Source organism: Vigna unguiculata, chromosome 9 (genome assembly GCF_004118075.2).
Source record: "Vigna unguiculata cultivar IT97K-499-35 chromosome 9, ASM411807v1, whole genome shotgun sequence".
Taxonomy (NCBI): Eukaryota; Viridiplantae; Streptophyta; class Magnoliopsida; order Fabales; family Fabaceae; genus Vigna; species Vigna unguiculata.
In genome coordinates this window covers 4,464,519-4,521,039 of record NC_040287.1, presented here as the reverse complement: position 1 = coordinate 4,521,039, position 56,521 = coordinate 4,464,519, and the positions used below count along the sequence as shown (strand labels likewise).

The 56,521-nt window shown below is 33.4% G+C and overlaps 3 protein-coding genes across 4 annotated transcripts; 2 read left to right on the top strand and 1 right to left on the bottom strand.

Annotated features, from left to right (window-relative positions):
• The first annotated feature begins 2,663 nt into the window (after positions 1-2,663).
• Positions 2,664-24,483, top strand: LOC114163195 (vacuolar protein sorting-associated protein 54, chloroplastic). Its single transcript, XM_028047353.1, has 19 exons — positions 2,664-3,703; positions 6,493-6,555; positions 6,804-6,883; positions 7,817-7,934; positions 10,075-10,149; positions 13,009-13,165; positions 13,293-13,381; positions 16,009-16,265; positions 17,501-17,672; positions 17,761-17,844; positions 17,931-18,352; positions 18,593-18,746; positions 20,477-20,558; positions 20,669-20,748; positions 21,791-21,952; positions 22,415-22,482; positions 23,182-23,262; positions 23,363-23,614; positions 24,124-24,483. Exons 1-18 carry the CDS (start codon positions 2,918-2,920, stop codon positions 23,499-23,501), a joined length of 3,069 nt encoding a protein of 1,022 aa, XP_027903154.1. The 5' UTR covers positions 2,664-2,917; the 3' UTR covers positions 23,502-23,614; positions 24,124-24,483.
• A 4,207-nt stretch (positions 24,484-28,690) lies between these two features.
• Positions 28,691-33,937, top strand: LOC114162675 (vacuolar protein sorting-associated protein 2 homolog 2-like). The gene is made up of 11 exons (XM_028046629.1): positions 28,691-28,890; positions 29,231-29,275; positions 30,900-30,934; positions 31,021-31,071; positions 31,459-31,563; positions 31,631-31,702; positions 32,066-32,137; positions 33,156-33,236; positions 33,324-33,359; positions 33,454-33,512; positions 33,661-33,937. Exons 1-11 carry the CDS (start codon positions 28,851-28,853, stop codon positions 33,722-33,724), a joined length of 660 nt encoding a protein of 219 aa, XP_027902430.1. The 5' UTR covers positions 28,691-28,850; the 3' UTR covers positions 33,725-33,937.
• An 802-nt stretch (positions 33,938-34,739) lies between these two features.
• LOC114196056 (protein LSD1-like) lies at positions 34,740-45,762 on the bottom strand. Of its 2 annotated transcripts, none has more exons than XM_028086554.1 (7): positions 45,535-45,762; positions 45,119-45,232; positions 44,339-44,500; positions 40,850-40,962; positions 35,886-35,951; positions 35,723-35,794; positions 34,740-35,110 (listed from the first exon to the last, which is right to left on the bottom strand). In XM_028086554.1, the coding sequence occupies exons 2-7, from the start codon at positions 45,228-45,230 to the stop codon at positions 35,069-35,071; spliced, it is 567 nt and encodes a 188-aa protein (XP_027942355.1). In that variant the 5' UTR covers positions 45,231-45,232; positions 45,535-45,762; the 3' UTR covers positions 34,740-35,068. The 2 variants fall into 2 exon arrangements, with proteins under 2 accessions (XP_027942355.1, XP_027942356.1); XM_028086555.1 differs by having other exon boundaries at positions 44,339-44,449; positions 45,535-45,758.
• Positions 45,763-56,521: the final 10,759 nt, after the last annotated feature.

Below are 56,521 nucleotides of genomic sequence, written 5' to 3'. Positions count from 1 at the left end.
TAACCAAATTTTGTTAAGTTTATCTGACATTTCAAGCGCGTTTCATGATAGTATTTAAATTATTTAAACTGTTTGACACATTTTTACTTCAATGTTAACTTAAATATTATCATGAAATGTGCTTGAAGATAAACTTAACAAAATTTGATTAAAAGGACTAAATTCACGCATTTTGAAAGATGAAGGACTAAATTGGTATAAAGTTTTGATGAGAGACTAATTCCAAAATTCAGTGAAACTTGAGGGACCAAAAACATATTTAACTCTTATAACAAAACACATAAATTTCATAATTTACAAAAATACAAAAAACGTCTACTTTTAAAGAAAGTTGAGTCACGTTTTTCAAAAGTAATTTTGACACAAATATATGTAAATTACTAACATAAAATTAAACATTCTGAAAAGTATTAACACTATGAACAGCAAAAACACGCAAACTAATTGTTATAGGGTGTAACACAATGTACCTATTAAACGAAATTTGAAAACAATAATTTATAATGCATTATAAATTGTTCCAAAAAAGAAAACACCTAATTAAAGGATGTTCCAGAATGATCTTTCCCTAAATAATACTAAATTGGACAATTTATTAGTTTCACATAGTTGACAAAGAAAAGAATCTGCCATATTACCATAAATGTTTTTTTTTTTTCATTTTTGCATTATTTTGAGACCAAAGTGCAGTCATTTGTGGCTAAATGTGTAGCCTAACCATAATATTATACTAACACGATCTTCTTAAAAAATATTTATTATCTAAATTTTGGAAGTTTGACTTATCATATATGTTTTTCTTAAATTATAAAAAACATTTGGCTTTTTAACAACGACAGACTTTAAAATTAAAATAATTTATCTTTATAGAAATAAGAACTAAAAATACCATAATTAAATTTATGGGACTAAAAATTATTTTTTAATAAAAAATCAATTTTAATTTCCAGCATTAAAAATATATCTTTAAACAGTGAGAATTCAAAAACCATTTTTGTTATATTTAAAGGACAGAAAAAATGCCACTTTTAAATTGAAGAGGTTGAAAGAATCAATTTTAAAGTTTAAAGACGAAAAATGTTACTTTTACATTTGAAAACTACAATGAAATTTATTTCACTTTTAAAGGATTATTTTTTAAAAAAATACATTTTTACATTATTATTTTAATTACTCGTGGTTTGTTCATATGATTGTTCTAAGTATGTCAGTACGTAATGCATAGGACTAAAAGGATTAAAAATAACTATTTGAAATTTAACATTAATTTTTTTTAATTTGAAAATATAAAAAGTATAAATTTAAGAAATTAAAATATATTTAACTCAAAAGAAATATAGACTTAAAGATCGTTGTCGAATTCGATTTTTTAACTGGTTGAAACTAAGTTTTATTATTCAAAATATTGGTCGAAAATACAAAATTGAAATTTTAACTAGTTTTTTTATGTCTTTCAAGTTAAAAGCATTGTGCCATTGGTTTATTTATTCTAAAAGGATCATATAGTGATTAATTGTTTCAGCACTAACAAAAAAAATAAACTCAAATAAAAACTACATTAAACTTGGAAGAATTTTCCATCATCAATAACACTTTGAAATACAATAACAAATGAATTTAAACTTAAAAATCAATTAAGAATACAGCACTTAATATTTCTTAATACAAATTTGAACAGCTTTTAAAATTTTGATCGTAGTCCGAAAATAATTACTCCACGCATGCACCAAGTTAATCATAATATATTTGAAGACGATAAATGTTTTCGGAAAAAAATTCGTATTTTTAGTTATTCACATATAAAATCCGCAAGAAAATGAAAATAATGAATATTTATGTGTAATGAGTACAAATATTCTAATACTCATGTTAGCATAGTGGTAGTATCTTTACCTGTATATACATGTATCCGCTATACTCTAATTTAACTTCAAAAAATTAAAAAATATGATTAAAATATTAATATATTGATTTTGAATGAGTTATTTGTTTGTTAAATAGTTTTAGAAAAAAATCATTTCTTTGTAAACTGTCATTCAACACTATTTAAATAAGTTATTTGAACTTTGTTTAAAATTTATGAATATTATGTATTTTATTTTATTTGAATTTACGATTATAATATGTAGTTAAATATTCTTATTTTTTTAAGTACCCACGGGTATATGTGGATATCCATAAATATTAAAAAATTATATGGATAACCATATAACGGATATTCGACGGATATGTATACTAGTACAAGACAAACATTTATTCAGCAAGTAAAGTATGAGAGTGTTATTATCCGTACTCTATCCATCCCGGTGAAATTCCTGCTTTTAATAAAGTTTACTTAGAAAATATTAAACATAAAATAAATGTATCTATATTTTATATTTAGCTAATATTCTTAATTTGAACGAAATTAAACTCATTTTTCATAAACTTTACAAAATCAATAAGACATAGCTAATATTGTGTTCTACGGTTGACACTCTGTGTGAAATAAATGTGTGTGGGTGGTGAAGGTGTGGAACAATCTTAATGATTGATTTTGGCATATGAATAATCTGAATTTCACGAGCATGTTATTATAATTATAAATATAAATACGATTAAAATAATATCTATTTAAGAAAATTAGTTATTGACAAAAGAAATTCTGTATACTAATTTTCAGAAATAAGATTAGATGTGGAATGAGTGTAATGTGTTGTTGGCTTACTCGTACAATGGTGGTGCGATTAAATTTTTGAAGCCCCACCCAGTTTTCTCCGGTGTTTGATGGTTCCGAGTTGAAGATCCCGATCCCGCATGTTCTCAACACAACACTTCCCTCTCAGATCCCCAAAAAATTCATACTCACCAATTCATCACATTAGCGCAACGGAATCATCATCACAAACACTTCAATTGAAATCGCAATCGTAATGTGATGGATTCCCCACCTTCCCAGCAATCGTGGGGAAGGTCACCCACCTCCCTCTCTTCATCTGCTTCTCTTTCCAAATCAAATTCTGATTCCATTCAGAGCCTCTCATCGATCCTCAACAACCCTCACGCCTCCGACGCCGCATCCTGGGGCGCCTGGTGGTCCTCCGCCACCGCAGTCGCTCCGCCCGAGTTCGCTCCCATCGCGGTTGCCAAGGCCGCCTCCGAGGTTTCCCGATCGGACTTCCAGCAGTACGTCGTGCCTATCGCCGAAGCCTACCATCGCTTCGAGGACATCCGAAACCACACCTCCAAGGAACAGATCAACGCGCTCGCCAATGCCGCCGCCGCCTCCGGCCAGGGCGAGGCGCTCGTCGCCTGCCTCCGCGAGGTCCCCGCGCTCTACTTCAAGGAGGACTTCCGCCTCGAGGACGGAGCTACGTTCCGCGCCGCCTGCCCCTTCGCTAACGTTGCCGAGAACATCGCGCTGCAGGAGAAGCTATCGCATTACCTCGATGTTGTGGAGCTCCATCTCGTGAAGGAGATCTCGCTCCGCTCGTCCTCGTTCTTCGAGGCGCAGGGGCAGCTGCAGGACCTCGATGCTAAGATCCTCCAGGGTTGCACGCAAATTCGCCATCTCAAGGACACCATTCGCCTCCTCGACGCCGATTTGGTCCACGACGCGCGCCAGATTCAGGAGCTCAATGGCACCAGGACCAACCTCTTGGCGCTCCTGCAGAAACTCCGGCTAATATTCTACGTCAACCAGGCTCTCTCAGCTCTCAAATTGGTACTCTTGCTTTTGCATTTTTGATTGTGATGTTTCTGTTTTTCGCCGTTGTTGATGTTTTTGTGAAGAGTGTAGCGTCGTGAGTGTCGAAACTTTGTTGAGTAGGATTGTGAGGGCTAGAGGAGAAAGTTAGATGTAAGTCCTAACATACTTTTTGGAGCTGTTATCCAATCAGAATTATATAAGTAATTGGCATAATAAAAGCTTGTGGTAAAGATCATCAACATAAGTAACACCGAAAATACCTATGAAATTGTATCTGACTTTGTCCCATGCGAAACTGTGCTTGTGTCTTAGAGTTATTGTAGCTTGGTGGGGTTGTGGATTAATTTGGGGAATTTTAAGGTAGTTGCTAACTACTAATTACCGTGTCATTAATGCTGATGGGGGGAGATGATTCTCTGTATTCAAGGTCAGAGATACCTCCTCAAGAAAGGATAAAGGAAGAGGCTCAGCATTCTATTCAGCACCTCAATAAAGGAAATTGCAATGATAAGCAGTCAATATAGGCCATGTGCTCATTCTAACAGAATTCCTTATAACCAATCTAACAAATTGCCAATTCAGCACTAACAAAATGTAACAGCAAATTCTAGATCTTATTCCTCTCCTCTTAGTAATAAACATATTCTGAATTTCTTTTCTGTTTTTCAATCCACTTGGGCGTACTGGTCTAGGACTATCTGCATGTTCACACCAATACCATCCCATCAGAAGTAACCTTGCCCTCAAGGTTGGAAGTGGCAGATCATCCAAATTCTTCCAAGAAGTGTCATCCGGAGAAAGGCCTTGCCAGTGCACTAGAGCTATCTTAACTGAACTTCCACTTACAGATTTTTTTCTTGAACCCCAGTGTAGCTAATGGCAAAACTAATGGACTGTTGTCCACTAATTGGAATGAACCTCGCAGAGTATGGAGGGGCCCCCACATTTGCTTTCAAAAGTGGGCAGTGAAAACATTGTGAGTTTTAGAGTAGGAAGGCTAGGTAAGTATGTAGGCCATGGGTCAAATGCGGTCTATATCTGATAAGGACCATAAAAGCGCTTAGAGAACTTGTGATACTTCACACCAGAAACAGAAGTTCGTCAGGTTGAAGCTTTACATACTTGAACCACTAATCTCCACTACATAAAGGTCAACCACGAATTGATGGCCTTGAATCATCATTGAGACGTTCACTGTCTCATGCTAGTAACTCTCCATTACTGACCAATACCTTCAATTGAGTTGTAGAAATCCCTTAAAGCCCAATGCAAACACATTCTATTGTTGGGTAAAATTGTGGGTACTCCTACTATCTACCTACACGCAGACTGGGTGGTGAGCCACATGCCCCAAGACTCGCAATGTTTGATCTAAGGTCTTTGAACCAGCCAGTGCATGAGAGCTCAGTTGGGCCTCTAAAAGGGGAGTGAGGTCTGCCTTACTCAAAGTCCCCTTTGGCATTTTGTTCACAAACAACACCTTGAAGTGGAGTGTCCTCCTCTTTGATCACTACCAAGAAGGAATGTCTACAATGGTGGTTACAAGAGAAATTTTTTTCACAACAAAAATAGATCTCATGTTCTTGACGATCCATAATTTTGACATCAAAGAGATGTTTATACTTAAGTTTGAGGTTGTGCTGTTGGTAGCAATGGTGGTAGTTGTTTAGGGGTGATGGTTTGGAAGATCGGCAGTGGATACGAGTGAATGTCCAAGAGTTCAAGGGAGGAGAAAATGAGTTCAAAAAACACAGCTTAATGAAATATTGCAAGGCCTGTCACTTGTGATAGGGTGTAGAGTTGGTGTACTTTGCATTTAATCTTCGACTTCAACCCTGAAATGAAGCATTTCAGCAAGATATAAGGATTCAACCCAACAATATGGTTAGCTAGGGCTCAAAATTGCTCAAGTAATCATTAGCAACTGTGGACGTTTGGGTAAGTTTGAAAAGCTTACTTTCAAAGTTGTCAAAGTCCTTGAGAGTGAAATGTGTCTCTAAACGTTGGAAAAATTGCATCTATGATTAAGTCTGACTGTTATGATACGTCCATAGGTACTACATCATGGTAAAATGAAGAAACAATGTTGCATTCTTCAGCAGGGTAGCTTGATGATAAAAAAATGACAGTTTTTTGAAAATTCAGGCATGACGATCTTGGCTGTCAAAATGAGGATTGTCCTGCTTTGGAAAATATTGTTGAGTGGAATTGGTACTGAGAGGAGATTCATAAGAATTTGCAGTTGGGCAGCCTTCTAATGCAAATACTCTATTGACAACTTCAATATCGTCAGTTAAAGATGATTGCAAACGAGTGTTGCACAATATCATCATGCTGGTTAGGTTGTGAATTGGAATTCTTCGATTGAGTGCTGTTAGCGATGGTACTAAAGAGTGACTCTTAAGGAAAGCACCAAAATTATGGGGGTATAGATTCTTTGTATTTGATGTCAGTGATACCCCTCACAAAAAAGGACAAAGGAAGAGGATCAGTATACTATTCAGCACCTTAATTAAGCAAATTACAACAATATATAGCTAATCTAGGCCATGTGCTGATTCTAACAGACTCTTAACCAATCTAACAAATTGCCAACTCAACACTAAAAGAATCCAGAAAATTTTATAACTTATTATTCCTCTCCTCTCCGTGATAAACATTCCAAATTTCTTTTTGTTTAGCAATCTTTGTTGATTCAGTGTTGGGCATATATGTGTTTAGTTTTTGGCCTTTTCTTTATTATTTTGGTTGTGTTTGAGTTATTTTTGAGGCTTTCAAGTTGATGTGGTTTTGCTGTGATACAGCTTGTTGCATCTGCAGATTGTGCTGGGGCGCTGGATGTGACTGATGATTTGCAACATTTACTGGTATCCCTTTACTCATTGTGCAATATGGTGTAGATCTGTTTGCTTGTAAATGATGGTCTTGGGATGGATACTGTTTTTAACTTAGCTTGATCAGACTAGAGATTAATGCTTAGCTGATATCAGTCACTGTGTTGAACTTGGGTAGTTTTTTTGGTAGACTGTTTATGACATAGCATGATGGGATTCTTGACAGTTGAAGAAAACATTCTGTTCTGATTTATCTTGTTCATTTCCTGTAACTTTTGCAGGATGGAGATGAGCTCAGTGGTCTACATTGCTTTAGGCATCTTAGAGATCATGTAATAGGCTTTATAGAATCCATAAACAGGTACGCCACTTATGATGTACTAATTGCATCTGAAAATTCAGTAAATAGTGCTTTCTACTTTCTTGATTTTATGGAGCTGAGTAATAATTAGAGGAGAATAGGGTTGAACTAATTGCTTAGATGGGTTGAAACCATATTTACCAATTGAATCATAAGATTTAGACACAATGAAAAATATCTTGAAATACATAGAGTTAATGCGTAATATTGTATTCCATACACATAAATCTGATAGTAATAATTTTAAACCAGGAATTGATCACAAAACATTATAATCATAATTTTATGGAACAAACGTGTAGAGACATAAATTGAATATTACTATCCAGTAGCAACTTAACCTAGTTCTAGTTCAATCTCCAAAGTTTGTACCTTTGTTCTGTCTCCTTATTCTATCCATCTTCACATTCAATGGCAAAGGACAGATAAGAAGAAATAAATAAATAAAATAGCTTTTTCTCTCCTCACTAAGAACAATGCTTTTTGTCAATGTATCATTATTCTTTTCTCTACAGAAAATGCAGCTTTTTTGGCTTTGGGTTGCATTAGTTATCATAAGTAGACATTGGGTCCTTGATTCAATTTCTGTACTGAATCTTACAGTTCTGCCAATTTTAGCTGTTACTCCGGCTATTGTGTGATTGGCTCTTCAGTCTATCAATTGTGTAAAAATTCATATCAAATGATTTTGTGCCAATCACGATTTCAATAGTTATGTTTAGGAAGTAATTCCATCCTTATTTTGAAATATTTTAAACTTCTTTGTTTTTTAAACATGTTTTCTTTGTCCCTTGGTATTCTGAACTTTGTAATATTGACTTTTGGTTATTATTATTTATATATTGCTAAAATTGGATTTTAAATATGTGAAAGAAAAGGCTAAAGTTATATTTTGTACTGGACATTTAGTAATGTATTGTATTATTTTGGTAGCATTCTTTCAGCAGAGTTTATTCGAGCTTCCTTACAAGATGCTGCAGAAAAGGATGGGATAATTTTATCCAAAGCTAAAGCAAATGTCTCCCTTCCAATGAATGGAAAGGATGATGAAGTAAGATTGTCTCTTCATTTATTTTTCTCAGTGCTTTTTCTTTAATTTTCTACGACTCCCGTGATGGAAATCTTTCAAATCTTAACTGTTACTTTTTTTTAGTGGGTACTGTTTCCTAGGGGGGGTGTTCTTTTGCTTTAACAAGGTCAAGATATACCAAAATGAGTTGTGCTATATTGTCACAGGGCCAAGAGGCTCTACTTACATTTTGTGATGGAGTTCATGTATACACGTATATGTTAAATTACTAAAGAAAAAGTGAACGTTAATATTTGGGTTGTATAGAATTTGAAGTAGTAAACTTCATAAACAACCTGCTTAATGTATTGTTGCCTTTTAAGATTCTGTTTTTATCTCATTTGAAATGGCTCATGAGTGCAACAAAACTCACAATCTCTTTGCCTATCAATTATAGAAATTCCTTTGAAATGGGCACTACCAAGGATCAGGGGTCCATTAAAACATTATTTGACAAATAAATGGGAAAACAGACATCCTGGAAAATATTTACACTATTCTCCTGCCATGTACAATGATATCATACCCTCGTCATTGGTAATCTCCCTAAATGATACCATAGCCTCTTCTCTACTCAGTAATTTTTTTTTAAACAATCTAGAAGGGGAAATGATGCATCCTGGGTTCATCGAGAACCACAACCAAATTATGTCATAAAATAGCCCCTTTGCAGTGCAGAAACAAATGGGTAACTGTTTTTTATTAAACCTACACATGATTGGTATTGGCATGTATTGTGAGGGGGACTGAGAGAAGAAGTAGGAAAGTTGCAACTGAACAAAACATCTGAATTAAACATTATTGATTTTGCATAACTAAAATTTGAGGAGGTATGATTGTTAAATAGGATGGTCGAGGGAGGTTAAGGGGGTCTCATTTTTGTGAAATTAAGCTGAAGAGATATTAGGCCTCACAAGGCCATTTCTTTATTCAGCATCCATACCTATCTAGTTCTGCTGTCACTCTGGTGCTGAACTGGGATTAGAGTTCTTGAATAAAGTACATTATTTTCCTACTCTACTGGTTCCAGCGTTAGTCTGCATGTAACAGATGTCTGGTGAAGAGCTGTGTCTGGTATATGAATTTTTAACATTTAATCATATTTGGTTAATCTTATGAAGGATCTTTGTCTAAGAAAGACCTGTGTTTAGGAGGGTAGTACAAAAGTTTCAAATGGGTTTGTCAGGGATGGAATTGTTTAATTTTTGGGAGACTGATTATTTAATTTAGAATGTCAGCATTTGAGAAAGATCTTTGTGGAGAACACACATGAAGAATTCAAAATCCGAAATCCAAATTTTGTTTGTGCTGGAACATAGACGAGTGGTAGAGTCAAGTGATGATAGAAGGGTAAATGATGCTAGCCTAGGTTTGTTTTTGTTTCTTTTTTCTTAATGGTACTTAGGTGTGTTGTAGTCTATTGATATAGACGGGTGTCAACCTAGTTGGGATTGCAGTCTTGTACATAACAATGGCAACGGGGCAGGGTAGGTTATACCTAAACCCTAAACGATTTAATTTGGTAAAGTTGAAGTTTACAACGCAATACATCGTTTTAATAAAGCCATACAGTGGAAAAAATGTGTATTTGGGATTGTGATGAGAGAGAAAATACTGCAGGGGTATCAAATGAGTCGAACAATTGAGAGAGAGAATAAAAATTTGTGTAACAAAAGAAGGGTTCTTCGAATGAAAATAGGCAAAGGACCAAAGAGAACAATAAAAGTAAGTATTTTAGATTACCTAATAAATTAAGGGTGTTTTTAGTAATTTAAAATAGGGACGGGTATGTACATACCCATTCCTATCCCCATACAAAATTAAAAAAATCGGGTATTACCCATTTCAATACTCATATCAAGTCAACGTGAAGATTTTCTGTCAAAATCAGGACTGGTTTTGACAGTCTCCATGGGACTAGTTTACTTGTCATCCCTACGCGTATGCAGAGATGCTTTTGTTTATCTTTTATAAAAGAAAAAAAGCTTGTATTCATTCTTTATGACTTAATTTTTACACACTGCACAACAATTACCCTGTTTTGGCTTTAGTGCAATGATTGAGTAGCCAAAAATTTTACAATTGAGGATACTGTTTTTGATCTAATCTGTTTCATGATCAGGTAAAGTTGGAAGAAGAGGAAAGCAGTAATTTCAAAGATTGTCTGCTTCCTACTGTAATTGGATTGCTCAGAACTGTAAGTAATTAGTTGTAATAATCTTGACTAAATTATTATTTGGGCTAGTTTTGAAAGTTTGAGTATTATTTTTTGTTGAGAAATCATCTTTTGTAAGATCAGTGCAGTGAGATTTCCCATTTTGTATTTTTGAGGTTTTGTTGTCCTTTGTCCCTTCTTCAAGATACGTAAATAGTACGTATTTTTCTTGCAACTGATAGAAGAATAAAAGAAGCAGAAAAATTACTTTTATGAGATCTCATGCCACTTAGAACGTTTCTGTTTCTGAGCTACTATATACAAAGAAACAATGGCTTTAATGTTCCATATTAATGCAATGCATATGATTCTAATGGTGAAGTGGAGCAACTTAATGTTGGGTCGGTGGCCAGGGAATATACTCAAATTTATGACCTTGTTTATTGGGATACTTTGTCTCTCGTGGGCAAGATCAACACAATTCAACTCTTCCTTGATATGGCTACTATTCATAATTGGTCACTTCACTAACTTGACATTAAAAATATCTTCCTTCATGGTGTCCTTAAAGAGGAATTTTATATAGAGCAGCCTCTTAGATTTGTTGCATAGGGGAGTATGGTCTAGCTCGTAAATTATGTTGGTCTCTCCATGGACCAAAGCAATCACCCCGGAGTTGGTTTGGTAGATTTAGTTTTACCATATAGAGTTTTGGATTTAAACAAGATGAGACAGATCATTAAGTTTTCTATTGTCATACATTACCTAGGAAGTATGTTTATTTGGTGGGTCTATGTTGATGATATAGTTATTGTAAGAAACAATGTGACTAGGATTTCTCAACTAAAAGGGCACTTATTCAATCAATTTCAGAACAAGGACCTTGACTATCTTAAATACTTTTTTGTTATTAAAGTGGCTTAACCAAAAGAAGGTTTTGTACGGTAGATAGCGTGACAAATTGCAAGCTCGTTGATAGTCTTAGGGACCCAACTCAAAAGCTAATTTTGGACCAAGGTGACATTTTTTAGATAGAGAAAAATATAAGGTTGGTGGGAAAACTCATCTATCTCTTTATTACAAGACCTAATATTTGTTATGCAATTGGAGTTAGTCAATTCATGCAGAATTCTCACATTGGCCACTGGAATGTTGTGATTCACATTCTCAAATATATAAAAAGGATCTAGGAAATGCTCAAATATTAGTTCATTGTGATGTAGATTAGGCTGTATTGACATGAGATCCAACACATGATATTGTGTATTCATGGGAGGGATTATATGTAATCTCTTCGAAGAGCAAGAAACAATGTGTTATTGCTTAGTCTAGTGCAAAAATTGAATATAGATCTATGGCTTTGGCTACCTACGAACTTGTACGGATTAAGCAACTCTTTCAAGAGTTGAAATTTTGTGAAGTTGAGTTGATAGTTATATTGTGAAAATCAAACAACCCTCTATATAGCCTCCAATCCATGATTTCATTAGAATACCAAAAGTATATAGAGATAAATTGTCATTTTGTTAGGGAAAAATTGTTGTCCTAAGAGTTGTGGGTTCTTCGAGAGGAGGCACTGGGAATATTTGATACCAATGAGCCATAAACAAACCCATATAAGAGACCAAGATCTTACCTCCAACCCAAAATCTTTATGCAATAGGTTTGTGAGTCTTTGTCCTTATATATTGCTTATCTTGCTCATTTCAACCCAACGTGAGGTCTTCCAATTCACTTGAATTTATAACAATTTCCTATCAAGTTTAAGTCCTTTGATATTGGTACACCTTTCTCTCAAGCAAAAACATTTCTTAACTAAGAGTACCTCAATGGTGACATTTACTCACCACAACTATACATGCTTTTGTGAAACCTTTTCAAGAAGACTTTTGATACTTGTAATCACAAACTCATGATTCTTCACGTACTCCAATGAGCCAGGAGCAAACCTACATTAGAGACCAACCAAGACAACACTTCTAACCCAGTCTTGCAACTTATATATTGCTCATCTTGCATATTTTTTGGGGCCTTCCAACTCACTTGAAATTCATAACGTAAAACATGGTGGATCAAAGTTGGTGCATACATTTTATATCCTTTAGCTTAAGGGCATATGTTAGAATAGTTTTTTATTATTTTTGTTGTAAAAACTTTATAAAGCTACTTTTTTACTGTACCAAGCTTTAGGTTAAGTGTCATAGGTTGTAGCCTCTTGTCTTTATATATTTATACATGTACTCCTTTACATATGATATACAAAACCCATCATCTGAGAAGTTTAGCTCATTGATATTTTGGTCATCCTCTAAATTTAAGTATACAGGAGGCATATCAATCTTATCTTATAGGTAAAAGGTTGACACCATACCGTACAAGTCACATGGCTATAGCATTTTCTCCCCCATGCAAAACGGTGGAGATATTGAGAGAGATATCAATCATAGAATATGATTGTGGGGGATTAAATGAAGGCATGCTTATGGTATTCTATGTGACAGAAATATAGTGCCCACGCTTAAGGGAAACTTTTCCTATCTATAATTAAGATTTGCATTGTTAAGCTATAAAAAGCCAAAAAGAGAATAAACTTAATGTAGTATAGATGGAAATGTTTCATTGGATGAGTGGCGTACCATACAAGATTTTTCTTGTTTAATTTACCTGGTTTCTTCTGGCTCCTTTACTTGCTCATATGTTTGATGTGTTTTTATCTGCCTTGGTATTTCTCTGTGCTGGGAATAATGAATGCTAAGTGATTTCACATTTTTTAATAGCATTACCTTGTTGTTCTTTTAAGAAACATGACAGTAAAACATCAAGGTACACCGAGGGCTGATATGAAGAGTGCTATTAAGATCTGTACTAGGCTTAATTTGGTGAAAAATACCTTATTTTCAGGCTAAACTTCCCTCTGTTCTGAGGACTTATCGAGATACACTGACGGCTGATATGAAGAGTGCTATTAAGACTGCTGTTGCTGAGTTGCTTCCAGTTCTTGCTTCTCGAGGTTCAGAGTCAGAGTTCTTTTCTGGAGACAGAACTGTAGATGCAGATGGTGAGAATTTATTTAGCATAATTAGTGATGTGTCTATAAGGAGATATACTTTTAAATGCTTCTAGTGTGCTGTGTTTCTGTGGGATCTGTTCCTTTTTCAACTTGCTAATCCTAAATAGTAACTCAGGTGGAGGTGCATCACTGGCTAGCAAGTTGAGGAGCCTATCATCTGACTGCTTTGTTCATCTTTTGAGTGCTATTTTCTTGGTAGTACAGGTAATTTATACTTGGCAATTGTTAATTTGTTAGATCATCTACACTAGAATATTGCAGTCTTTTGAAATGTATTCAGTTTTAATAACTTAGATGATGTGTGTTTATGGCTAGGCAGCCCAGCACGGCTCTAAACAGTGTGCCATGTGATCAACACTTCTTGAATTTTGACACTCTTTGCGCAGGTGTCCTGTACTCATTTCCAGTGTCTGAATTATAAAATACTTTTTCTTGGCTTAAACACTTCTCCGGTAAAGCTTGGGCATGGGCCAAAGTCGATTTACATTGTATTATAAAATGTAAATTGCACTAATGCCGCCTGAAGTTTTCTCAAATTTCATTGAGACTCCAGTTTTTAAATTATACGCAGACCTCCATTTTTGTTTTAAAAACCTTCCATTGTCAGCTCTTTTCACCTTACATATGCATCTCCTTAAGAAGCCCTGGAAAAGGGGACCACTGTAATGGTGAAAAAAACAGGTGTTAAGCGTACTTTGAAAAATCTCTAGGGATGTCAGACTAATTTACTCTACTACAAATGTTAAAAATTAAAATAATCTAAAATATTGTAATAATAAGCATATTAACCCAAAACACGAGGATCATTATCATAGAACTTGAGTAGTTGTTTTAAGAGATCTGATTCTTCCTTTAGCTGTGTCCAAGGATTTACTTTAGCTGTCTCATTGTGAAGCTTAACACCTTTATTTTTAAAACGTGAATATAAAATCATAATTGAATTCTCATTATATGTGTGTTTGTGCAGTGTCATGGTGTCCTATAGACATTAGCTGTGTTCTGGGGGTTTTGTCATGTCTGGTGTTTGAGTTTCTGGGAATTTCTTATCCTTAATTCAGTTAAATTACTTTTACAAGGCAAATTAATGAGAAAGACAGAAGATCATGTAGCTTGGTTTTAAAATTATGTGTTTAACTCAGTGTAACTGTGCAAACATAGTACCAATCCCAAATAATTGTGAGGAGTGGCCCATGCCGACCACAGAACCTCTACGCCATATAGTAGGATGATGTTAGGGAGTGGACTGAACTGACCAAACGGACTACAAGTATATCTTAGAAGAAAGAATAGGAGGGGAGATTAGTAGGTTTTGGAAGTTAATTGCGGGTATAAATAGCCCTCCTAGTGAAGAGAGAGGGTACCTTTTTTGTTTTGTATAATCCACGGGGATACCCAGTGTGAAAGGATTGTACTCCTTTGGGTACGCTTGTGAACATTCTTTTGGTTACTAAACGAAATAGTTCCTCCTTTCTATCTTTTCTCTCAAATTTTTCCTTGTTTGGTTCCTGAAAAGAATTAATTCTTTTCTGAAGAAAGGAACCTAACAGATGGCCACCATATTGAAGACTATGGATACAAATTAAACAATTTATCTACACAAATATAAATGCTCAGACGTGAAAAATATCTAAATTATAGGCTTATTCAATATTAACAGCAAAAGTCATAGTGTTGTGCCAAACACCCAAGTAATTAACAACAAAAGGCAAACAACAACACAACTGTTATCCCACTATACTTGAGATCAACTGCATGCATTGCACGATGCTATTGAGTTCACTTCATGACCAAATTCGCATGTGTATTATTCACCATTAGATCACTTTTAGCAATTGCTTCTGATGTCCTTCTTGTCTCCCTCCCTACATAGCTAAAAACCATGCTATCCATTGTCCGCACTATAGTGCCTTCTTTGTAGATGTCCAAACCACCTTAACCAAAATTTTGCTATCTTTTCATCATGGTGCCTTACCAATATTCGTTGTGAACAATCATTTTATAACCTGCCTTTTCTTGTGTTCATCTCAACATTATCATTTTTACTTTTACCTTTTTCTCTTGCATGAACATTTTCAATTTTACTATAATACCTTTTTCACTCACTTCCCCTTTAAAGGCCATCTTTACTACCTTAGAGTGTAGCTGAATGTATAGTAATACGATAAATATTGAGTTTGGTAGATCTCAAATAATCTCTGATTTCTTTCTCCATTTTAACCATCTAGCCTGTATCTTGTGTTTGACATCTTTGAATTCCACATCATTTTGTAATATTGATTCCAAATATTTAAACTTGGAAACTTGTAATATGACATCTCTCAATTTTACATCCAATTATCCTGTTTTTTGCTACATTTCAATGGATATCTCTATGCTACTTGTACTCAAGACTAATGGCCATCTTGCACACACGTTCAAAGTCTTTAATAGGGCCTATAATTCAGTTTATATGTTCTAAGCTTGTTGCATACAATTTATATGCTTTAGTCTTAGTGGGAATGTTGAAATCGGTGATATCATTTTGTTGTACAGTTTTGGTTTCTGGTGTAGCTAGCTTTAGGTTAGGGAACATAGGCTGTGTAGCCTTCCTATTTCAGATATAATTGTACTCATAATTTTATAAATACATATACATCGGCTCACACTGATATTTGCCCATCTCTAAATCCAAGTGAAATCATGTTAACTGTGCTGTGCATTAGTTAAGAAAAGTGTGCTATAGAAGCATAGTAATGGCATATGCAGGTTGCTGGATTCAACTATACATTATTTTGCAACTCAGTTGTCTTAAGAGTGATGTAATAAGATTTTTTTCCTTTTAGTGATTGCAGGCACATTTAGTGCGGGCTGCTGAAGTGAAAAAGGCCATTGAATGGATTTTGAACAATCGTGATGGTCATTATGCTGCTGATTCAGTTGTGGCAGCTATTGCTCATGGTGCTGCAGCTGCAGAAACATCACAAGAAAGTGAGGTTCATGGTACTGCATTTTTGCCATATTCAGCACAAAGAAGTGTTGCCAAGGGTTCTTCATTTCAGGGAAAATCAATTGATGCTGTGAACTCCTCCAACATGTCAAAAAATTTCAGGTTAAACCTTGGTTCTCGTTTCTGGTATACTTGTAGTAGAAACTGGGAAGCTTTTCCTGATTCTTTTTTGGTGTTTAGATTTAGAAACGAAGTAATGTAAGATCTGAGCTATTCTATTTTTTTTTCAAATTTCCTTTTTTTGTTCTCATAAATTGATAAACTATTATGTAGTTCTCAAGCACCTGAACAAACATAATCCTGTTTGGAATAAGCATATTGTAATATTAACGAGTTCACCTGTAAAGTGAAGATTTCTAAAACTGATACACATTGGTATTGTTATGTCAATTTTTATTTTTCTTGTTTTCCATGCAAAGAATTTGGTTTTTCCCTTGTGTTTTCCCCTTCAGTTTGATTATTCATTGAATGGTGACACGTGACATGATATGGTGTAGCTTTGAGAGGATTAGATGAATACCTTTGTAGAGTCCATTATGTAGCAATGCTTCTTAATAACACTATATGTGAAAACCCAATTTATCCCAAAAGCTGAAGTTGTAAAATGGATACAAATGAATGGTTTTATATCTTTTGACAGTTTCTATCCTGTCATTTTATAATATGCTATCATATAGGAAATGGAAGGGGGGATTGAAAGAAAAAACATTTTTGTGTTGTAATTTTAGTATTAGCCTCTCCTTTGTTATTCTGTAAGATTTGATTGGTTATTACTTGTTTCTATTTCACTTAGTTGCATCATATACTCTTTCCAACTTAGCTAAAACTATATATCGTTTTTTAAATTTTTGATTGTACATTTTCAGTTTCTTATTAAAGGCTGTGGATGACATTTTTTTGAATGTTCACTCCTGTTATTCACTTGTGAAAGTTGTGACAGATGACACAAACTTCATGATCGCTTGTTATTTTAACAACTTGGAATGACATTATAACATAGTGGATACATTAAATATGGAGTAATTTGTTTTATCATGCAAGATTAATACCTCTTATCACCTCAACGATTAAGTCAGTATGCAAGCTATGCTAGACCCTTCTGCTGCTATTTTGCTGTTTGTACTGAATTTCTTTTTGCTGGTAACAAATGGCACTTCCAGGGTTTTCCTCTCTTTAAAACTGAAAATACTGGGGACGTCATTTGAATTCACTTACTACATCTAAAAACCATGAAAATTAAGATAGAATACATTTCAGATCTTTTTCTGTTCTGCAATAACTTTGTGTTTTAGTTGTCCCATTTGTTTGATGTTCTCAAAGAATCTGGTTCTAAACAGAGCTGATATATTGCGAGAAAACGCAGAAGCCGTCTTTGCAGCATGTGATGCGGCTCATGGAAGATGGGCAAAGCTTCTTGGGGTCCGTGCAGTTCTTCATCCTAGGTTGAAATTGCAGGAGTTTCTAGCCATATACAACATTACCCAGGAGTTCATTACTGCTACAGAAAAAGTATATATTTTCATATTGATTTAAAACTTAACATATACAAATTATTTGGCTTTTCTTTCCTGATTAATTTTCATGCTTATGATAACAGATTGGTGGGAGATTGGGATATAGCATCCGTGGGACACTGCAATCACAGGCCAAGGCTTTTGTTGATTTTCAGCATGAATCTCGGGTTAGTTTTAATTTTGTGTTTTTGTTGGGTTTTGTTGTCCTGAAATCTTTGTACATCATTGTTAATGACTGTTTCTATGCATGTAGATGTCAAAGATTAAGGCAGTGCTTGACCAGGAAACCTGGGTGGAGATAGATGTTCCTGATGAATTTCAATCCATTGTCAATATGCTTTTTACATCTGATAATTTAACTTCTGAGAACTTTAATGACACCGAGGATGATAATTCAACCAGTTACAATGGTGTGGTCACTAACCATGATTCTATGCCAATGGTAAACAGTGCACAGTCCAGTGCTGAACATCAAATTATGCGGGTTAATTCCATTGAAGCATCTATGAATAATGAAACATCAGACAGACCCAAATCCCCTAATGATTCTGTGGAAGCAAATAAAGGTCCCAGTAAGGTTACATCAGCTCACAGTAACAATACTGAGAAAGACCACAAAAAATCTGCTTCTCAGGCTCTTAATTACAAAGGTGTTGGTTATCACATGGTCAACTGGTTAGTTATCTAGATTCAACTTCTCTCTTTTCCCAATTAGTTGCACGATCTGTCCCTTTGAGTTTCTGTAGTGTTCTCTCTCTCTTGAGAATGTTTGTGTTGGTAGGCTTTATTATTTTATTACAATATACTACTATTGTGAGGTTCACTTATCTTTTATGAATTTTTTTATCCTAGTTTTGATTTGCTGTCATCATGTAAATAATTTACAGTGGCTCTTTTTGCCATGTTTGATTCTAGTGGCTTAATATTGCTGAAGATGTTGTCAGAGTACATTGATATGAACAATCTTTTGCCAACACTTTCTTCGGAAGTTGTTCACCGTGTAGTAGAAATATTGAAGTTTTTCAACACGAGAACATGCCAACTTGTTCTTGGGGCTGGTGCTATGCAGGTACTGTTTGTATTGTTCTCAAAACTGTTGGTACCGTTTAGATATATGTGCATAAAATCTTACATGTACCAATCGACCCTCAACCTATATGCGGGTCTTTAATATTTTCTCCTTATGTTTTTAGGTCTTCTTATGCATCTTTTAATTGGACATTTCCATTTGTTTTTTTTTTAGCTGAAATCTCTATCTTATGCCTGCTTGTCTGCCTCATCATTTCCATTTTTTATGCACTTAATTTTTTCTCTTGTTGGCACTTCATTGTTCAACTTTCAGTACCATAAAGCATTTCTGGTCTTTTAGCCAGGTCTTATATTTATTTCACGTATCTTGTAATAAAGTATACGTTGTATAGGTCATAAATATAACAATCAACCATACTAGCCAAGCCTTATTCTCACCGATACTCTCAGCTATATGGATTTTAGGTTCACTGTACTCGATACTGTATCCAAATTTTCGGAACTTAATGTAATTTAAAATTCTAAATCTTTCTAGTCTCGTACCATATCTTCTATGGTGACTTCCTTGGCCTATCCCCTCTACTAAGGGGTGATTGGTATGATGCCACATGTCAGACTATTTTACATGCCTATGTCATCAATGACATTCATAGTATATAACAACTTTTATGGCATCTATTATCCATTTTGATATACTGAATTATCTGTTTCAACATACTCATTTCTGTTAGTAGAAATCAAATAAACATGAAAGGAGAGAGAAACTGAAATGTGGAAATTATAATTTGAAGAATATGAAGTCTGAGAAGAGAGGAACGAAGAGTGTATTTTCTGAATATGCTCGAGTGATTCTTCCACCCATCAGATTGGTCTATTTATGAGCAGAATGTTTATGAAGGTGATAAATAACTACTGCTATTTGGCAGAAAACGCACTGAACCCTGCTAAATAGTCAGCCACTTCGAAAAATAATAAACCATTAAATGCTTTCTTAAACTGCCTCTCATTTCATAAATTTTATCCACCCATTTAACCTTTCTAATTAGCCTAAACACTCCCTCAATTCCTACTAATGCTTTTGAGCTATTATCTGATAAAAATTTGATGTAGGCCATGGATGCAAAAAGGGAGGGTTTAGAGAGAATTACCCAAACCTCATAAGCACTACTTAGGGAATGTCTGAAATCAATGTAGGATATCAACCCACTAAGAGCTGATCTCTCAATTGCTTAGCACTTTGATGCTTCACTTAATCTATCTAGTTAGCCCCTCTATATGTAGCCTTTTGAGAATGTGTGTCCTAAGGGTGACTGAAACTAAGGAGAATTTTGAACACTATTCTTCACGCCTAGGGTTGTGGGTGTAGAGGGTTGCAATACATGTGGCCTAATAACAGAACTAGGATAAACATTGATACCATCTTAAAATTTGGGTAATGGGTCTTACTCAACCCTACAAAACCAACTTGTAAGCATTACTTAGGTTATGTTTGTAGTTTATGTAGGATCTCAACCCACTAAGAGCCACTCTCTCAATAGCTCAACACTGATTTCAGTCAGTCTTTTTGGTCACCCTCTCCAAAAGTAGTCTTTTTTTAGACATTGTGGTCAGGGGTGGCCTCAAATATTGTAGCTTTTCAACAGTTTGCTTCCCTTCTTCTCCTGTACTGGGTTCCTCCCTTTACCCAGTTCATTGGTCTATTATGATCCCATTTCAATTTACTTGGAGCTTTCTCATTGTAGTGTCTTCTAATTCTTCGTTCTGGTGCAGGTGTCTGGTTTGAAGTCCATCACATCTAAACACCTGGCATTGGCAAGTCAAGTCATCAGTTTCGTACATGTTATTATTCCTGGTACAAATTCACTCGCCTAAATGAAGTTTTTAATGCGTTTCATGAGTTTATTAATTGTTTTTCATCATATGGATTAATTTTATAACTTTGTTCTTCATTTCTGGTATAAGATATTCGGCAGATTCTTTTTCTCAAAGTACCTGAGACAAGAAAAATACTATTGCTTTCTGAGATTGATCGGGTTGCCCAGGTTTGTGCTTCATTGTTATTTAATCTTTATTCCTTTAGTCCTTTGTTAGATGGAGACTTATTCAGACGTTTTGTTCATAGGTATGATTTTTTAATGATTGTTGGAAGTATGACAGTTTTGTCCATATAGTGAAAATTTACCTGTAGTTGAACAAGTCGGAAGAGATTTTACGTTTAATTACGTTTCCTCTGAATTCCCCTTCTTTATAATCTGAATGGAAAAGGAAATATTTTTAGAGAGGAGGCGATGTAGTAATAGAGAGGACACGACTTGAACAAGAAATTATAGTTGCAATTGCATTATTATGTCACTGCTCTGGAGGTCTATAGCTAAGATTTTGCAGCCTTTATCAAAAATTTATTTTAGGGAAAGGAATAATGATAAGGATCTCTGAATATGGTCTTATTATATCATACATTAGATTATAATAATCAGATAAAAAACTAAAACCGGAAGAACATTAGTGCTTTTCTAAGGAGATTTTCGAATTTTTTTAGTTTGTCATCAATGAAAATCAAGTGTTGCTGTTAATTGTGATGATTTTAGTTTCACTGTCTGCACATCTGCACCAATTGTTGCTAGTTACTTATTTTTAATTTTCCTTAAAAATTATTTTTCTTCTTTTACTCCTCATTGCACATTTGTATCAAATGTATAAGATGTCTCTGTTAATAAGTATGTCATTCATCTTTCTAGTCCATACTATGAGGGGATGGAGCCATTTTAAGTGAAATTTAAGAATGAATTTGGTTTATTCTTCCTTGTGTGTTCAAACATATTTACAAAAACTTGGCTTTCTAGGATCTGCTTTTGTTGGCTAACCCTCAGGCTCCCTATTCTTTTTGGTTTCTCTGTTTAGGAGGATATTGTTGTTTGTCTCTATTTTTTATTTTTTTTTTACTTTTTCCTCCAATAAAAAATACATTTTATATATGTATAGAAGTTTTTAAAATTTATTCATTTTTGTGCCCTGCTTTTTTAAGACTTCTGAGAATGTATTTGTTATAACATTTGCATTACTATTGTATTTTTTCCATTCCAGGATTATAAAGTTCACAGAGATGAAATACATAGTAAATTAGTTCAAATAATGCGAGAAAGATTACTAGTACATTTACGTGGGTTGCCTCAAATTGTTGAGAGTTGGAATAGACCTGAGGATGCAGATCCTCAGCCTAGTCAATTTGCCCGATCCCTTACTAAGGTAAATAGTTATATATAAATTCTTAGAATGCTTGTGTTCTGCCTTTGACCTTTTCTTTTTGCTTAATTTTTAAAGTTGACCGAGATTTTAATATGTATCTTCCTATCTGGTACTTCAAAGCATAAATATGAATATCCCAAAGAGCAAATTTTTCAACGATTATGGTGGCTCACTAGTCACTTCACTAGGTTTTTCTTCTGATAAATAGTAGAGTGATTGTTGCATTATCCAATTTGAGATAAACATCTCATAGATGTGCAGTAAACTATTTGGCAAACGATTTAATAACTTAAACACTAGTAGGTAAGCAAATTTGTGATTAGTCATTATATATATATATATATATTGATAATGGGGTAGGGTGACCTATAATTATCATTTTTGAGTTCTACTTTTGTGCCCCACCTGTCTGTTAAGCAGTCTCTTAATCAGAACTTATCTATTTTTGGACTTTGTTATTAGGAAGTTGGGTACCTCCAACGTGTTCTATCTCGAACTTTGAATGAAGAAGATGTTCAAGCAATTTTTGGGTAAGAATTGTAGAAATCTCCATTTTTCTTATTCTTGTACTTTCATTAAAGATCATAATCAAGATTACACTACTGAAGATTGTACCTGTAGTTTCTGATGCTGGGATATTAAAATGATGGGTTCTATATTAGGTTAAGATTTAGAACCCACTTCAGATATATGGTTAAAGTACTCCTTATTGTACAATCCTCACTTATTAAGCTAGCTTTTAAAATTGAGTTAGGTCAAATTCATTCTTAATTCTAATATATTGATTTCTACGTAACATAAGGTGATAGATTATTTTCTTTCTATTATGCCTTATCAATATTTAGTTTATAAGGAACCTGGCTCTGAGAAAAGTAGTAGCTTTGAGTTTAATCATTCAGTGTCTAATGAAGCAATCTTTTTTTTTTTTCATGGTTGAAATATTATATCCGAAGATCATGAAATGTATGATACTGATTTAGTATTACTGTAATATAACCATTTAGGTATATTTTTGGATGGAGTTTGGAGGGAAAAGGTGACAGTGATGAATGTCCTGGATATACATTATTTTCTATGATGAATTTCAAAATAAAGTTCTCTTATTTTCCCTTTCCCAATGAAAAAGAAAGGAGAAAATTTACTTTCTGCATAAAAAGAAAAATAACAGTAAAATATGCTGACATCATCTGAATTCCTACAACTCACCTCTCAAGTTTGCTATTTTTCAGGCAAGTGGTCGTTATATTTCACTCACAAATTTCAGAAGCATTTTCAAAATTTGATATTAGCACTCCTCAAGCACAGAATAGGTATTTACTTTTCCGAAGTTATGTCGTTTAGAAATACTTTTACGGAACTTTAGAAAAATTGAGTAATTTTGTTTTTTCTTAAATTCTCCACACTTGCTAGGTTATATCGAGATGTCAAGCATATTCTCCAATGCATACGGTCATTGCCATTGGGTGATTTGAGTAAATCTGATACCCCAAACTGGGGTCAGCTGGATGAATTCTTGGTGAAAAGATTTGGAAATGATGCTGTTCAGTAAACTATATTGTAAAGTAGCAACTCAATTGCTTCCGTGTGAAGGCTAACATACTGTGGAAGATATGGGGGTGATGTAAACCTTCACTCTGCATTTTTGTGTAACACTAAATTGAGGTAAAATTATTGCTACATTTTGTTCATAGCTTACACGATAATTCTAGTTATATTGATTAGTTTAAAGTCAAATAGGGAGCCATGGAAGCCATTAGTATCGGGCTCTTAGGGAGGGGGCTAGGGTGATTCATCACTGTTGCATCGATAATGTAATTTGACTTTAATATAATTTTAGTCCCTGTAAAATGAACAAGTTACTTTATTTTTCACCCTTGCGAGATTTGAAATTACTGTTTTTAATTCTTATAGAATGAGTGAATTTCGGATGTAGTGCATAAAAATTTTTGTTTGATTTTCATCCCTCTAAATTTGTATATTATTATTTGTTTTGTCTCTAACATTCACTTTGAGATAAATAAATAATATTAATTTTACAGATCTTAAAATTTTGTCAGAAGTGTCACATGCTATGCTAACATTAACATTGTATCGTACACAGTAGATGCTGAGAGTATTATACACGACATGTCAAACAAAAGCTGAATTCCATTTTCTCCTTTTTGTTTCAGGCCTTTGGTTGGTCTGTGGGTATACAAAGGTAATGTATCATTTCTGAGCATTGTGCAGCCGTGGTTGGTCATTTAACAAGTTTTGTAGCAGTCGATGTTGATATTCAAAATTCTTGGTTTGTCTCCTTAATTGTAATTTTAAGTTGAAATAGATATGATTTAGTGAATGAATTAAGTTTTGCCCTCACCCCCAATCTTTCCCGTCGCTTCTTCACCCATGGATATGGATGCATCAATATGTACACAATTCCAGAAATCTATAGCGATATTACCAATTTGTGTGTCCTGTTTAAGTGCATATTTGATTTTCTTACAAGTACCTACCTAAATTGAAAACTCTTTTACTTTTTTCTTGAGGAACACAGTCTTCGCAATGTAATTATGTCAAAACATATACCAGTGGAAGTGTTATGGATATAATCGGTGTCAAGGAACACAGAAGTGTAGACATCATATTTGCCTTAATTAAGTAATAGTTCAATGGTGCAACAGGTGCATAGTTGTGCTAAAACAGTAAACATTAACGCAATCTCCTGCAATTGTAGATACCCAGACATTATGGTACGATTCTCTTTTCGATGATTTTTTATAATAAGATATTTTTTGGGTCTTTTTTATTTAGCTTAACAATTAAGTATACTTTTCAATTTAAATATGTTAAACTTGGTCAGAAGTAAATATTCTTACGAAAGGAATTAGTTATATTAATATAATTTCTATTAATACTCTTTTAGAAATTTAAAATTTCACACTCATTCGTACAAGGACGCGATTTCGATTTTGAAGCCTTTTAATGGAAGGAAATTTCTGAAGTGTTTACGAAGTTTTGTAAACCAAGGGCAGTACAAGTTATACTAAATGCCCTTTTGGGAAATAATGACAGCAAAAACATAGAAGAGAGAAAATAACATGAAACATATATGTAAAATAAAATAAAGAAATAATAATCAATGGGAAAACAAGAATTTGCAAAACAAAAATCATAAAATATGGTGATTAAGAATACATCAACTTTTTTTAGGCTCAATTCCATAAATCTAAGTATCTTCACTTGAGTTTTTATTAATTTTTTTTGTCTACTGAGATTCAAAATTGTTATATCTTTCAATTAAGTTATTGGTGTAGTTTTTTCAATTACTAGGTAAATTATGTTATCATGTTTCTGTGATTTTATTTGTTTCACATATTCAACACGTTTTTATTGAAAGTAATAAAAGTTGTTTGTCATTTTATATTAATCGCTATATCTTTTATATTAAGTATAAAATCTCACATTTTTTAATATGTGAAGATATTTTAATAAATGAAACAAATAAGTAAAATGATGAAATAAAATAACAACCATATAATTTGATTAAAGGAAAAATCAAATATAAAAGTTGAGTACTCAGTAAAGAAAAAACATAAACTTAAATGAAAATATTCAAATTGATTAGAAATTGAAATTTAATTAAACCATTTTTTATTGTCATTTTCTCAAACGTTTTAGAACTTACGAGAATATAATTTTTACGCTTAAAATTATAAGTAAAAAGTCTATACATAAATAAATTATTCAATAAGTTGTCTTCAAAGTTTTTGCAAAGGCAAATAACTTATATGAGGTAATTTAAGAGAGTAATTAATTTATATGGTGAATTTAAAATTATTTCAAACAAAATGAGTTGCTTGGATGAAACAAATCAAAAGAAATTAAAATTTAGGAATTTTAAAAAAATTATTTTAAATAACTAAAACAATATAATTTGAATTTCACTAAAAAAAATAAATTAAAATTTCACAACTAGTCACTATCTCTCTATTAGAGGTGTCAATTTGACTTATGATTCATGGGTCGGTTCCAAATCATTCTTAAATAAGCCCACATTTTATTGGTCAACCGTGTCGAGTTGAGTTGATCTTTAGTCATGTTGACTTACCTTTTCTCTGCCAAATTAGGTCAACTTTCAGTAAGGGCCAACCTAGATCGATTTTTAGTCGGGCCAATTGGGATTGCCCTTCAAACCTAACTAGCTCGGATAGACCCTAGGTTGCTTGTTTCGAGTTGACTTTGCTCGACCTTAACTTGACTTGAATTTTTGAACCCAATTGACTTAAGTCAACCTTTGGTCTAAGTCGACTTAGGTCAATAACCTTCACCTAAGCCGACTCAAGTTGACCTTCAATTCATACTAACTTGCAACGACCTTAGATCCTAACAATCTGACTCGACCTTTAGTCCTAATCGGCTCTGTTCGAACTTTGCCTCGATCGACTCAAATCGATCTTCAGTCCAAACCAACTCGAGGCGACCTTCGTCCAAGCTGACTCATGTTGACCTTGAGTCCAAGTATACTTGCCTCAAGCCAACTTGACTTGATTCTTTAGCCTAGTCAACCAAGTTGACCTTTGACCCAAATCGATTCAACTCGATCTTTAATTAGACTAACTCAACTTAACCTCTCACCCTTCGCTTGGTCCAACTTATCTTGACCTTTGGTCTAGACTAACTACTTTGGCTTTTGGCCTTGCAATTTTTTTGACTTTGACCCATGTGAAATAGGATCAAGTCGTGTATGATGGGTTAAATTTACAAATATACTCTTTGTATGCATTATATACATATTAAAAAATTATTAAATACTATTTTAATACTATTTAAAATATAAAAAAATTGATTATAAGTAATTTAATATTATGTATTACAATTATCCCTTATCCAAATACATGGTAACATCATATCAACAACTCCATAAAAAAAATATTAAATATGTTTTTGTTCCTTAACTTTCAGTAAAAACTAGAATTAGTCCATCTTTAAACTTTATTCCAATTTAGTTCTCCAACTCTATAAATACTTGAATTTTGTCATTTTAACTAAAATTTTTTAAGTCCATTTCATGTTTTAAACGTTTCAGGGTAACATTTGAGTTGTTTACACCATTTGATAGATTTTCGTTTCAATGTTAGCTAAGAAACTATTATATAACGCGTTTGAAACATCAAATAAACTTAAAAAATTTGGTTAAAAAAATTAAATCCACGCATTTCTAAAGTTGATAAACTAAATTAAATCAAAATTTCAAAAAAAAAAATAATTCCAATTATTTACTAAAAATGGGACAAAAACATATTTAACCCTAAGAAAAAGAACCTTATTAAAGAAATTTAACATGTAAGATATAAGATATGTTATCCTCATTATATACTAAACACCAATATATAGACTAAACTTTCAAAAAATAATAATATGAAATATAAAATTTATTTTAATTAATAAAAATATTAAGTAATATACCTCAAATTTTGCTTTACTAATTGGAATTTCTTTTTAATATGTAATCTTCATTTCATACTACCCAAATATTTATAATTAATCTAATCAAATTTTATTTATATGCATATATATATATATAATTTAAATATATTATTAACGTATTATATATATATATATTAACAATATATTCAATAAATATAATTTATGCTCACATTTATTATTTTAATAAAAGGATAATAATTTAAGCTTTTACATTTTTTAATCATGGCATTAATAATAATAATAATAATAATACTTTTAGGCATTATTTATTGATATTAGCATTCTAATTTGTCGATTTCATATTTCCAATAAATATATTACATAATTAATTTTACCTTAATCAAATATTTTATTTACTATTTTAAAAGTTTTTTATTTACTATTTTAAAAGTATTTAATTAAACATATTATTTAAATTTATATAAATTATACAAACGTCTATTAATAATACATAGAAATTAAAATTAATTATGAAAAGTGTTTTTTTTTTATAAATCGAACATTTGCATATTATTTATAATAATATACTAAATTTATTTTACTTTTTTTTTTTCTTTAATTTGTTGTGTATAATAAATTTATTTTCTGAAAGACCTTAATTTCTTTCTTTAGACCTAATTCTCACACTCGGTAATCAAACACTATCTTCTGTAAATAAAGAGGAATTACGTTTATTTTGCAAGTCCTCTAAAGAAAAATAAATTTTAGAAAAACATTGCATATGGTTGGGTCTTCAAGTGAGTATTACTTTTAATCTTTTTATTTGTCATTGTATTCAAATTATTAATAACGTTAATTCTAAATTGAGAAAATGATAAAATTAATCAAATTCACCTGACAGAAATAAATAAATAAATATGTACTTGTTTATAAACAGTGATCATGTAATAAATGTATAATTTCTTATAAAATATTCTGATTTCCATTATTTGTCAGCATAAATTATTTATATTAACAATTAATTTAAAATCATCACAAAATTAATTTTAAAATAGTTATTATAAAATTTAACAAGATTACCGTATAATAAACTACTGTTGTTCTCCAATATAAAATAATTATATTATTGATAACTCTAATAATAATAATAATAACTATAATAATAATAATTAATAAGCTGAGCACCCTAAAAAATAATAATTAAATCGAACAAGTATCATAGTTCAATAACATATGGTAACGGACTAAAAAATGTAGTAAAAAACTCGCCATTTGTACTTGACTCAACCAAAGCTGTAACGGCTACTTAGAGGAGAACCGTTGGATAGTTGACACGTGGTACGCTCCTCGAGGAATCTTTTCTCCTTTCTTCTCCTCACTTTCTTTCTCTTCTCTACAATCTACAATCACTTCACACACTGCACTGTGTCTACTTCTGCTCTGCTTCCTCTTCAATTAGGGTTTTCTCATCTCCAAGATCAACGCCAACATGAACATCAACATCTTCAAGAAGAAAACCTCACCCAAAGGTGCACCCATTTTTTCTTTCTCCTTTTCTCTTTCAAAATTTTCCACATTGTTTTATTTCCCTTTTTCCGTAAAGCTTATGATTTGCGTCCAGAATTCGAACTTTTCTTTCCTCTTAGAATTGGATCTGGTTTTCGTTGAGAAGACACACCCGGGTCTTTAGAATTTTAAAAACATTTTGGGTTTTGTGCTGCTAATTTTGTAGAATTGTTTTTTTTTTTTGTCCACATTTTGTGGTATTGTTTGAATTTGATGAAAGTTGGAAAGGAAGTTGGAGTGTTGAACTTCTTATTGTGTCTGGGTAGTGCCACTCATTTGCGTCTGTTTTGATTTTAATGACAGAAGCTCTGCGGTCAAGTAAGAGGGAAATGGCTGTTGCAACCAGAGGTAATTACTTGAATGGTTGATGATTTAGAAGTTGTAGCATTTACTATCTGCTTGTATGGTGTAATGGGTTTTTTTTTTCATTGAGAAATGTATTTTCCCCAAATAGCAAATAATTAGCTTGCTTGTGTAGAATGGTATTTCATCACATCTGGGTCTTACTTCTGTGTGTAATCTCTCCCTAACTCTTGCTTTCATCAAATTGAATAAACTTAGAACCTCATAGGATTAGCGAAATTACAAGAATAAAATCAATTTATGAATTCAGCTACGAGACCCAGAGCATGTACACTGATAATTTATGGATTCCAAGAATAATGTGTGCTAATGCAAGTGAATTTCCTTTTTGAATATAATGTATATCGTGTGAGGCGGCATATTTCACGTGATAGTTGAGATGGCCGAAGCTAATAGTTAAATCATATAGTTATAGGAGAATGTAGCAAACAATTTTATGGGCAGTGTACAACTAAAATTTCCCGTGCAAACTATTTTTGGTTGATCTCTTTAAATATTATTTTCTTTAATATTTGTGAAAAGAAGTTGTTAATTACTGTCTTCCTTTTGCTTCCCAATCACCATGATTGTTTATATGAATCAAACAGAAATACTACTGATTTTTGTGGAAGTCATAATCTTAAATCTCTAAGATTATATTTGTTTTCAGTCGGTTCCCTTGCCTACCAATAGACCAATTGGTAGTAGTTCCATTTGATTAGCCCTAGTCAATTTTTAGTAGAAAATATTCAGGCTGATATACATAAGTCAAGTTACCTCAACTTTCAACAACATTTTTGTTTCTCAACTTTATTTTTGTCCTTGCTCCTAATTTTTAGTTTTGTCCTAAGTAGTTCAGTCTTTACCTTAATGGTTTCTTGTAATCTATATTTCCCTAATGGTTTTCCTTCAAAGCGAATACCTTGAATTTGACCAATCATTTTTGTTTTCTTATTTTGTGTGCCCATGCTACGAATTTTGTAATTTCCTGCATGTATAGTTTAATCTTGTTAGGAGGTTTGTGTTTGATGTATATGATCCTCATTCTTAGAAAGCGCACTTTAAATCTAACTTAATCTCACAAAATTGACTTATAAAGTGAACTTTTCACTCACTTATATACTACAATTTAGTTGTCTCATCAGTCGTTATGAGATTTCTAATACACTCCCTCACGTACACCGAGAACTTGACATCTCAAGTGTGGAACAAATAGAGAAGACTCAATAACCAGTGACACAATATACCCCACATATATGTTATCATTTAGCAATATTTTTAGTCAATATGGGATCTCCAATGTTATTAATGGTTGATTTCATAATATATGTTTAAAAATTAAGGAAAAATAACCATAACCTAGTGAAGTGCTCGATGGGTAGGATCAAGACAAAATATGGACACCAAAATAATACTCAAATTATATATGTATTTCTTAAAGGATTTCTTTCAAACATTGGCATCAACATAGGTCGAGTGTCACTGATGGTTATATCATATATGGCTGTACATTTAAAAATATTAGTTGGAACTTAAAGGTATTACAAAATATCAATGGTTCAAACTTAGTTCATATTTCCATAAGGCGACTCTTATGTTTGTTTTCTTTTTGTTTCATTTAACCTTGTAGGAATTGAAAGAGAAATAACATCACTTCAGATGGAGGTACATAATGATAACAGAGACATTCTTAGTGATTTTCTTTCTGTTTCATATTTCTTTTTAGTGCTTCACTACCTTGTCAATTGCAGGAAAAAAAATTGGTGGCAGAAATTAAGAGAGAAGCAAAAACAGGAAATGAAGTACGTTTCTCATTTAAATGCCTCTCCTCCACAATTGTTAATGAGCCACAAAACCATACTTGTTTTGTGTTTATGTGGTCCACAGATTATAGACAATATGATATTGATAACAATCTTTGATCTGTTGTATATCTGTGTTTTCAACTCACTTTGGATTTCCAGTTCACGAGTGTATTCTCCACCATTAGTCTCCGGGGAATGATAGTGTATTAGTCCATTTTATTCAACAGAGTAATTTATATGTTAATTTGAGCTTCAGTAGTAAAGTCATTTGCCTATTTCCAAGATAATGTTATATGTCGGTCTTTTGTGTATATGAACCTGTTTCATTGACACTCATGATAATAGTTACATAGAAATACTGAATAAAGAAGTGTTGGGTTACAGGCTGCCACCAGAATCTTAGCTCGTCAACTTGTTAGGTTACGTCAACAGATTACGAATTTGCAGGGAAGTCGTGCGCAGATCAGGGGTGTAGCAACTCACACACAGGTATGCAGTTTGATTTTAACAATAGCAGGACTTTTAGTTTTTCACAATTTCCAAATTTCTTTTGCAGGCATTGTATGCAAGCACTTCAATCTCCACAGGAATGAAAGGTGCAACTAAAGCAATGGTGGCAATGAATAAGGTATGTTACCCAAACTTATTCTGTATCATATCACTCAAATTATGGAATGCATTTCTTTCATTTATTGTTTATGTTATCCAAGCTTCCTTTCCTTGGTACTAAAACAATCTGAATATAGGAAATAGCCAAAAAGTCTTGAACTTGAGTATGCCATTGCCAAGAAAGTGAACTGAGCATAATAAGATCCTGTTTTTAAAAACTACTTAGCTTCCATTGAATATGTTGACTGAAAGCTTAAATTACCTTTTCCAGCAATTTTCTTTTTTCACTGAATCAAAAGTTCATATATGTGAGATTCTTTTGTGAAATTGATGGATTTTTTCCAGACATGACTAAAAATGATGCATTATCTTTTCTTCTCAGCAAATGGCACCGGCAAAACAGGTGAAAGTGATTAGAGAATTCCAAAAGCAATCAGCTCAATTGGACATGACGGTAATTTACCCTTTTGACAAGATTTCTGATGTGTTCACATGCAAGTTTTATGCATTAGTGGTATTTTAGACTGATCCAGTATGGTCTTCATTAGGTAGCATTTAACCCAGTTCTCTTAACAATATGTCAATATTGTGAGACGTTGTTAGAAGGATCACTGGTGTCTGTTGGTTGGCATTTATAGCAACTCTTTCAGTCCATGAAAGAGGGTTTTGCACACTAAAAATTGAAAGAAGTTATTTGTTTTTCATTTCAGCATAAATTACTTTTAATTTAAATTCTCAGTTCAGTGTTTTTTCAATTGTGTCATTATTGCTTGGTCCATCTAAAGCATGGTGGTTAATAGATAAAAAGTCATTTTCATTATCAAATATCTAATAACAATATATTTTAATTGGAAGATTGATTAAAGGAATAAACAATAAAATAACAGTTGAATGAAGAAAAAAGTACCAAAAGATAGGGACAGAAACAATGAAGATGAGGACTATGGATGTAATTTAATGTGTGGCAGCCATTAAGACGGAAATCTGTCCAGGATGTACTAGAAACAGCGCAAGAAAACATAGAAGGCAGAATTGAAGTTGTAATAACAAAAAAGGCTTTTAAAAGTCTAGGGAGTAGCCAATTTGTACTCAAGCATTAAGTAGAAGCAACCAAAAAGAAAGTATCCATGAAAAATATTTGCTTCGTATCTCAGTAGTTTTTGTGTTGCAGTAAACTGCTAAGAGGGTGTTGTTTTCTAGGGAAGTTGCTCTTGAAAAACACTAGTGTTTTCATTTTTTAAGTAGATTATTATTACCCTTTTCAAGTTTCTAATTAGCTGGAAATGATTATTTTTAGAGTGCACTTCTTGTTTTCTTATTAAAAACAAAACGGGGTGCTTATTAACTCTGCAAAACAAAAGGCATCTATGGCAAACAGCTGTGATGCTTGTGCCTGATAGTGATACTCAAGGTCAAGTCCACCAATTTGAAGATATTTTCGTTTGCTTCATAAGTTTATAATGTGTTTGTAGATTGAGATGATGTCAGAATCTATTGATGAAACTTTAGACAAAGATGAAGCCGAGGAAGAAACCGAAGAGCTCACTAACCAGGTGAATATGAATAACCAACCTACTTAATTATTCAGCCTGCTATTATAAGTATTCCCTTTTTCTAAATTTCCATTTTATTCATGACAGGTTCTTGATGAGATTGGTGTGGATATTGCATCCCAGGTTGGTTTTGGACACAGCATATATCCATTGTCTTTGCACTAATTCAGTTAGTTTTTTGAATGTTGAGCCTGATGCTGATATTTTATGATGCTAGTTATCTTCTGCTCCTAAAGGACGAATTGCTTCAAGGAATACTGAAAATGTTGCTCCAAGGTACATTTCAACCTTTTCTAGGTCGAATTGTTTCAAGAAATGCTGAAAATCCTGTTTTTGTTTTAGAATATCCTGAAAATGATGCTGAAACACTTTTTTATTGTGTTGACTGTGGTATTTTAAGGAAGAAATTTGTTTTTGGATGCAGATCAGAAGAATCCCAAGATGTTGAAGAACTTGAAAAGAGATTGGCATCTCTTCGAAGAATATAAAGATCTGGCTGCTACAGATGCTCACCTATATGTTTCTTAATGTACAAATCGTTATATATAATATAGCAATGCAGAGATTGTATTATTGGCACCTCATAATTACATAATTTATGCGGTTGTGTTTGGACATGAAGAACTGGTAAAAGTAGACTGGGATATTTGAGACTGCTGCAACAATGAATGGGATATTTTATTAAAATTTGGGATTTGTAAGTCTATGTGGGTATTTTATTAATATTTTTTTTTCTGTAGTTTATTTTTTATTTTTTGAAAAGAGAGACTGTGTTGATGTGAAAAAAGAGACAGCACAGAAGCCAATGCAAGCGGTTTCCGTGCAACAATGAAGATGAATGCAGTAAAAGTTGGCTAATTTATGATGTTTTTTCCTACTGTAATTCATGTTAAAAAAATCACTATATAATCGATTATGGCACCTTTTTCTACTCTAATTCTTATTTAAAAATAGTACATAATATCCAGTATGTTGATTGTGTCGAGTTTTTTAGTTTTAAATATTGTAATATAATATATAAATAAAATACATGTAAATAATAAAATAATATTACAACAAAAAATTTCTTTCTTTTTCTCCATTTCCTCTAACTCAAAACAGTTAATTTTATCCATTTGTATTTTCTTTATTTTTCTCCCTATTGGGAGAGCTGAAGATCACAATGTGTATTGAAATTCAACCAGAGAGTGAGTGGTAATTTGAAATCGGATTTAGCTGGCATCGACCTTGTGATTAGGGTTCCTAGTTTAGTTGCAGAAGGAGAATAGAACGCACAAAATTCATTTGTCCTTTGAGTCTAGATAGTAGAATTATTTGGACGCAAATCACAATAACTCAATTTTCCTATGAATTTTTGAAAACGACCCATTTTGTCCCTCTCTTACATGTGTGTGCGGTTGGTTGAACTTTTTTCTCCTTCTCCAATGGTGGTTTCAATATTTCAGTGCATATAACGCTGGCACTCAAATGAAAAAGAAAAAAAAAAACTGAGACATCAAGTAATTGTTGAAACAGTGTTAGAAAGATGTGAGAGTATATTATATTATACATAGATAGACTTTGGTATCTTTCATTTGACACACAATGGAGAAGTCTATACACACATATTCTTGCATAATAAAATTATTATTAGCAAACTTACTGAATATGCTAATTCTAATTCAAAGACAAAATTCTTCTCCTTGTATGCATAAACATAAAATAGAGGATAAAATGTATTACTTCTATTGCAGCCATTTCAGATTCACGAACTATATCTTCAAGCTCTAGCAGCTGATGATGAGTAAAATAATGTTCCTTTACACTTATATAACATAATTATACGAGAATTTTCATTTTTTATCTGTTGTAACGCCCACGACAACATTGCTCACCTGTGACATCAAATTCTTGTAAGTTTTAAATCTTGCTTTGGTAAAAAATTACAGAAAAGATACTGAAATGAAGTAAAAGAATTATATAGGCTTAAGTATAATTTTAAGGTCTCTCGACGAGCTTCTTCACAAACTCCTAGAGAAGAAATAAGAAAGATTGAGATTAACTTTTCTATAAACTAAATTTAACTTGTACATGGACTAATTTTTAAAAACTCTCCCGCATGGCGTATCTAATTAATGTTTAACTTACACATAAACTAATTTTAACTAATGGAGAAATTAAATTATTTTTATCTTCTTCTTATTTTTCTTCCCTATAAGAACTTATGATAAAGTAGTTCATCTAAACATGCCCATAGCCCTAAACCCAATTTTTTAAGTGGTCAATTTTAAATTTATTTATTTTTAATCCTTGAAAAATATTAAAAGAAACTGTTTTCATTCACCAGTGAGGGTTTTAAAAAAATAGGGTATAGTGTATAAGAATTAATAATGAACTAAAATGTAGGTAAGGATTAAAATAACAAGAATTATTCTCGTCGATTAAAAACATACTTTAGTCAAATATGTATCCAAAACCAAGCAAAAGAGAAAAGCAATAGTACTTACCAATTTCCCACTCGAATCAATAGACATAGGATTTTCTACTACGACAGTTTGGCTCCGAGAATGAGGCATTGACTGCAGGTAATAGAATCATATATTAGATATCATAATAAGAACGCATCAATATGAATAACCGAATCGCAAAAAGAAAAAGAGAAAAGCATACTGATGAAGTAGAAGATACTGTTCCATTTGGTCTCTGTACAGGAACTGGAAGCCTTCCATTGGTAATCTACAGAAGCAGAAACAAAATACACTAAATAATAGAAAAACTCAGCACAGAAAGTTACATAAAATACAAAAGACTTGCATCATAACTACAAAATATTTTCACGTCATGGTAAGGAGTTATGTCCATTGTACAACGCATAAAAGTGGACTGTAGCAACTTTTCTCAGTTGGAATGATTTCAATCTCTGATAACATTCATGAAAATAACCTATAGCAGAAGCCTTTATCTTCAAACTTACTAATATATGGAAGCTTTTTCTATTAAAAGGGAACAGATCATAAAGTTTAAGTAGCTCAATATGAGCCAAATGATTTCAATTCTTTTCCTATTCTATCCATTTTTGCTTACTAAATAAAATATCCAGTTTACACATTGAGTGAAGATAATTCTAATAACTGGAAAAGTAACAAAAACTCATGCATCATTCCTTTTGTTAGGCCTCTTATAAGTAAATATTATAAGAGAACTAGAAATTAGGTCCTGAATTAGGACTGAATTGTTCCAGCAGTTATTAAGCAGTAGCAGTGTTTTATTCAGCTGTAGCAGTTCTTTTCAGGGGCAAGCATAACTGCCTCTAGGCAGTTATTGGTCAGGGGAGGAAAGAAAAATGATAAGGGAAAAAAGGAAGGGAGAGAGGAAAAGATGGGAAGATGGAAAATGGTTATGCAGGGAGAGACCAAACTCTCAACAAATCTTGGAAGGGACTATTTAATTTCACTCTGTTCTGGTGTAATTTGTAACTGTTACTTTCATTGAATAAAGTTCAGTTCATCTTTCTATACCAGTTGCTTCCTATCAAATGGTATTAAAGCTTTACGTTCTTGCAGACCAATTAATGGTGCCAACATGCAGCATGGAAGCAAGGTTGGAAGCATTGGAGAGGGGTTTGGAAGGCTTGTTGGAGATGCGGGAAACAATAGCACAAACCATTAAATAGTTAAACAAAGTACAGGCTTCTATCTGAGAAATTCCTACGAGACAGGAGGATGATAACAGTGATCGCAGTCAAACATTTCATCAAGGCGGCACACAAGGGAACCATAATGGTGGATGATACAAGGTCGATAGTTGGAGGAAGTTAGAGATACTTCTTTTTTATGAAGAGGATGCATATGGGTGGACAACTAGAGTGGAGAGATACTTTGATTTAAAGGGGATGTGACGAGAGGAAAAATTACAGGCAGTGATGGTAGCAATGGAACGAAAAGCACTGACTTGGTATCAATGGTGGGAGTTTTCTGCACATCAAACAACATGGGAGGACTTTTGTGCAACGCTTATCGGGCATTTTCAACTAACCATGGCTGAAAATCCTTTTGAATTGTTATTGGGTCTCAATCAAACAGGTCCAGTTGAAGAATATAGAGAGAAGTTTGAACTCCATACTGGTCCGTTGTAAAGTGTTGAACCAGCGTACCTAAGAGGCATCTTTTTGAATGGGCTCAAGGAATTAATTAAAGCAGAATTGAAGCTCTATCCTGCATAAAGTTTGGCAGATTTAATGGATTATGCACGAAGGGTGGATGAGAAGAACCAATAGGGGAAAATTCAACAGGGACTATGAGCAGGACAATGCGGACATACAACAATAACCGCAGAGTAACATGGGAACGGAGAGTGAAGCAATAATCATATGTATCTGGAATTGGAAGTTCAACGACAAAGGGGAGTGTGGTGAAACCTTCCAATCCTTTCAGAGTAAGAAGCTTTAAAAGGTTGACACATGAAGAGTTACAAGAGAGGTCTAGGAAGGGGTTGTGTTTTAGATGTGATGAAAAATTTGGCCAAGCCATGTATGTGCAAACAAACAATTACATACTTTAGTGTTGGCAGAAGGAGAAGAAGAAGAATATACAGAGGAAGAAAATATAGTGGTAGAGGGAGATGCAGAGCTAAGAGTTCTCCAATTATCTATGTGTAGCATTGTTGCCTTTATGTCAAAGAAAACACTTAAATTATGAGGGAAGATTGAGGTAGAGCATGTTATGGTCCTCATTGACTATGAAGCCCCTCATAATTTCTCTTTGGCCATGTTTGTGCAACAATAAGAAGTGGAAATGTATGCAACCTCCCTTTATTTAGTGGAGGTGGGAGAGGGTAGAAAACTAGATTGTGTGGGGTGTCCTAAATTGAAGTTGGAGATGCAAGGTGATGAAAAACCAGGAGGGGACTCTTCTAGTATTTAGTTTGAGGATGGATAATAATGCCACACTCAAAAAAGATGAGAAAGTGAGTGATAAGTAATGAGGTTGATCGTAACAATTTACCATAATAAGATTAAAATTGAGTTCTTATAACTCAAAACTTCAAAAAGTTCTCACAAAGAGAAAACTCAATTTTCTGTCAAATTCATATATAATTATATTACAAAGTGCAACCTTTTATAAGATGAATTAGGCAAGACCCTCTAAACTTCACATTAATTCTCAATAAATACTCTTTAATACCCACTAATATTATATTTAGTTTCTATTATATGAATCTTTATTTCCTATATTTAATTAAAAGATAAAAATTACAAAAGAAAACTCAAAAGACCCCTCAAGATCATATCATTCCTCCTTCTTCAAGTACATTCATCCTTGAATGTGATGAGTACACTTCTTCCGAGAGAGACATAATACCAGAATCAAAGATCATCCTTTTATTAGTTTTCCACTTCAGACCCAGGATCCGTGCACATACTACTAATTGATTGAGACCAAATAATAGATTGTTGCAACTTCTCACGGAAAAATTTCTTCCTCAAAAGACCCCTATCAAGGCATTATATGGTCGGGACACACCCCATCTTCAAAGGATGCCACGGTTCCATTTGTTGTGGAAGAGGTGAACATGATGATGACCCATGATAGGGATCAGATGAAGAAGTATGCTGACCACTCCAGGCGCTCGTTGTCATTGGCTGTGGGAGATTTGGTGTGTCTCAAGTTACAACCCTATAAATTACAACCCTTGGCTAGGAAAATAAATGAAAATTTGGGTCCACATCTTAAAGGTCCATATCAGATCACAAAACATATTAGCCCAGTTGCTTTTCAATTAGCCCGTCCACCTGAGAGAAGACTCACCTTGTATTCCATGTTTCTGTACTAAAGATGGTCCTCTCTCCTAGCCAATCCCCAACCTCTACCACCTATGTTATTGGAAGAGTTGGAGTTACAAGTAACACCAGCTGTTGTAAAAGCAGTGCATAACTCAACGCACGGGACTGCAGAAGTGCTCATTCAGTAAATTGACAACCAGAGTTTGAAGCCACCTGGGAACCAATCAAAACCATAAGGAAACAATTTCCTCCTTTTCACCTTGAGGACAAGGTGACTCTTTTGGGAGGGAGTATTGTTAGGCCTCTTATAAGTAAATATTATAAGAGGAGAACTAGAAATTAGGTCTTGATTTAGGACTGAATTGTTCTAGCAGTTATTTTCGGGAGCAAGCATAACTGCCTCTAGGCAGTTATTGGTCAGAGGAGAAAAAACAAAAGAGGGCAAGGGAAAAAAGGAAGGGAGAGGAAGAGTGGGGAAGATAGAAAATGGTTAGGCAAGGAGAGACCCCAGCTCTCAACAAATCTTGGAAGGGACCTTTGTACAGATTTAATTTCACTCTGCTGTGGTGTAATTTGTAACTAAGTGTGACTTTCATTGAATAAAGTTCAGTTCATCTTTCTATACCAGTTGGTTCCTATCACCTTTCAAAATATCCAAATGCTCCATTGTTCAAGATCCAAAACATCTTTAAAGCACCAAATTCAGATAGTATCACGATTGAGAGAAAAAAGAGTAAAAAGAAGGGAAAAGAAGTAAAGCTGTCAGCTCTCTTCCTTTTTCCCCTTTCCCTTTCAGGGAACAAAACGCAGACACTTCTTGAAGTTTAATCCCATTACAAAGTAGCCAGCTTTAACTATATTTCTTCAATTGGAAAGCTGCTGCATGTTAGCTAGTTCACCAAGGTGTTCCAGGGGGATCTTGAGCAGTTTTCCAAACGAAAAAGTAAAAAAAATAAAATAAAATGGTGCAAAGTCAAGAATTAAATCTCCAAATCTAACTTTAGCTCCACAGATGTGAGGAATATCACTATTTCAGGCTATCTTTCCCTTCACTTTAGTTTTAAACATTTAAACAATGGAAAAGAAAATCAAAATTACTTCTGCTCTTTTTCTTGTTTTTTTTTTCTTGCCTCTTCAAACTCCAAGAGGTAAAGGGGCGCACAACAAAGATACCTTGTTTATGATACTTAAAGGATAATGTAAAATAACTATTATCATGCAAACAGAAGAACAAAGAGAGAAGACTTGAAAGATGGTAAATAGGTACTCATACAAACAAAGCCTGAAAACTTCTATATAACAAAACAGCAACTAGAATTATTAACTTAAAGATGTAAGTGTCAAGCCAAAATATTCTAAATGTCAGTGTTCAATCAAATTAACCATTTAGTAAAGTAGCAAGCCTATCGATTGAAAAAAACAACAGCTTTGTTAACAAAATAAAATAGATGAGCAATTGATTTGTTACAAGCCACTCTTATTTTTCTCGTGAGTGAACACTATCCACATTTACTCTCTTAGGTGCACCCTTTACTAAGAGGATCCAAATCCAAGATATACAATCTCCTTTGCCTTCTGGCAGTATACAAAAAAATGAGTAACTACTACATCTCCTATCAACAAATGTAGTCGAATAATTACTATATTGCTATTTCACAAATACAATCCACCAAAAATTTCTGGCTACAAATTAATCACAGAAAGGATTATGAATGAAATAACAGAAAGCCATCTAAATTTACAAGTAAAGTGAAACCCAAATGACACAACCCGTCAATTTTATTTCAAGAGTTCCGAAGCATTTGTGAAAATTGAAAATTACATGGTATTACCATTCTATCAATATACTTACACCGACACTAGTAATATAGTGACATATTGCACATTTGACTGAGGGAGCTCCATAAGGATACATGAGTATGGTCCGGCAGTTCCGGCAATTGATATGGCTGACTTGATTAGACTCTTTTTGAAGAAGACACAGACCATCAACAATAAATCAGTAAACAATTTAAGCAAATAATTCATTAGTAAGCATCAAGGTTATATTAAAACAAGAGAACTTACTAAATGCCACATCAGACATCCAATATCTTGTAGTTTGTGAAGTTAATATTGTGCATATAAAAACCTTATTACATAGCTCGGGGAATTATTCTCAAAATTAGGACTTAGGATCAACCTCAACTCTATAAAACTGACTTATAAAGTGACGATTGTTCAAGTTTTACAAGCTCTATTTACTAGTTAATGTGTGACTAAACACCACCCCCCTTAAGGTTTCATTCAAAGAGAATGCAACTAAGATGGGCTAGGGCCATTAAAGGGATTCCCTAACAATTATGCCGCAGCATTCACCAATACAAACTGCCATCAAGGATAAAATACAGAATCAAATAAATATTATTCCAAGTTTCGAGCTATATTTATATCAAATGAATCTAGATGTCACTATTGGTTTTGCAGTTTTCAGGCTGTGAACTAACTTGGTGTTATTAATGATTTATCTTGTATGGCTCTTTTTTATGACAAGTAAAGGTTAGGTTTGTTGATGATGAGAGAGACCACCAATAGCTCCATATATGAAGCTATAGACAAAGCCAAGAAAGCTATCCAAAATGCATTCCAAGGAAAAGAAGTCCAAGGAGGATTTAGTTACATTCCCAACCTAATTATGTGGATGGAAATGCTAAAATTTGTTGCATTGCACCTGAATATGAACCATGGATCACAAAGTTCATATTCATAAACCTTGGAGACAGATTTTTGATAATTAGCAGCATTTTGATTTTGAAGATTTGTTTGTCCTAAGCCTTACAGGCTTAAACTTTTATTTTGCTACAATTGATGTATTTGGTTATCAAACTCTAGTTTTAATCATAATATGAATATACTTTTAATTTTAGGTACTTGCATTTCTCTTCCTTTTTTTTTCCTGAATATACACTTGTGGAAAAAAATTCTTTAGGGTTCAAAATTGAAGTCATTATGCTTCCCACAATAGCATTTGGATGGGGGGCAGTCACTAAAGTCATTATTTTGGGATTGACTACTATGCTATAGGGGTAGTTTGTTCATGAAAAATATTAGAGTTGCTAATGGTCTTCTTGGTTTCATGCTCTGCATGCAACAAAAAATTCCATGCATCATGCTGATTTGGCTAACTAATTTAAATTGGTTGAAATATTACTCTAAGAAGACTGTAAAGGTGCATGGTAGTCCTGTTGATTTCAATTTATGCAGTTTAACTTATGGCTGATAGCATGAACTTTATATCAAAGCTCGCATAAACTAATGTTTCTTTGTCATCTAATTATTTTGCTAGACCCCAATTTATAGAAGTTGCAATCCAAGGATGGTTTGGTCATATCTAAGAGAAAATATGCTTTGTTGCCACATTAAATAATAGATTTAAGTCTAACTCAACTCTATACAACCGACTTGTATGATAAGGTTTGTACCTAGTTATAAACTATACTTTGGTCATACCTCTCTATCAATGTGGGATCTCTAACAAAAAGAAAGTTATAGAAAGCTACAAGGTTAGTATTTAAGTTTGTTCATTTTCCTTGTACCTAGATAACTGGTTTGATGGATTTTGTGTTTACTTTTGAATTTATCAGGAGAGTTGGTAGCTGGCATGTATCACAGTCAAGGGTTTAATTATGAAAAAGTAGTCAAGGGTCAATCATTGTCACTAGCATTCTTCTAAATAAAACTGAATTTCAGCACAAGGTTGAGAATGGGCTTGTACATTGTCCGCACTTAATGCCCAAAGGGTTCTTTTCCCGCATGAACGAGTGTTTAGAGATATAAAAGTCCATCATGATCCTTTACCAAACTGCCTATTTTTTTAGTAAAGTTGATAATAGTTGACAGTAGTCGCTAAATAATTGTTTGAATATGAAGTGCAAAAATGTTGGTTTGCATTTTTGAGTTATCACAAATACATTAACACATGGCCAGGAGGAACATAAAACAGCATAGGTATAATGAAAAGGCGAAAAGGATTTCCCAGTGCTTACCTGTTGAACCCAATACCAGGATTTGGGATCACCAATAAATTAAGCATATTCAATGATAAAAAAAAGCCACAAAACATAATAGTTTATCTAGCAAATCAACATTTAGTATTGTTCCGGTTATGAAAGGTGTGATATAACCTTCCTCCGAAAACAATAAGAAAAACAAGTTTTAACCTTAGCTTTTGCTTCACTTAGGTCAAAAATTGATTTGTCCCTAGACCATGGAAGTAACATTCTTATTTATAGAAGGTAAATCAGTTACAAATATTATATATGCATAATAATCTTAAAGATAATCACCAATATCTTCCTAAATCACAACCAAAATATCTCATCAACTAACATAAATAATAACTAATGTATCTACAACTGCAATCTTATTTTAACAAGTCGGTCTAAAGACGACATAATACCAATTCTCCTCCTCGTGATGACAATAGGCAGCTTCCACCTTCTTTCTCATATATCAGCAGTATCAGGCCAACCTCACGGCACTCTTCTCTGCATGTCAGGTCGGCTTTATGACGACATCAATCTTCCTCTCTACACACCTCTATTACAAGATCAATTTCATAACACAGCTACTCTTCCCTTCCAAATTTACTCACCACTATGTCGGCCTTTTGACGATGCTACTCTTCTACATTTCTTCACCATTATGTCGACTTTACAACGATGTTACCCTTAAGAGGGGAATTGGCGAGGGGAATAGTGATGAGTATATGTGGAAGGGAAGAGCAGTTGTGTTATGAAATTGATCTCATAATAGAGGTGTGTAGAGAAGAAGATTGATGTCGTCATAAAACAAACCTGATATGCAAAGAAGAATGTTGTGAGGTTGGCCTAATACTGCTGATATATGTGAAAGAATGTGGAAGTTGTCTATTGTCATCACGAGGAAGAGAATTGGTATTATGTCGTCTTTAGACCGACTTGTTAAAATAAGATTGCAGAGATAAAACACGTGATTATTGTAGATACATTAATTATTATTTATGTTAGTTGATGAGGTATTTTTGGTTGTGATTTAGGAAGATATTGTTGATTATCTTTAAGATTATTATGCATTAACTGATTATGTATATCTATAATATTTGTAACTGATTTACCCTTCTATAAATAAGAATGTTACTCCCATGATCAAGGGACAGATCAATTTTTTACCTAAGTGAAGCAAAAGCTAAGGTTAAAACTTGTTTTTCTTATTGTTTTCGGAGGAAGGTTATATCACGCCTTTCATAACCGGAACAAGTACAGCAAAATGAATACTGAGCTAATATGCTTCCCAAATCAGGCAATAGAGAAATATATTGTACCGGGTACAAGGTTAATACTGTGACAGCAGGAACATCCCACACTTGTAGCACCACGTGCGTACATTAGCAATGTCCTACAGCCTCCACAATAAATTTGTGACACTTCCATTCCTGTAAGGGCACCAGGAAATCTAATGTTCCCCGAGATGTAATCAAGTTCAACTACAAGTAAATATTTAATCAAACTGGATGCATAATTTCTTTTCAGTTTTTCTGCCTTTCTCTCTCTACACGCAAACATACAGTAACTCTCAATTAATGTGCCTATATTATTAATAGCAACACACACAATTCCTTTACTTATTTTTCTTAATGAAAACATATACCTAATATTTACATTGATCTTCCGTCATTATCATCATCATTGAATTATAATTGATCTTCAATCTTTTTAAAATTTTATTAAAAATGCATACTCGTAGTCAAAGTTAAGAAAAAATGTTATATACAAGACAGGGATTCCTTCATATCCAAATAAAGAACTTACAAAAGAGTGTAACACAGCCAAGTTCTGATAACACCGCTGCCATACTATATCATATCGTCATCCAATACAAGCACAGCAGCAATTCGTCACCGATTTTAAAGTATACATGCATGAGATATATAAAGCAAAACAATAGCACCACTAAGTTAATTAATCACCCACTACTCCACACACCTAAGATTGGTAACACCAATTAATCCAAGTGCGCTGTGAAACTAACTCCACATAGAAGCCATGGAGCAAGAAATTTTCTCAGTTCTTGATAAAATGAAACGAAAAAAAAAAAGGCGTACCAGGAGGAAGAACAGAGGAAACAGTGTGACACAGTGCACAGCAAACATCGGATGCTCCTCTAGGGTAAACCAAGATGTTCCTACAGCCATTACACACAAGTTGGCTCCTCATAACTGCAAATTCACACACACGTCATCATCATTTGTCGACATCTCTGTTGTGCTGCATAATCTTTAGAGAGTTTCGACATGTAACCCGCAAAAAAGAAAACTTGTAACAAGAAATATGCCTTGTCCTCAAAACTTTAATCTTTGCACATTGAAACGCGAAATTCATCCAAACTATGTTCTGGAAACATGTACACCTCACCAAGAAATCCCAAGAAATAACAATAATAATAATGATGATGATAAAATTGAAAGAAAAAAATTGACGGTGAGAGCCGAGAATTTAAGAGAAGAAAGAATAAAAATACCTTTGGCGTAGTGCAATAGAGCGATGGATTGAGAAAACGTTGAGGAGAGGAATCGATATGAATGTTCGTTGAGATTAGAATTTAGAATGTCTGAACTCAACGAAAGCGATAGAACGAAACCTCGCGGTTCCTCTGCGCCCAATATTTGATTTGGCTTTCAAATTCAATTCTTCTTTGCTTCGTTTTTATAATAACTTCCTTTCTTCCTTTTCCCACGCGCACTAGCAAACTTTCACCTCTTCCAACTCCATTCTTTATTCTCTCACAAATAAATGTGTATGAATTTTTCATAATATTACTTTTTCTTTTACTTTTCTTTTTTACTTTCTATTACAACCATCATTTAATAAATATTTAAGCATATACAAACACGAATATATTTGTTACCGATTAATACAATTTTACCCAAAATTTAATGGAAGTGCTTATAAGTTTCATCTTTTATCATAACAAACAAGTTTAATAACATTCTCCTCATTTATACTTAACAATTAAGAAAGATAAATGAATATGTGATTTTGATACATGGTAGTAAATTAATTATAATAATAATATTGTAAAGGATTATTATTCATTGTCTTTCTAAAAAGACTATTTTTTTAATGATTTAAGTTACTAAGGTTTTTTAACTTTAGATTTATATGTTGTGATATACACTAACGCTATAACATTTTGGTCAAGCAATATTTCGAAATAAAATGCCTCACGAATTTACAAATATGATATCGATTAGCATAACACACCTTGACCCATTTGGAAAATTCCAAAAGACTTGAGACACTATTAGCGCCACAAATCACACATTCATATTTAAGCTAATATTCACATGACAACTTCTTTATGTATCTCCATAAATTTCTTCTTGCATCCCATAAAATTTTATTTTTTCTCTTTAGTAACTTTGAAAAAATAGAATTTAGATAGTACAGTTTGAAAGTCATTTAACTTTCGCATATGGAATTCGAAATTTTCTTTAAAGAAAAAATATTATGGAATGCACAATTTGTAATTCATTTTTTATTTTCAAAAATAACTTTCAAATTGTAAATTTTGAAAAGGGACAAATTGTCTAGTTACATTAGTAAACGTCTAAGCTTAAAAGGTATATCAATCCACATAAATAAAAAGTTCACTAAAAGTAATATAAACAGGTAACAATTTAAAGATTTGTACACTAATTTTTTTATGCATTTATTGTTTTTTAGTAACTTTTTTAACTTGAGTGTCAACGTGTCTTTATATGAGCACCTTTTTTTTTTTCTAAATTGAGTATGAGGAGTCTAAAAATACTAGTAGATCTAGGAAGACAAAGTGAGACACATACATGAGTAAGGTCTTATTGGCCTTGTAAAGAACATTTTTTTTGCCTATTATGTGTTGAAAATTGTGATCACCTTATAAGAAGACGAGAAGAAGGAGAAAAGAAGAAAAAAAAGGAGAAGAAGAAGAAGAAGAGAAGAAGGAGAAGAAAAAGAAAAAGAAGGAGAAAGAGAAGAAGAAGGAGAAAGAGAAGAAGAAGAAGAAGAAGAAGGTGGAGAAGAAGAAGGAGAAGAAGGAGAAGAAGAAGGAGAAGAAGAAGGAGAAGAAGAAGAAGAAGAAAGAGGAAGAAGAAGAAGAAGACGACGACGGCGGCGACGATGGGCGACGGCGGTGGGAGTGACGGCCACAGTGGCAGTGACGGCGACGACGATCACGAAGAAAAAAAACAATAAAAAACATGAAAAAGGGAGGAAGAAGAAGATAAACAATGCAACAAATTTACCAACAGATATTTTAGTAATTATCGACGGATTTTTTGGTCGGTAATTACCGACGAATTTTTCGGTCGATAATTACCGACGGATTTTACCAACGAATTTTACCGGCGAATTTTTTTCGTCGATAATTACCGACAGATTTTTTTGTCGATAATTACTGACAGATTTACCGACGAATTTTTCCATCAATAATTACGACGAAATATGATTTTTGTCGATAAAATCTTACCGACAAGCATTTTACTAACGAATTTTTGACCGTCGATAATTCATCGGCAATATTAATTCAACGACGAATTTTAATCATCGATAATATCAATTTTTGTTGTATTTATATATATATATATACATATATATATATATATATATATATATATATATATATATATATATATATATATATATATATTTAAATCCGATAACTACCTAAAATGGATTTTGAAATTAAATAATTACATTAACCGAATTTTGAAATTTGATAATTTCTTACTCGAATTTCAAAATCCGATAATTTCTTTAGTTAAATTTTGAAATTCAATATCTATCTTAACTTGAATTTTAAAATTTGATTTCTTTTCTTTACTAGATTTTGAAATTTGGTAACCAGCTAAACCAAATTTCAAAATTTGGTAAAATCCGGTAAGTTATTAACCAAATTTTGAAATTCGATACATACCTAAACATATTTTATTCCCTAAACCGTGAGTAAAGTGTAGGGGGATTAATGTTCGGTGAATATATTTTTTACCCTAATAAAAATATCAATGGTCATTTATGAGATTTGAAAAAAAAAAAATACGAGTGAGAATTGTGTATGAATAAAAACACTCAAAACCACCTTTAAATAAATAAAAAATGAAAAAAAAAAATTGTCCCAAACACTAATCTACATCACCAATTTGGTCTCTACAATCACACAAAAGTTGACTTAAAAATAGCTTAAATCGATGATTACATTTAATTAACTTTAACTAAGGAAAATGATCAATATTGTCAATTTTAATAGCCACATTTAGGGAAGGATCTAGTTTAGATAATTTTTATTTAAAAAGTGTTTTCTATTAAAAAAATCGTAATTAAAATTACTTAAAACAATTCTTTAAGAACATCATAGTTCTGTAATTCATAATCTTCAAAAACAAATTCTTTTATAAGTAATTTTAAGAGAAGAAAATAAACTTATGTATTTCATATAGCATTTTCACTTTTTTTTATTTGTAAATTAATGTTAGCTTAAAAGAAGTTAATTTTATAATTTTTTTTCATGTTTTTCATTTAAAAAAAATATTGGGAAAACGTTGGTGCAATCATATTCTATTCTATTAAGTGTTAAAAAATTGTATAATTCTAAAAGTGTAACGTCCCAATTTAATAGAATAATTCAAATAAATAGAACGTTGCATGTTTATAGTATAAAATAGAACAGCGATAGAAAGTATATTAGAATTAACCTTTTACAGTTATCCCAAATTATACTGGAATGGAAACCCAAAGACATAACACAATTCCATGAACAGAATCTAAACACACATTATATTAAACTGGAAATTTGCTCGCAGAGCAAGGAACTACAAGATAACACTACTTAAAAAAGGCTCCATCATAGAGGAAAATCCAACGAGCCTAACTAAATTGTAGCATCTCCATCGTCACTATACGATCACCGCGAGCTCCACAGCTGCTCACACCAAGGATTTGGATTTGGTGATCATCGCAAAAAGAAAATCACATAGAAACACATACACAAAGAGAAAGGGTAAGCTAGAGATAAAAATAATTTTCACCATACAAGTATACAAGCATGTTTTTTAAATAGGCATTTCAGTAAGCACACAAAGCATGTGAAGGCAAACAATGCAAGATCCTTAACTCTATTATCCGGATTATATGCTTGATATAAAAATCTAAAGGAAGTATGCACCTGTGCTGGTTTCTAAATTCTGCAGAGTCTAGACACAAGGGGTTATCACCTAACCACACCCCAACCTTAATCCCATGATCATATAATTGAGATATGATATTTGGACTTTTAAAATCTTAAGCAAAAAGAATTGTACATTGTTGGGTTAATGGAAATATTACATATTAGAAAGTCTCACAGTGGATGATAGTAGTTATATAACGGACTTAAGATTCAAGATATGTAGACGTCATAGTCAAAAACATTTTACGCTTGTATTGATTTTTTTTATTTATTTATACTTTTGTAGTATAGTGTTGTGGAGTTCGGTTAAATTCTTGTTTTGGAGAGTGTTAGTATATTTGGAGGTCAAAAGGCATGAGAGAGTAATGTATATCTATGTGTTGTAAAAAAAATTACAAAGTGTTATTCTTTTATTGTCATTAGATAACAATTATGATTTTTTCTATGATTGTGGAGTTTTTATGTTATATTTTTTTGTGTTGATTATTTTGATCTTATTTCGATAATTTTCAGATAAGTGTCTATATTCATCATGACTTTTTATCATCACACCGAAACTATTAATTACTTTAGTCTAATAATAAGGATTTGATATAACAATATGTTAATATTTCTTATTTAAAGAGATTTTCTTTATATAAAAGATGAAAAAAGAAATCATTGTAAAACTTTTTAAAGTCATTACAATTTAGAGAAAAAAATTTATATATATATATATATATATATATATATATATATATATATATATATATATATATATATATATAATTTTATAAGAATATTGTTAAAAAAATATTTTGTGTTATATAAGATATAGTAATTTATCTATTTTTGGTTCTTTCTATTATAAAATCAAGGACAATGATCTGAATAAATTTTTTATTCATGAAGAATATCCTAGAGTCCTAGGCATGGGATTATTTGAGTTACTTTTACCGTGAATTTATTATTGATTTTTTTTTGTTTGGGCAAATTAATGCAAGATCTCGTGATAACAATGAATACGGAACCCACAGAAATAAACTCACCAACACAATCACATGGCATGAGCTGAAATACCTGGTTCCAATGTATTTTTTTAAATTGCTAGGATGTTCCTTTAAAAAAAAAAAAACTCAATAACCGCCCAAATATGTTTTAGGTTTAATCACACGCAAAGTCCTCGTTTTGGTTAAGAAATCTCAATTGGGTCCTCAGCTTCAAAATTGTCCCAATTGAGTCCTTAAGTTTGAAAATTTGTATTAAATAAGGGCAAATCGTTAACACTGTTAAAATGTTTAACGGCGATGTACAGTAGACAGTTTGCGTTGGACATTTTTACTGACGTGGAAAATAAAAAATGTAAAACGAAAAAAAGGAAAAGAAATGGAACGATATTGGCTGGTAATCTCAAAAGTTAACAAATCTCCAAATTTGAAGTTAGGGTTTATTTACTTCATGTCGCAGGAACTGAGCAGTGGAGCGCGAAGCTAAGGAAAAGGTGGGTAGGGTGGAAGATTAGGGCATTTGTTCTAGCGTTCGTGGGTTTCACTTGTTGGTGGGTCATTTTCATTGGCGTTCGTGGTTCATCGAAGAAGAATTTGTAGGAGGTGCACTGTTGCGAAGGTGAGTTAGCTTTGGATGTTGGATTTTGCTACTAAATTTGATTATATTCCTTTAAGTATGATTTGGTGCACTTTATTCTGTGATTGTTTTGTTTTGCGTAAGATTTGGTTGGTGGATAATGTTGTTTAAGTGTGTTGGTTATGTGTAAAGTTTGTTTGCTTTTCCATATTCGGTGTGGTGGTGGGGTTCTCTTTTATGGTTTTTGTCTCCCACGTGGGTGTCTAAATATTTTGTCACTGTGGTCCCTCATTTCAGTGTGTGGTAGGGACTGTAATTTCTTAATTGATTTGTGGTTATATCTGTATATATAGGGTGATATGTGTGACGACCGCTTTGAAGTTGTGGTCCACCACAGTGGAAGTTTTGTATGTCATGATAATGGGAAACTGGTCTTTGAAGGGGAAACTACAGAGTGGTTTTGTGACCCGGACAGGTGGAGTTATTTTGAGATTGTAGGTGGACTAACAGAGTTAGGACACGTCAATATTAAGGAGTTATGGTACTCTTTAGGAGGTGGGTCAGTGCTGGAAGATAGGTTAGAACTTTTAACAGATGATAAGGGTGCTATGCATATGGTTAACTTAGCCAAGCTAAATGGTGTAGTGCACTTGTATGTGGTACATAAGATGACTGAACCAGAGATAATAGAGGCCATTGAGGGGGTTCAACCTGGTTTAGAAGAGATAGAAGAGGGTACCGAGTTTGGGTGTGTTGGTGAAGGGGAGCAGATACAAATTGAAGCTGAACCTGGATTAGAAGATATACACGAGGATGGTCAGTTTGAATGTGGTGGTGAAGTTGATAAAGAGGTGGGAGCTGGTAATGGTTTAGGTCAACATGAGGTGGAGGATGGTTTGGGTGGAGGTGAACATGAGGTGGAGGATGGTGTGGGTGGAGGTGAACATGAGGTGGAGGATGATAGTGAGGGTAGAAAAGAAAATGTAGATGTTTGTGAAGAAGAGGAGGAAGATGATACATATGTTGATGATGTACTTCTGGAAGAGGATACTGAATCTGAGACTTGTAGTGATGAGGGACTAATTGATGTTAGCATTGAATGTGAAGTTCACAGTGATATGGAAGATGAGTGGGTTGGTGATATTGAATGTGAAGTTGAAAATGTTTCACAGCAGGATGCTGAGTGTGCAAAGACAAAAGATAGAAAAAAACCACAACGATCCTCTAGGAAAAATGTGAAACATCAGCAAAGTGATTCAGATAGTGTTGAAGACAGTCCTGTTTCTGATAATGAGTGGCATTCTGATGAGTTAATTAGTGCATCAGAAAGTGAGGAGGATACCTTTGATAAAGAAAGTTATGGTAGGTTTCCAACGTTTTGTATGCCAAAAAAAATGTATGATTTCAAATGGGAAGTGGGAACTTTTTTTACTGAGAAGAAGGAGTTCACAGATGCCATGCGCACTTATTCACTTCAAAATGGGAAAAATTTGAAATTTGTTAAGAATGATAAGAAGAGAGTTTCAATGAAATGTGTGGGTGCTGGTGGAAAATGCACATGGTATGCTTATTGTGCATACATGTCTGCTATAAACACATGGCAACTAAGGAAAATAATTGATGTTCATACCTGTAGCAGAGATTTCAACTTAAAATTGATGAATTCAGAATGGTTAAGTAAGCACATGGAAAAAACTGTTAGGGAAAATCCACATATGAAAGTTACTGATATGCGTGAGAAAGTGAGCAGAAAATGGAATATAGGAATATCTAGGAATATGGCATATAGGGCTAAAGCAATGGCAGCAAAAAATGTGGAGGGTTCATATAAAGAGCAATTCAAGAGAATCTATGACTATGCACACGAACTCTTGAGAACCAATCCAGGGTCAACAGTGAAGATCAAAGTTGAGGAAATAAATGGTGAATTAATTTTCAGGAGATTTTATGCATGTTTGAAGGCATGCAAGGATAGTTTCACAAGCTGTAGGCCTTTCATTGGGTTAGATGGGTGCTTCCTGAAAGGTAAATATGGAGGGGAGTTATTGACAGCAATTGGAAGAGACGGTAATGAACAAATATTACCTATTGCATATGACGTTGTAGAGGTCGAGAATAAGGACTCTTGGTCATGGTTTTTGGACCTACTCATTGAAGACATAGGTGGGGAAACAGTGGCCGCAACATGCACCTTTATTTCGGACCAACAGAAGGTGAATTGCACGTATAACTTTCATTTTATTTATCTCATATTTTAGTCAATTTTTTCATGACTTGATTTTTAATGCTTATAATTTTTGACATGTAAGGGTTTGTTACCTGCAACACAAGAGCTTTTACCAGGAGTGGACCAGCGCTTTTGTGTCAGGCACTTATATGCAATGTAATCCTAATATGTCCCTAATACATGAATTAGCTAAATGCACCTACATAGGGCTGGCCAAATTATACTGAATTGCGCTGAACCATTACAAACTGTACTGAACTAAAAAATGGTTCACCTGAACTGCACTGAACTGAAATTGAAATGTTTTTTGTTTTAACAAACTGAATTGAATTGAACTGCACTGAACTAAATTGCAATATGAACTGAACTGTTGTGAACTGAACTTTTTTTCAAACGACACTATTTTTGAACCGAATTGCATTATTTTTTAACCAAACTACACTATTTTTGAACTTAACTACACTAATTTTGAATTGAATTGCACTATTTTTTAACTGAAGTACATTATTTTGAACTGAATTGTACTATTCTTGAATTGAAGTGTACTATTTTTTAATTGAATTACACCAATTTTCAACCGAACTGCAATATTTTTTAATCGAACTAGTTGTGTACTATTTTTGAATTTTTTTAACTAAATTATTCAACTGACATTGCATTGCAATTAAAAACTATAAAAAGTAGTATTTACCCACTTCATTCATAATATAGGTTTCTCATAAACTAAAAAGAAAAAAAAAACATAAAACTAAGTAGATAAGAAAGATTTGTCTCTACTAAAAAATACATCTTCAAATATAAGTTGTTTTTTATTACTTAGTCATTTGTGTAGTCTAAATATAAAAATAAGATCATAAAATAAAAAAGTTGTTTTTTATTTTCAAATTTGTATAATCTAAAATTAAATATTTTAAAAAGTAATAGAATAAATTTTAAATTATAAAAATTTAAAACAAAAATAACACACTGTTATTTGTGATTTGCTTGGACGAGTACACATATAAAGGAATAAAAGAATTAGTGAATTAATTGATTGATATCGAAAGTAAGGTACAACCAAAAAGTGAATTGGATTACAAAAATTCTATAATACATAAATTACTTTTTTCTTTTTATTATACAATTTAAAAAATATTTATAATTTTATAAATTATGTCTGAAAGTAAAAAATAAATAACTTTCTAATTATATGATTTAATTTCTTGTTCTAAATAAATAATTTAATCCTTTTTGTGTCCATTTGAGCTCCTCCTATAGCAAGTAGTGCATTCTTGTGTCCATTTGAGCTCCTCCTTCTATACACCAGTGCAGCAAGGGCTTTCTGCCCCGGTTATTTTCCACATTTTGCCTCGGGTCTGGAACCGAGGCATATTGGGGCGAGGCCTAAAGGTACACATTTTGGCCTCGGTTATCACCCGAAGCCATAGACCCAGTTTTATGCCTCGGTTGTTTTAAAATTGGTGCCATATACACAGCTTTCTACCTCGGGTCAGTTAGGACCGAGGCCATAGGTGATAAATATATTTTTTTTAATTCAAATTTTCGCAGGCCACCAATTTTCACCATAGCTTGATATGCATACTCACCCTCTCTGGCAACATCCCGTAAAACGTCGCCTGCGCGCCCTGTCTCATCGTCGTCGGCGCGTGCAGGCACTGCTCCACAAGCAAAACCACCTCCGCGTACCTCGCCGCAAGCCCCGCTCTGCCCACCGTCGACGGCGGCACCAGCCTCAAAACCCTATTGGTAACTCCGTTAAAGGAACCCATGATAATATTAATTAAAACCCAAACAACATTCAAGCAGTGGGTCCAAGAATGGATAAAACAGAGAGAGGAGAAACGGGGTTGAACCTCGAAGGCACCAGCGGCCAATGGTTGTTTAGGGCTCAGGTGCAGTCAACCCTCTTTGGTACGCCGTGAATGAGAGAAAAGATGCGAAACGTGCATAGACTCTCGTCTTTGAGCTTGGTGCAGAGAGAGTTTGGCGGCGTAAAATTGCACAGTGGTCACAGTGGCGCACGGTAATGGTGAACGACCAGAGTCGGTGCTATCGTCATCGTTGCAGGTTTCGTCGGAAGCTCGCCACGGGATGCGGACGGTGAAGGAGGAAGAAAGGGAAAGTGAAGGAAGGGCTTCGCGGAGAGAGAGAGAGAGAGTGGAATTGCAGAGGCGCTGGCGCGGGGAGGAAGAAAGGTTCGCGAATTTTGAACCCTAAATAAACACTATGGCTTCGGTTGTTAGAGGAACTGAAGCCATTGACCCCCTTTTGGCACCGGGTCTCCTTGGACCGAGGCCTATACCCCTGACTTCCAGCCACTTTTTGGCTTCGGACCTACTGGACCGAGGCCTATACCCCTCTTTGGCACCAGTTTTGAGCGAACCGGGGCCTATACCGCTCTTTGGCTTCGGGTATTTGGAGAACCGAGGCCTAAAACTTGACTTTAATTGCAAAAATGCCACCGCGCCATTATATGCTTCAGTTTCTGGCCAACCGAAGCATATAAGTCGAGGTAAAATGAGAATTCTGCACTAGTGATAGCAAGTAGTGTAGCAAACTGTATGACATCTCACCCTTGGCTTCCAATTCACTCTTTCGTGTGCATTCTCCATGGTAGCTTTGGAACCTTTCCATCACAGCCCTTCATCTCAGAAACTTCCTTTGGCTTTATAAATGACTTCATCACCTTGCCAAGCTAACACCCCTGCATTCAAAACCTAAATAACAAGTTGGCATTTGTAAACCAAAGCTATGCTACAAACTAAAGCTACACTAGTTAACTAAACAACCAAAAATTAGAATTAGAATTTCCATGCAGCTTTTGACCACTTCTTTAACATTTCAAGGTTAGCACAAGTGTATTCGAGAGCTCTTAAAATTCTCCCACAGCTACCATGTTCATTGGAGATCAAATGCAAAAAGTCAACTCTCATTGCAAAAGTCAACTCTTCACAAAATTCATGAGACTTATCTGATTTGGATTCTTCAGTGGTTTTCAATGATTACATCAATGCTATCCTTGAACCTTTTATCTGCTTTATACTCACAAAGCTCAAAATCAATGTTAGTCACACCAAGACTCTTCCTTATGACTCTTAAACTATACCACATACTCTATTCTTATAACCACTCCTAAGTCTATTTATCTAAACAAAGATGCTATGAATCTATACATGATTTTATCATCTTAACCTAAACCTCATATCACTAGACCATCCTAAGTATACTTTTAGGGCTTACACTAAAAATATACTTAAAGGACCTGATTAAGCTTCTTTTGTAAAACTAGACTAAAACCCTAACTAAACTAATTCTAAGCTAATTACTCTTAATTAACAACTTAAACCTACCCAAAAAAAACACATATAACCAAGAAAAACTCTATATATAAGGGACTTATAACATTCCCACACTTAAACTATTGTACTCCTAGGCAAGATAAAAGAAAAAACTAACTAAAAATTCCTAAAAACAGAAAACCAATGATACAACTCTGCCCAAATTAACTCTCTAACA

Excerpts from the sequence above, each read along its gene's own strand:
- LOC114163195 (XM_028047353.1), top strand. The coding sequence starts at position 2,918 with ATGGATTCCCCACCTTCCCAGCAATCGTGGGGAAGGTCACCCACCTCC. Across the intron at positions 6,884-7,816 it reads TTTATAGAATCCATAAACAG|CATTCTTTCAGCAGAGTTTA; the intron begins GTACGCCACTTA and ends TTATTTTGGTAG. Across the intron at positions 21,953-22,414 it reads TTGCCCGATCCCTTACTAAG|GAAGTTGGGTACCTCCAACG; the intron begins GTAAATAGTTAT and ends CTTTGTTATTAG.
- LOC114162675 (XM_028046629.1), top strand. The coding sequence starts at position 28,851 with ATGAACATCAACATCTTCAAGAAGAAAACCTCACCCAAAG. Across the intron at positions 32,138-33,155 it reads CAGCTCAATTGGACATGACG|ATTGAGATGATGTCAGAATC; the intron begins GTAATTTACCCT and ends ATGTGTTTGTAG. Across the intron at positions 33,237-33,323 it reads CCGAAGAGCTCACTAACCAG|GTTCTTGATGAGATTGGTGT; the intron begins GTGAATATGAAT and ends TATTCATGACAG.
- LOC114196056 (XM_028086554.1), bottom strand. The coding sequence starts at position 45,230 with ATGAGGAGCCAACTTGTGTGTAATGGCTGTAGGAACATCTTGGTTTAC. Across the intron at positions 44,501-45,118 it reads TTCCTCTGTTCTTCCTCCTG|TTGAACTTGATTACATCTCG; the intron begins GTACGCCTTTTT and ends ATTTACTTGTAG. Across the intron at positions 40,963-44,338 it reads CAGTATTAACCTTGTACCCG|AGTCTAATCAAGTCAGCCAT; the intron begins GTACAATATATT and ends TTCTTCAAAAAG.